Here is a 72,089-nt window from a genome sequence, read left to right as displayed (position 1 = left end):
TGTTCAAATCTTTTCCTTTTTTATCTCATTACTTGAGTCATACAATGTCCAAACATGCCTTTATTTGCAAGTATGTGTTTAACTCATTTATTTGATAAAAGGACTAATTCATAAGTATAAGTTCGACCGGGACCCACCGTTGTAGACCAAGAGGGATGACTAATACCTTACCCTCAAAGTTATTTTGAGTACTTACCATAAGTCTCTAGTAATGCAAACTAGTCTAAAGAGTTAATCACTCTAGGTGCCTAATGTCACACCTCCTTTTTCCGCCCCCCGCGAGGGGTGAAGGAGTTTTTCCAATTAAAGGACAATCGAAACGGGATTTGTTTATTTATTTCAGAGTCGCCACTTGGGAGATTTAGGGTGTCCCAAGTCACCAATTTAATCCCGAATCGAGGAAAAGAATGACTCTGTATTACAGTCCGCGAACCAGAAATCCGGATAAGGAATTCTGTTAACCCGGGAGAAGGTGTTAGGCATTCCCGAGTTCCGTGGTTCTAGCACGGTCGCTCAACTGTTATATTCGGCTTGATTATCTGATATAATACGTATTATAAACTTATGTGCAAATTTTATCCTTTAGCCGCTTTTATTATTTTTTATTTATTGTTATTATTTTACGAAGAATTGCAACATTGGACAATCGAAACGGGATTTGTTTATTTATTTCAGAGTCGCCACTTGGGAGATTTAGGGTGTCCCAAGTCACCAATTTAATCCCGAATCGAGGAAAATATTCGACTTTCCAAATGAAGTCTGCGAACCAGAAATTCTAAGTAAGGAATTCTGTTGACCCGAGGGAAGGTGTTAGGCACCCCCGAATCCCGTGGTTCTAGCACGGTCGCTTAAACTGTTGTAATGGCTAAAATATCTGATTTTAATACATGTTCAAAAACTATAGTGCAATTTTAACTTTTAACCGCTTTTATTGTTATTATTATTATTTTTACAAGAATGTGAACATTGTTTAAAACATGTCTTTGGATTACGTCACATGAAATGCACCCGCAATCCGGAACACATTTTATTCAATGTTTTGGGATTTGGATTTGGGTCGCAAAAATGCACACCCGTGTTTAAGAATGTATTATTATTAACATCGTGCCTAAAACGATTAACGTATTATTATTTATGGGTAAGACCGTGGAATTCACTAAACAGTTCATCCCGAATTCTAAATACTCAATTAAACATTTATTGAGGGCCCCGCAATTGGTGCATTTTATTGGGCGAGGCTCATCTCATTTATTTTTAAAAGACCATCCTAAAATGCCTACATTATTTTCTATTAAATCTGTCTCTACAAAATAAAATTAAAAAAATGTCTTAATTTATTTACATGCTGAAATTAACCAATAATATTTACTCTAAACAATATTTCTACCAAGTTCCTACTAGATGGTCTATTCGTTTGATTTTTGACTCGACGAAGTTACTACACCATTTATTTATTTAGACAATATATGCAGATAGTTCAACTGTTAAGCTATCGTCGAATGTTCCACTATGTGTATTAAATAGCTACATGATTCTGATTTTTTGCAAGCTAAATAATTTGTACATACAAATAAAAATCAGAATATAATTAAAGCTAATTCAGAATTTCAACTCTTCATTTTCCGTATTCATGCTTCATATTCGGATTACAATAATCCGCATGTCAGATGTGTACCTGATATTGGAAGCAAAAGAAAATGAAGATGAGAATCAACAGCAGTAATAACAGTACAGCACAGCAGCAACAGCCCAGCAACAGTAACAACCCAGGAAAAGAATTTGCAAACCAGTAGAGCAGTAATCCCAAAAACAAAAGCCTCAAGCTTTGAATGAAACAACAACAATTAATACTGATTTCAAACAAAGAAAGAAAACAGAAGATTTTTTTTAGTTCTTTTTTTTTATTTGAAAGTTTTTAATATTTTTCGAAATTTTCTCTCTCTTAAATGTTCAGCCCTTTTTTCTCTCTCTTATTCTCTTTCTGTTCTGTATTTTCTGTTTTCTCCCCCTATCTCTTTTTTTCATATTAGTTCCTCTTTTGTTCTTCTGTCTGTCCTCTTTCTTGTGTTCAAGACTTCCTATATATAATCCCAACCCTCTAATCAATTAAAAATCAATCTCTTTCCCCTACCAAACTCATTATCTTCCCACTCATCCCCATTACACTAAATAAATATATCAACCCCACCCCATTACATTTTGTCCCCCATGCCTAACATAAACAAATACAAGATTCCTCCCCACTAAATTTTGTCTTGTCCCCCCTTTATATTAAACAACTATATCACAACCCACCCCATTACATTTTGTCCCTCATGCTTCACATAAAAATTTACAAAATGTACAATTCCTAAACTACCCCTCCGACCTTACTGAAATTACCAAACTACCCCTGAACGTACTGCAAATTACCAAACTATCCCATCAGCTATAACAAATCAATTAATCACACTCAACCAAAATATAGCCAATATGACCAATTTCTACACAAATTTAAACAACAAATCACATGAACATGATTTCTTCAACATTTCAACAACAAATCACATGAACATGATTTCTTCAACATTTCAACAACAAATCACATGAACACAAATTGAACAACAAAGAACAACTAAAATTTGATTGAACAATATTTTTAGCAACAAACAAACCTATTTTCGGATTCAACAACAACAACAAACAAGTATATTTAGATTTCTAAATTCAATCATATTGAACTTAAAATTAACTCTAACAACATTACAACCAACAATTCCTATATTAAACTTAAACAAGATTATGAGACAAATTCAAGAAATAATCATAAATGATAAACAAGAAATCAAACTATACAAATTTCGGATTCAAGATCAACCAAACAAAGTATGAACATGAATGAAAATATTCAATAACAATAACAAACAAACTTTGTTCAAACTTCGAATTAAACTTAAACAAAACAAATAAACATATTCAAATCACTAATCTTCAAATAATCAACTAATCTTTCTTAAATTAAATCCAACGAAACTTATAACAAAGATGCATGATCCAAAAATTAAAACCAAAACATAACTTCACATTAAATCACTAAATTAAAACCAACTTCAAAAAATGAATACGAATTAAATCTATATTAACAACAAACAACGGATTTAAACGATTTAAACTAACACCTTTCTACATTAAAACTAAATCCTCTTAAAATTAATAAAACAAACTGAAAATAATTAAATTAAATCTTCAACTTAAATCTAACAACAATATAACTAAACTAACAATTTTTATCTAAAACAAAATAAGAAAAATAAAGCAAACTTATGCTAATTCAAAATCTGAAAATATCAAACAAATTATGGACGTAATAGAACTTAGAATAACTAACCGTGAATGTCCAACGACGAACATCGAACGAACTCTAAACGAAACCAACGTTTGGATTGTTGTTCATTGGACGAAGAAGATGAAGTGACGACACAGGCACAGCTGCGTGAACAGTAGCAGCAATGGCTGGACGCGAGGAGGAAGGCAGCAGCGACGAGGCAGCGATGGCGACGAGGGAGCTTCGAAGACGATGAAGTGAAGCTTGTTGGGTCTGTTTGGAGAAGTTTGACGATGAGAAGGCAGTGGTCGTCCATGGTAGCGTCAAACATGTAGCTCGACGAAGAAGGTCGCCATGGAAGCTCGAGCTCGAGCTTGACGACGAAGAAGAAACAGTCGCGTGGTCGCAGCAGGAAGCCGAAGCATGAGCAGCTCTAAGTCTACCAACTAGTGCATCAAGTGAACCCCAAGCTTGACGTAAAGGGCAAGGACAAGATGCTGGTGGATTTGGGTGTGAGGAAGGGAAGCCATGGGAGGTGGGGCTTGGAGGTTGGAGAAGATGAAGATAGGAGGGGGGGGGCGGATGGCTTAGCTCTTTTTAGGGTTTTCTTTTGTTTTGTTTTGTAAAAATGTAAGATAATAGGCGTATTGGGTCTTTGGGTATGGATTGGGTCGACCCAATTCGGAATGGACTGGGTCATAGGGAAGGTTGGGCCATTTTTTGGGCATGTGGCTTGAAATTGAAGAAGAGGCCCAATTCCGATTTGTATTTTTGTTTTCCTTTTTCTTCTTTTATTTATCTAAAACTAAATTATAAAAATACTTAAATTATTATTAAGAACTAAATTAAGTTATAAAAGCGCAAATTAACTCCCAATAACAATTAACGCACAATTAAGTAATAATTAAGCATAAAATTGTATATTTGGACATTAAATGCTAAAAATGCAAACGATGCCTATTTTTGTAATTTTTTATTTTTTTGTAAACAAACTTAATTACTAACAAATTGTAGAATTAAATCCTACATGCAAAATGCGACATATTTTTGTATTTTTTATTAATTTAGCAAATAAACATGCACAGACAAATACAAATAATTATTCAAAATATCACAAAATTGCACACCAAGGAAAATTATTTTATTTTTTGAATTTTTTGGGAGTAATTCTCATATAGGGCAAAAATCACGTACTTACACCTAACGCACCATAATCCGTTAGGTGACGACTCTTCAAAAATCCAAATTCCCAAAAGGAAGTGAGTTATTACCCCCATGAATGTCAAAACCCAGACTTCTCTCTCTCCGCGAAGGAAAAAGGGGGCGCGACAGTTGCCAAATAAACAGAATTACAAGCTAAAAGGGGTTAAATACATTACATAACAATTAGGCGGGTAAAATATACACATCTGACTCAACAAAGAAATGCCTATATCACTCCCAAGACTGAACAAAACTACTATTTCGCTTTGCCAACACAGGGGGCAAGTTCTAGACATCAAATGCAATGCACAGAATACAATAAACCTCACACGCACATGACACATGACTTATTCAAGATTGGATCATCAAGACACTCTAGTCAAAGCAGTTAAGCAAATTTAAAAAACTACGATTTAAGGTACTTATACTAGAGTCAAACATTGAGCCTAAGCGTCACAATCAGAGTACTCACTATTCTCAAGGCATAACAAAGTCAAGAGATATCGCTGCAATTCAACTCATCTCACACTGGCTCCTACTCCTAAAAAAATAAAACTAACTATACCCGGTTCAAACAAAAGCCTTGGAAAAAATTTGCGGCACAAAGAAAACCCAAGGGGAATTACTACACTACCTACAAAGAAAATATTTTTGTACTTTTTTCTTTAGACTTAAATCCCTCAAGAAAATTGTCTAGGATATCCATCATCGGGAAAAGTCCAATCTTTTTTTTTTGTTTTTCTAAAAAAATAAATAAAAATTATTCAATTAAACTAACACAATTAAAATAGCATAGAAAGATACCCAGACAATCTCCTCACCCTACACTTAAAATTGTGTGTTGTCCCCAATGCACACCATACTAATAAGAGGGTAAAAGAAGCTCCCTGGTAGGCCAAAGGCCGAAGCACTAGCAGCTCATGGGGTACTCAGACTTCTCCCAGGCTTGGTTCTTCGTGCGGGTACCTCACACTTAATTCCAACCATCTGGTTTGTTGTTGCATCCTTCCAATAGCTTTGCTTTCCATGCTCCTAGAAAATAAAAAATCGACACTATAAAAATAATATAATTAAAAAAATAATAGAAAAATAAAAGAAAGCAGTAAAGCTGGGTTGCCTCCCAACAAGCGTTTGATTTAACATCGCGACACGACGCGAATCACTTTCTACCTCCACCTTGAACTTATGAATTGGACCCCAGGTTTTGATTCTGCTCTATGATCATACTCCTCGGGTGGTGGAAGGAATCTGACTGGCCCGATAAAACAATGTAGTATTTTGCACTTTTTGGCCTTTAGATGAGATGTATATTTCCAACTTTCTGGCAAGAAGATTCCAGAATGTAGGCATCTTGTTCCTTATTCCTTGACTCCTCAAGTGGCTCAGACGACTCTATTTCCATATCATCATCCAAACACAACGTGGAATTTTTTTTGGAGTATGGACCAATGCGCTCAACTACATAAACATTGGGATTGTCAACATCCTCAACACTAATGACACTAGAGTTAACTAAATATGTATCATCAATGTCCTTGGTTGACTCTAGTATCTCTTCTACAACATCATCCTCAAAATCTAGTTCGATTGATTGTTGGTGTTCTATTCTGGCCTTTTCCACTAGCACTTCCTCGTATTTTTTAAAACCTCCATTATAATGGAAATTTCTGCAGCCAATTCATGCTCTTCTTGGCTACTATCCACAATGTAATCCTGGTGCGCTTTACAAGGTTCAATTAGTTTATTCGCTTGAGCCTTCAAGTGGTGAATAGTTGCATCTTGCCTTTGTATCTATCGTGGTTTCTCATCATATTGTTCCACATGGCACTTTAACATATCTTTGATCTCCTTTAGGTCAGCTTCCCTAGGTTCTTTGTTCATGTTATCCTCACAAAAAAAAAAGTAGAACCATCATAATAAGGGGTTGGGGAGGATAAGATAAATAATCACAACCATTAAAGTGACCATCTTGACCATCACAAATAACACACACATTTCACACATAAGATTGAGTTGATGCACATAACTCGCTCTCGAAAATATTTTGATAATTTTAGCATGGTTGGTTTCCTCCACAATATGCATAAGGAGGATCAAAAATAGAATTACCAACATCAAAACTCACATAATTTCAAGATGCCATGTCTCTCAGATAAAAAAAATTAAAATGAATAAATAATCAAATACAAGAAAATAACAATAAAAGTTCAAACTTGCAACCTAGAAATATATACACCTACAGGTACACCGTTAGTTCCCAGGTAATGGCGCTAAACTTTGATCACGCACAACTATGACTTATAAAAAGGACTAAGCGGTCGTTGCAAATATAATCCGGTTTACAAGTCCGGAGTCGAATCCTACAGAGAACTAAGGCGTAGCTACAATTATTCAATATCGCTAAGAAACACAAGCCAAACAATTTTCTAATTATAAAGATTATAATATTTATTTTTATCTAATTAACTAACAAATACTAGAAAGTAATAAAACTATCAATTAACAAGGATAAGGATTGGAGACAAGATTACAGAGGTCTCGAGTTATGATTTCCCCTATTGTCGGAATCTTTTCCGCTATGCTTTCTATAAATTTACCTAAGTTTTATCTGTCGATCATGAATGCTCTGAGTGTTGTAATTCTCTTCCGAGTAACTACCATAATTTACTAGACATATTCTCCCGAATTACGCTAGCTGACATTAAATATGGTTCACTTAGATTGCACCAAGATTTCGTTATCCCTAATCCCACCTTTAAACCCTCCGTATCGATCCTTCATATACGTTAGGAGTGATGTTATTCAACAACTACCTAAATATGCACTCTCTCCCGAGTAGTACACACTAAATAGGCACAGTCGATTGAGATGTCACGACCCCAGTTCGTCCTCCATGAACTATCGTGACGGCACCTAGTCTCGACGACTAGGTAAGCCTAACAATGCGAAAAATAACTAAACTTGTGGAATAAATAGTCAACAACCATAAATAACTGAAGGAAACAATATTTACATGCCGCTCAACACACACACACAACTCCTCAATACTCTGATACACTATCCCAAAACCTGGAAACTCACGGATCCACAAGCTGAGGTGAACACTACATAGCTCTAACTCTGGAATGTATAATAAGAACAGGAAAATATAGAAGGGCTAAAGACTAAAGGCAGAAATAGAAAGGGGCTCCTTGATCTGCGGACGCGGCAGATGTACCTCGGAGTCTCTAAATCAGTCGCCTCCCTTAACGGTAGTAAGCCTGATCAGCGGTACCTGGATTTGCACATGAACAACATGCGTAGAAGAGGCACGAGTACACTACAGCGGTACTCAGTAAGTGCCAAGCCTAACCTCGGTTGGGTAGTGACGAGGAAGGTCGGGTCCCTACTGAGGTTAAATAAAATATAAAGATGAATGGATAAGATAAGCAGTGCAATTGAGAATCTACAGTAAGAATCTATACAGGATAATAAGAGTACAATAACGGAAACAGAGATGAAAACAAACCACAAGGAAAGTAACCGGGGATCTCTAAGAATCCCGAGGATCTCTTAGTATCCTCAACATGTACTAGGGATCTCTTGGTATCCCGAGGATCTCTAGGTATCCTCAATAGATGCCAGGGATCTCTTGGTATCCTGAGGATCTCTCGGTATCCTCAATATATGCCAGAGATCTCTTGGTATCTCGAGGATCTCTCGGTATCCTCAATTTACGTGCTAGGGATCTCTTGGTATCCCGCACCTCAGTCCAGGTCATCAATACGAACAGGGGATCTCCCGGGATACCGTCCCGTAGTCCTAATTTAAAACACAGAACAACAACACGAGAATATTAAATTAAATGCTAATTTCGTACCGAGTAAACACTTACTTCTAGCCTAACATGCTTCATGTAATGCAATTCAGGCAATTTAAGCAAATAGGCAATTAAGTCAACTAAACATGCCTTTCTAGACTACCAACATGCTAAATTCACAAGTAGAATAAAACAGGAAAAAAAGGACTCAATTGAAATACTTAAGGAACAACTGGATTTTCAGCAATTAGCTTAAGTACGCGCTCGTCACCTTACGTACAAGGCATATCAATTATCAAATATAGCACATCCTAAGGGGAAAGGTCCCCCACACAAGGTTAGACAAGCTACTTACCTCGAACCGCCTCAAAATCAACTAGAGACCACGCTTTTGCCACGAGTATCCGACTCCAAATGGCCCAAATCTATTCAATTCAATTGCATATCGTAAATATCATCTCAAACAAATGATTCTATGTTTTAATTCAAAGCTAATACGCGAAATTATGAAAAATGACCAAAACGCCCCTCGGGCCCACTTCTCGGAATCGGAAAAAAAATTATATTTCCAAAAACCTCGCACTCTCACGAGTCTAACCATATGGAAATTATACAATTCCGACACAATTTGGTCCTTCAAATCATCATTTTATATTTTTGAAAGGTTCCACAATTTTCTTCCCAAATTCCATCTCAAATCACGAATTAAATGATGAATTCGATGATAGATTCATGTATTCTAGCCAATTCTGGGTAAAAATCACTTACCCCGATGAATTTCTTGAAAAACCTTCGAAAAATCGCCAAAACCCGAGCTCTCTAGGTCAAAATATTAAATAAAACCCAAAACCTCGTATTTATAGGGTACGCCTCAGATCTCAGCCTCCACGGGCCGCATCAAAATGACCGCGGGCCGCACAAGAAAGTGCGGTCCGCGCAGAAACGACCACGGCCGCGCAGGCCTTCCTCTGTAGTGACAGGCTTTAGTATTTTGGCCATAACTTTCACTACATATGTCCAAATTGTGATATCTTTACATTTCTAGAAACTAGACACGAAGATCTACAACTTTTGTTTTTGAATAACCTCACAATTCTCTGTAGATCAAAAGCTATAAGCTTCCGAAGTAGGACCAGCGGGAAGGTTCTCCACCGCGGCCGCGCCCACTTTTGTGCGGTCCGCGCGACGCCTACCGCGCCCGCGCCCGTTTTTGTGAGGTCCGCACAGCACTCACCGCGGGTGCACTTATTTTTGTGCGGACCGCATGGGTGAGTTCCGGGGCCTGCAACCCTCCTGGACCTGCTACAACTATGATTTTCGGCCTAAAACATCCCGGAACCTACCCGGGACCCCCGAAACTTCAAACTAATTGTACCAACACATCCCATGACATCGTTCAAACTTGTTCAACACTTCAGAACGCTTATAACAACATCAAATCACCAACTTAACATAGGATTCAAGCCTAAGAACTCTAAGAACTCTTAAATTATGCTTTCGATCAAAAGGTCTATCAAATCTCGTCCGAATGACCTGAAATTTTGCACACACATCCAAATGGCACAACGAAGCTACTGCAACTCTCGGAATTCCATTCCGACCCTTATATCAAAATCTCTCCTATCAACCAGAATTTGCCAAAATATTAATTTCACCAATTCAAGCCTAGATCTTCTCTACAACTCCAAAACTCATTCCGATCGCGCTCCTAAGTCAAAAATCACCTCCCGAAGCTAACCGAATCATCGGAACTCACTTCCGAGCCTTCTAACACATAAGTCAACATCCGGTTAAACTTTCCAACTCAAGACTTCTTAAAAGAGACTAAGTGTCCCATTTCTTACCAAATCCTCTCCGAACTCGAACTAATCAACCTGATCACATAAAACACGGATAACGAAGCGTAAATAAACTAAAATGGGGGAAACAGAGCGGTAACTCATGAGATGACTGGCCGGGTCGTCACATTCTCCCCAACTTAAACAAACGTTCGTCCTCGAACGAGTCAAGAAAGACACCTGAAGCCTCAAACAGATGAGGATATCTGCTCCATACCTCCCGCTCGGTCTCCCAGGTGGCCTCCTCCACGGGCTGGCCGCGCCATTGAACCTTTATCGAAGAAATGTTTTTTGACCTCAGATTTCTAACTTGCCTGTCCAATATTGCCACTGGCTCCTCAACATATGATAGATCCTCGTCCAGCCGGACTGAACTGAAATCCAACACGTGCGACGGGTCACCGTGATACCTCCGGAGCATCGAAACATGAAATACTGGATGAACTCCTGCCAAGCTGGGAGGTAAGGCAAGCTCATAAGCAACCTCCCCAACTCGCCTCAATATCTCAAAAGGGCCAATAAACCTCGGACTCAACTTCCCTTTCTTCTCAAATCTCATAATGCCCTTCATAGGCGAAACCCGAAGCAGAACCCGCTCACTAACCATATAGGAAATATCACGAACTTTCCGGTCCGCGTAACTCTTCTATCTGGACTGGGCTGTACGGAGTCTGTCTTGAATCACCTTAACCTTTTCCAAGTCACCCTGAACTAAGTCCGTGCCCAATAATCTAGCCTCACCCGGCTCAAACCATCCCACCGGAGATCTACACCGTCTCCCATATAAAGCCTCATACGGTGCCATCTGAATACTGGACTGATAGTTGTTGTTGTAAGAAAACTCCCCCAATGGCAAGAACTGATCCCAAGACCCTCCAAACTCAATCACACACGCGCGGAGCATATCCTCAAGAATCTGAATAGTGCGCTTGGATTGTCCGTCCGTCTGAGGGTGAAATGTTGTACTCAACTCTACCCGAGTACCTAACTCATGCTGAACAGCCCTCCAGAACCGTGATGTGAACTGAGTACCTCTATCTGAAATGATGAAAACTGGGATGCCATGCAGACGAACAATCTCCCAAATATAGATCTCCGCCAAACGCTCTGAGGAATAAGTAGTACACACAGGAATAAAGTGAGCGGACTTGGTCAGCCGATCCACAATCACCCAAATAGCATCGAACTTTCTCAAAGTCCGTGGGAGCCCAACTACAAAGTCTATGGTGATCCGCTCCCACTTCCACTCCGGAATCTCTATTTGCTGAAGTAACCCACCTGGTCTCTAGTGCTCACACTTCACCTGCTGATAGTTGAGGCACCGAGCTACAAATCCAACTATATCCTTCTTCATCCGCCTCCACCAATAGTGCTGCCTCAAATCCTGATACATCTTCGCGGCACCTGGATGAATAGAATACCGCGAACTATGAGCCTCCTCTAATATCAACTCCCGAATACCATCAACAATGGGTACACAAACCTGGCCCTGCATCCTCAATACCCCATCATCACCAATAGTCACATCTTTGGCATCACCGTGATAAACCTTGTCCTTGAGGACAAGCAAATGAGGGTCATCATACTGCCGCTCCCTGATACGGTCAAACAAGGAAGACCGAGAAACCACACAAGTTAGGACCCGGCTGGGCTCCGAAAGGTCCAATCTCACAAACTGGCTGGCTAAGGCCTGAACATCCATTTCCATAGGCCTCTCTGATGCTGGTAGATATTCCAGGCTCCCCAAACTCTCTGCCCGACGACTCAAAGCATCGGCAACCACATTGGCCTTGCCCGGGTGATACAAGATAGTGATGTCATAGTCCTTCAGCAACTCTAACCACCTCCTCTGGCGCAAATTTAGATCCTTTTGCATGAACAAGTGTTGCAAGCTCCGATGGTCAGTATAAATCTCACAAGGCACACCGTATAAGTAATGGCGCCAAATCTTCAGGGCGTGAACAATGGCAGCTAACTCAATGTCGTGGACAGGGTAGTTCTTCTCATGTATCTTCAACTGTCTGGATGCGTAGGCAATCACCCTACCGTCCTGTATCAACACCACTCCGAGGCCAACCCTCGAGGCATCACAATAGACTATATAAGACCCCGAACCTGTATGCAGTATCAAAATTGGGGTTGTGGTCAAGGCTGTCTTGAGTTTCTGAAAGCTCGCCTCGCACTCTTCCGTCCACTAAAATGGAGCACTCTTCTGGGTCAGCCTGGTCATATGGGCTGCAATCGATGAAAACCCCTCCACAAAACGACAGTAGTAGCCAGCGAAACCAAGGAAACTGCGGATCTCAGTAGCTGAGGATGGTCTGGGCCAACTCTGCATGGCCTCTATCTTCTTCGGATCCACTTGAATACCTTCACTCGATATCACGTGGCCTAAGAATGCTACTGAATCCAACCAAAATTCACATTTCGAGAACTTAGCATATAACTTCTTCTCTCTCAGAGTCTGAAGCACAGTTCCTAGGTGCTGCTCGTGATCTTCCCGATTCCGGGAATACACCAGAATATCATCAATAAAGATAATGATGAACGAGTCGAGATATGGCCAGAACACACTGTGCATCAAATGCATAAAAGCTGTTGGGGCATTGGTCAGCCCAAATGACATAACAAGGAACTCGTAATGGCCATACCGAGTCCTGAAAGTAGTCTTTAGGATATCTGGTTCCCGAATCTTCAACTAATGGTAACCTGAGTGCAAATCAATCTTAGAAAGCACCTGTGCGCCCTGAAGCTAATCAAACAGATCAGCAATACGAGGCAAAGGATAACGCTTCTTAACTGTAACTTTGTTCAACTGGCGATAATCAATACACATACGCATAGAACCATCCTTTTTCTTCACAAACAAGACAGGAGCACCCCAAGGCGATACACTGGGCCGAATAAAACCCTTATCAAGCAATTCTTGTAACTGATCCTTCAACTCAGGAGGAGCCATACGATATGGGGGAATAGAAATAGGCTGAGTGCCCGGCAACAGATCAATGCCAAAATCAATATCTCTATCAGGCGGCATGCCTGGAAGATCAGCTGGAAACACATCGGGAAAATCTCGTACTACTGGAACTGAATCAACTGAAGGAGTATCAATACTGACGTCTCTCACATAAGCCAAGTATGTGGCACACCCCTTCTCAACCATACGCTGAGCTTTAAGAAAAGAAATAACTCTATTGGAAGTGTAATCTAAGGTACCCCTCCACTCAACATGCGGTACACCTGGCATATCCAGTGTCACGGTTTTGGCGTGACAATCAAGAATAGCATAATGGGGCGACAACCAGTCCATGCCCAAGATAATATCAAAATCAACCATGCTGAGTAATAATAGATTGACTCTGGTCTCAAAACCACTAAGAGCAACCAAACACGACCGATAAACGCGGTTCACAACAAGAGAATCTCCCACAGGAGTAGAAACATAAACAGGGGAACTCAAAAAATCCCGAGATACACCCAAATGTGGAGCAAAATAAGAAGAGACATAAGAATAAGTATAGTCTGGATCGAATAGAATCGATGCATTTCTGCGGCAAACTAGTATAATACCTGTGATGACAGAATCGGAGGCAACAACCTCGGTACGGATAGGAAGGGCATAGTATCTAGCCTGGCCTCCCCATCTAGGGCGACCTCTACCTCCCCGACCTCCACCTCTAGCTAGCTGAGTAGGTGGGGTAGCAACTGGAGCTGTAACCATAGCCTAAGAACTCTACGGGGCACGCTGTGGCTGAGAAGTCTATGGAGGTGCACCCCTCCCAAGTCTAGGGCAATCCCTCACCACATGGCGTGTGTCACCACAATCAAAACAAGCTCTGGGAGGACGTGGTGGTTGTGACTGGCTAGGGCCAGGTCTGCTAGACTAACCTCTGAAAGCACCCCGCGCAGGAGGCGCGCTAGAAACCGGAGGTGCATAATATGGCTCCTGAGACATGGGAGGAGCTGGAGCATTGCTGGCTGCTGGAAGAGCTGAATGAATGGGGCAACTCATATATCCCCTACCATGACGACCTGCAGTTGGGGTACGGGCACCAGAATAATGGCCCGACTCACGAGATTTCTTGGCCTCCCTCTCCTTTCTCTCCCTAGCATGCATACCCTCAATCCTCCTAGCAATGCTCACCACCTGCTGATAAGAAATGTCCATCTCCAACTCACGAGCCATGCTAGATCTGATGGGAGGAATAAGCCCCTCAATAAACCGGCAAACCCTCTCGCGGACAGTAGCAACCAAGGCTGGTGCATGCCTAGCTAATCTGGTGTAACGGATAGCATACTCTGAAACAGTCATAGCACCCTGGCGCAAATGCTCAAACTCTGCGCGCCATGCGTCCCTGAGGCTCTAAGGAACGAACTCTCTCAAGAACATATCTGAGAACTGGGTCCAAGTTAGTGAAGCAACCTCGTCTGGACTGTCTAACTTATAGGTGCGCCACCACTCATAGGCGACTCCCCGAAGCGGAAAAGCAGTGAAGGAAACCCCGCTCAACTCTAATATACCCATAGTGCGAAGGATGCGGTGTCACTCCTCCAAAAATCCCAAGGCATCATCTGATGCTAGTCCACTGAATACCAGAGGATCATACTTTTTGAACCTCTCAAGTCTCCGCTGCTCATCCTCTGAAGCAACTGTCCCATCCTCGGGCTGAACTGGCACTGCAGGCGGTGCTAGAATGATCTCTGGGACCTGCTCAATATGCACTTGCTACTCAGGAGTGCGGGCGGCGGGAGTCTGTGATCCTCCACCGTCCTGGGATGTGGCTGCAGCAAGGGGAAGCAACCCTGCCTGAGCTAGCGCGGTGTACATACTCATAAACTGTGCCAATGTCTCCTGAAGGGCTGGAGTAGTAGTGGTTGTAGGCGTGTCGGGTGCCTAAACTCCGGTTGGATCCGCTGGTGGTACCTCAGCGGCAGCTCGCGAAGGTGCTTTGGCTGCACCCCGTGCGCGTCCACGGCCTCTGCCCTGGTCCCTGCCTCTGACGGCTGCAGGAGGGGGTGCGGGTGCCTGATCGTCCCGAGTAGCACGTGTCCTCACCATTTGTGAGAGAATAGAAGACATAAGTTTAGAATTGATGTCAAAAATATCGCACGATAAGGAAATCAATGAAGTGAAGAATTTTCCTAAACAGTTACATAGCCTCTCGTAGATAAGTACAGATGTCTCCGTACCGATCAACGAGACTCTAATAAACCGGCTTGTGATCCATGACTCCTATGAACCTAGAGCTCTGATACCAACTTATCACGACCCCAGTTCGCCCTCCGTGAACTATCATGATGGCACCTAGTCTCTACGACTAGGTAAGCCTAACAATGCGGAAAATAACTAAACTTGCGGAATAAATAGTCAATAGCCATAAATAACTGAAGGAAACAATATTTACATGCCGCTCAACACACACACACACACAACTCCTCAATACTCTGATACACTATCCCAAAACTCGAAAACTCACGGATCCACAAGCTGAGGTGAACACTACATAGCTCTAACTCTGGAATGTCTAATAAGAACAGAAAATACATAAGGGCTAAAGACTAAAGGCAGAAATAGAAAGGGGCTCCTTGGTCTGCGGACGCGGCAGATGTACCTCGGAGTCTCTAAATCAGTCGCCTCCCTTAACGGTAGTAAGCCTGATCAGCGGTACCTGGATCTGCACATGAACAACATGCGCAGAAGAGGCATGAGTACACTACAACGGTACTCAGTAAGTGCCAAGCCTAACCTTGGTTGGGTAGTGACGAGGAAAGTCGGGGCCCTACTGAGGTTAAATAAAATATAAAGATGAGAGGATAAGATAAGCAGTGCAATTGAGAATCTACAAAAAGAATCTATACAGGATAATAAGAGTACAATAACGGAAACAAAGATGAAAACAAACCACAAGGAAAGTAACCGGGGATCTCTAAGAATCCCGAGGATCTCTTAGTATCCTCAACATGTACTAGGGATCTCTTGGTATCCCGAGTATCTCTTGGTATCCTCAATATATTCTAGGGATCTCTTGGTATCCCGAGGATCTCTCGGTATCCTCAATATATGCCAGGGATCTCTTGGTATCCCGAGGATCTCTCGGTATCCTCAATTTACGTGCTAGGGATCTCTTGGTATCCCGCACCTCAGTCCATGTCATCAATACGAACATGGGATCTCCCGGGATACCGTCCCGTAGTCCTAATTTAAAACACAGAACAGCAACACGAGAATATTAAATTAAATGCTAATTTTGTACCGAGTGAACACTTACTTCTAGCCTAACATGCTTCACGTAATGCAATTCAGGCAATTTAACCAAATAGGCAATTAAGTCAACTAAACATGCCTTTCTAGACTAGCAACATGCTAAATTCACAAGTAGAATAAAACAGGGAAAAAAAAGAACTCAATTGAAATACTTAAGGAACAACCGGATTTTCAGCAATTAGCTCAAGTACGCGCTCGTCACCTCACGTACAGGGCATTTCAATTATCAAATATAGCACATCCTAAGGGGAAAAGTCCCCCACACAAGGTTAGACAAGCCACTTACCTCGAACCGGCTCAAAATCAACTAGAAACCACGCTTTTGCCACGAGTATCCGACTCCAAATGGCCCAAATCTATTCAATTCAATTGCATATCGTAAATATCATCTCAAACAAATGATTCTATGTTTTAATTCAAAGCTAATACGCGAAATTATGAAAAATGACCAAAACGTCCCTCGGTCCCACGTCTCGGAATCGGAAAAAAATTTATATTTCCAAAAACCTCGCACTCTCACGAGTCTAACCATACGAAAATTATACAATTCCGACACTATTTGGTCCTTCAAATCATCATTTTATATTTTTGAAAGGTTCCACAATTTTCTTCCCAAATTCCATATCAAATCACGAATTAAATGATGAATTTGATGATATATTCATGTATTCTAGCCAATTCTAGGTAAAAATCACTTACCCCGATGAATTTCTTGAAAAACCTTCGAAAAATCGCCAAAACCCGAGCTCTCTAGGTCAAAATATTAAATAAAACCCAAAACCTCATATTTATAGGGTACGCCTTATATCTCAGCCTCCGCGGGCCGCATCAAAACGACCGCGGGCCGCACAAGACAGTGCGGTCCGCGTAGAAACGACCGCGGCCGCGCAGGCCTTCCTCTGCAGTGACAGACTTTAGTATTTTGGCCATAACTTTTGCTACAGATGTCCAAATTGTGATATCTTTACATTTCTGGAAACTAAAGGGCTACAACTTTCGTTTTTGAATGACCTCACAATTCCTTGTAGATCAAAAGCTATAAGCTTCCGAAGTAGGACCAGCGGGAAGGTTCTCCACCGCGGCCGCGCCCACTTTTGTGCGGTCCGCGCGACGCCTACCACGGCCGCGCCCATTTTTGTGCGATCCGCACAGCACTCACCGCGGGCGCACTTATTTTTGTGCGGACCGCGTGGGTGAGTTCCAGGGCCTGCAACCCTCCTAGACCTGCTACAACTATGATTTTCGGCCTAAAACATCCCGGAACCTACCCGGGACCCCCGAAACTTCAAACTAATTGTACCAACACATCCCATGACATCGTTCAAACTTGTTCAACACTTCGGAACGCTTATAACAACATCAAATCACCAATTTAACATAGGATTCAAGCCTAAGAACTCCAAGAACTCTTAAATTATGCTTTCGATCAAAAGGTCTATTAAATCTCGTCCGAATGACCTAAAATTTTGCACACACATCCCAAATGGCACAACGAAGCTACTGCAACTCTCGGAATTCCATTCCGACCCCTATATCAAAATCTCGCCTATCAACCGGAATTTGCCAAAATATTAATTTCGCCAATTTAGGCCTAGATCTTCTCTACAACTCCAAAACCCATTCCGATCGCGCTCCTAAGTCAAAAATCACCTCCCGAAGCTAACCGAACCATCAGAACTCACTTCCGAGCCTTCTAACACATAAGTCAACATCCAGTTGACTTTTCCAACTCAAGCCTTCTTAAAAGAGACTAAGTGTCTCATTTCTTACCAAATCCTCTCCGAACTCGAACTAATCAACCTGATCACATAAAACACGGATAACGAAGCATAAATAAACTGAATTGGGGGAAACAGAGTGGTAACTCATGAGACAACTGGCCGAATCGTCACATGAGAGCTCTTCAACCAACCATAATATAAACGTAGTTGAACAAATAGAGAAAAAACTACAGCAAATCTATGTTAACGTAACAGGAAAATCATCCTCCAATAGGTTCCATCAAAACACTAGATAATAAATTAGCTATTCATAATAGTATGCATAACTACAATACTAGAATTCATAACCAATAATGGAAATAGGAAGAAGGAAGTGAAAAACTCGTAGAAGAATTCTACGTCTTGCTCCTAGTGTATTCTTGCCTCCTTAGGTCGAATCTCCGGTCTAATGTCGGTCTCTCTGTCTAATCTCGATCTCCCTTCCAAAAGTGGCATTTGTAGGTCTATTTATATGTGTAGGAAAATATCTAAATGTGTAGGCCAAGTCTTAGTCAAACCAGGAGACAAAATAAGTCTTCAAAGCTCGGAATGGATCTCGCCCCAGGCCTGGCGTCGCAAGGCATAACGCATGGTGGACCTAGCCCCAAGTCTGGCATCGCTAGGTATAAGGCCTTCTTAAGGCCTGGTGTCGCCATCTTTCTCCTTTTCACTGTTCTCGAGCATGCTTTCAACGTTTAAGTATCCTTTTTGCTCTGCTTTCATCTTCAATTCACCTACACATAAAATAGACTCCATTACGTACAAATAAAGTATAATTTATCATTAAAGTGTATAAAATTCAAGGCAAATAATGTCGAAACTATGGAATTATAGCCACATATCAACAACCTACCTCTACTTGATCCCCAAGTATGCCAATGTCACAATCCTTAAGAATTTCAAACCAATTGGGCTATGCAACACAATGTATAAGATGATCACTAAAATCATTGTCAACAGAATCAAGCATGTCCTCCCTTCTATCATTGGCCCTAGTCAGGACAGTTTCTTGTCCAATAGGAGGGCTAGTGATAATACCATCATTTTGCAGGAATACATCAACCACTTCACTGAGATGGAAGGGAAAAATGCTAACATAATCCTTGAAGTTGGCTTAATAAAATCTTTTGACATATTAGAATGGTCCTTTATAAGGGACACGCTGGTGTCCTTTGGTTTTCAACATAATATGACCAAGTTAATCGTGTCTTGTATTTCTACCAGTTCTATCTCAGTCCTTATTAATAGGGGTAGAACTGAGCTTTTTCACCCTAGCAGGGGCATAAGACAGGGGGACCCTATGTCTCCTTACATATTCATTATGTGCATGGAAAGACTCTCTATGAGCATTGAGGCCCAAGTGCAAAATGGTAGCTAGTTCCCTATCAAAATCGGCTACACAGGGCCTAGAATCTCCCATTTATTCTTTGCTGATGACCTAACATTGTTTGCAAGGACAAACACTAAGAACTATACCACTACTATGGAGACACTGCAATAATTCAGTTGTCAATCTGGCCAGAGGGTCATTACCCTCAATTCCAAAGTTGTCTTCTCCTCTAATTGCTAGCATAATACAAAAGAAGATTGGCTAGGGCAATGGATATCAATGCTAGTAATTCATTTGGTAAGTACTTAGGTTTTCCTATCTTTCACAAGAGGCCTACTAACAGGGACTTCCAATTCATTATAGATAACATGCAAGCCAAGTTGGTTGGTTGGAAAACTAATTTCATGAACATGGCCGGGAGAACCACTTTAGCTAAGTCTTCACTGGGGTGCATCCCCAGCTATGTTATGCAATACATTAAGTTACTCGCCTAGGTGTGCAATCAAATTGATAATATATAAAGGAACTTCATATGGGGTACTACTGTTGTTAAGAAGAAAATGCACATCCTCAAATAAGGCACCATCACTAAGCCTAGAGAGGAAGGTGGCCTTGGTGTGCATAAAACTGATCTTAGGAACACTGCCACCCATGCAGGCCTGGCTTGGAGGATGTACAAAAATCCAAATGACATGTGGGCTAGAGTTTTGTTTTACAAACACTGCACTAGTAGTCATCACACTAGGCACATTGCCGCTAGGACTTGGATCAATATTAGAAATGGGTGGAAAGTATGCAGGTAGGCCAATAAGTGGATAGTTCATGAAGGGGATAGAATTAACCTATACAATAATGGATAGATCCAGAACATGGAGCCTCTTAGAACCTTGTTAAGTGGCCTTCTTAACAGGGAAGAAGAGAATAAGAGACTGTCATCATGCCTCCTAAATGGCCAATAGACCCCTTACAATCTATCTTTCAACCTACCTGGCAGTGTTGTTTCTAGCATTAACTCTACCATTTCTAATGCTAACCCACATAGTACTGATAGTATGATTTGGAACCAAACCTATAATGGGTTGGCTTAAAATAATCTGCTTATTCCCTAATCCTTGAGGAATCTGACAAGCATGACCACAATCATGAGAGGGAATTCAACTGGATATGGTCAAAAAAGCTCCCTGATAAAATCAAATATTTCTTGTGGTTGATGACCCATGAAAGACTCCCTGGTAGCAAGTACCTCCATTCCAGGGGGATTAATTTAAACCCTGTATGTTTCTTCTGTAATAAAAAGGAGGAATCCATTGAATATGTCCTCACCAATTGTTACAATGTTAAGCTATTATGGGGTAACCTATCCCAAATGAGCCAAAATAACCTTGGCATCCACACAATTTTGAACACCCAGACCCAATGGGGCTGCACCATAGACATGACCCACAATCAGAATTTCAACAACCTACTCAAATGGGGAGAGTTGATCCCCTTCTGCCTCTAGGAGATTTGGCTCACCAGAAATAGCAATTGTTTCAATGATAAAAGAGAGCCAATTTCTTGTAAAAATGTAATTGCTAGAGTCGTTGAATTCATACATGTGGCTAGTGAATGCACATCTATACCTAACACTGTAATAGAAATTAAACATCATCCTCTTAGAAGAGGCTCCTACAAGCTTAAACAGACGGTGCAACCCTCCAAAAAGGGTCAATAGGAGGATTAGGAAGAGTAATCAGGAACAATAATATGGACTGGGCAATGGAATTTATGGGGAAAATCAATTGCACTAACACTATTCATTCTAAACTGATAGCTCTTATGCAGGGTTAAGAATGACAGTCTCAAACAATCTAATGCCTTTGGAAGTTAACTTAGACTCAACTGAGGTAATACATTATATTAACAAAACAATCTAATTTATGATGCTATAATATGTGAATGCATGTCACTCTTAACATTACTAGGACATCCACAAGCAAGTGACAGCTACAGAGAGGCCAATGGAGTTGCGAACAAGCTGGCAAAGGAAGCAAGGAAGATGACATGAACAACAACAAACTTTTTTGGTAGTTCCTGTGGTGTTTATCAATGAAACACTATGGGCAGACACCCTAGGAAACTATTTTTGAAAGGAAAATAAGGGGTTGTAATATTCCTAATGTAGCAATAGACTACTCTCTTTTGTGGATGTTGATATTTCTCCACATATTACTACTGTAACAGACAATTTATTACGTTAGCTAATATAATATCTTCCTTGACCAATAAAAAGGAAAAAAAAAAATAGGTATTTCTTATATCGTGACTCGTTTTTAGTCACCACCAAAGATTGTGATGAGATGAATAAGATCCATTTACCCTTCATCAGAAGTTTCAGGTTCGAACTTTAGAAATAAAAAAATAGTATTGATCGCTTTCCCTTTTAATAGGCCTTAAACAATACAAATCTCAATTAATGGAGGTTTTATTGTGGATACTAAACACATAATAGAAAGATCGTCCCATATTACACGTTTAACTGAAAGTTTAGTGGGAAAAAAAGTCATAGGATAATATGTTGTTCCTATTCCCAACGGCAAAAATTAATATTTTTTTTTGTGACATGTATCAAAATGATTAATTTCACATTTCATTATCTTTGCTGAGTTCTTATTGTATTGATATGTTTCCTCATAGTCAGATCTTCTTCCAAATAATTGAAATATGGCTCAATTTGTTTGTGCTTGAATGTTTTAGACGTAACATATCAAATATTGAAACAAATGCTATAATTTTTTTTTAAATGCAGTCTCGATTAGTTAGCTTTGTGTAAATTACTATCATTTAAGTCAATTTATCTTCAAACAAATAATCGAATAGATAATAAAAACACATGTAATAGCAAAAAGCGGGATTAAGTTGTTTAACGATAAAAATACCTTTTTAAAATAAGTATGTCTTCGTATAAATTTTTTTTCGTTATTAATCATTGCATAAACAATATATCTATGTTATATACCCGCATAATTAATATGTATACTGAACGACCCCTTTTCTGATAGAATTAATTATAAAAATAGGCATTTTGTCAATTTCAAATAAACTATGACAAAAAGACCGATATTTTTTTTTCTATTCAAATTGTAACCGATCATTATGAGATTATTTCCTCAATATTTAGGATGTCAATTTCTTTTCATAAAAATAAGGCATGTTTATTATTATTATTATTATTATTATTATTATTATTATTTTCAGAAAGGTTAAGGGTCTAAAATTAACTTTGTTCAAACCTCATAGCTCTAACAAATAACTTTATTAAATAAAAAGGGCATAGCTCTAAATCTTCGTCTTCTTTCCTCTGTAAAACCTTCGTCCTCTACGCTTAAACCCTAGAGCTCTAAATTCCTCAAAAATGTCCGCTATAGCTCGATCGAAATCGCGCATTTTCTCGATAATTTCACGAACTAATCGCCGATTTTCTTCAAATGTAACTACAGAACCTCCAAAGGAACCAATAATCTCTTCATCTTCACTCCTCAAAGATCAGCCTCCGCCACCTCAGAATCAGTCTCCTCCTAATCCTGAAGCTTCTGGAACCGAGAAGAATCGGTGGAGTTTTCTTAAGTATAGCGTTATTGCTGCCGTCACTGGTGGTGTTGCCACTGCTGGTTACGCTAGCTATGGTTAGTTTTTTTTTTTTGAAATATTTTTCGGTTTGTTATTAGTATTATCTCCTTGAATTAGGGGATTTGGACGTTTTAATGTTGATATTTGAATTGGCATCTGCATTTGAGTATGATTTAAACTTTGAAATGAAGTGAAATGTGCTGAATGAAATGTAATGGATAATGGATCCTTAGGATTCTTATGGTTGATCTCAACTTGAAATCTAGTGTATATGTGTATGTGTGTGCGCGTGCGAAATAGTCACATAAGAAATCCTCTAAGAGTTCGTTAAAGTTGTTTATGTGTGGCCCCACGTTTTTTTTTTTTTTGTGTGTGTGTGTGTGAAGCAGTCAAATAGAAATCTGCTAAGAGCTCGCAAAGTGGATGTGTGTGTGTAACTGAGAAGAATCTGTGGAGTTTTCGTAAGTATAGCCCTATTGCTGCCGTCACAGGGAGTGTTGTACACAGCTGGTTACCCCACCAATTCGTTATTTATTTTTTGATTTTTAATTTTTGGGGATATTATTGGCATTGTTTCATTGTATTAGGGTTTTAAGACGTTTTAAAGTTGATATTGGAGTTGTCATGCATTTGAGCATGATTTGAAAATGAAGTGAAGTGAGCTGAATAGAATGGAATTGATTCAGTGGATTCTTATAGCGGACTCAAATACTTTGGGATTGGAGTCTAGGTGGTTGGTTGATCAAATTTATTTATGTGAATACTGTGATGTGTGAATCAGTCACATAAGAAATCTTCTTAGAGCTTGCCAGTGTGTGCCTGCGTGTGCTTGTAGCAGTCACATAAGAAATCCTCTAAAAGCTCGCCAAGTGTGTGTCTGTGTGTGAAGCAGTCACATAAGAAATCCTCTAAGAGCTCGCAAAGAGAGAGAGAGAGAGAGAGAGAGAGAGAGACAGAGAGAGAGAGTGTTTGTGTGTGAAGAAGTCACATAAGAAATCCCCTAAGAGCTCAAAAATAGTGCTTGTGTGTGTGTTTCGAGATCGTGAAATATTAATGAAAATACTTTAAGTGATACGGAATTAAATTGTCTCTAAAGAAAACTCTGAAATGTTCAATTTTGTGGTCTGATAACATAAGAGTGAATTTTGACTCTTCGTGGAAGGATTTGTTAGTATTCTTTGTAGTGATGTAGCAATAGTTGCTGAAGTGTTACATCTTAACTTTTGGTGGTGTTAGCAAATTCAGTGAAAGTTGCCGACCTCCAGGAAAAAGAAAGTTATTGTTTGCATTGAATAGCAAATCTTATTTCATGTTTTCTGATCTGTATCAGCATAGCTTATTTCATAAAATTTTGCTATACCAAATAAAACTAGTTGGAAGCACAACAACATGTTCCAGGTTTTATCCTTCCAACTTTGGATCTGGCTATTGTCTAATCTCCCTGTATCTCTTATTTGCTTAGCAATGTAGTCATGCCTTTATAACCCTCCAGTTAGTTTTCTTCATGCGAAGTTTCAGCTGTGAAGCAAGTATTACTGCTTAGTTTGTAGCTAAATTTCCATGTGGTATTAGTTAACATGTTTGTTGGGGGAAGCCAAACTCTTTTATGAGATCATTTGTAGTTGCTCTTTTGTAAGTTTATGTTGCTCAAGGTGGAGTTTGGTCAAGTGTTAGAAATGGACTATATGTTTATATAGATTGTCTATGTGACTATGTGGAAACAAGAGGTAAGGGGATGATTCTTGGTAAAAAATCTAGTTGGTCTGACAGATTCATCAATATTTTTCATTCTCGACTTCTCGTGCATATAATTCACAATCTTTGGCATATCCTTTATCTGCAGCATACACATTGGATGAAATTGAGGATAAGACCAAGACTTTGCGTGAATCTGCGAAATATACTGTTGGGGATGATGCATCTGCTACCGATGTGAGTCTTGTCTTGCACTGCTTTATTTTTGCTTATTGTGAGCTTTTGGTGAATTTTTGCTTGTTTGAAATTAAGTTTTTTGACACACATGCGCATGCACGCTCACACACACATATATATATTTTGCTTGGTATGGTTGTGGGTGAAGGTTGGCTCTACTTATTGCAAATTCGGCGCTATGCACTTCTCAGCTTCAACTGATCAATTTTATTCATGTTTACTGTTTGTGCTAATTTTTGGCAACATATTGCTAATCATGGAGCCCTCAAAATTTGAAAGGGAATCTAAGTGAAATGACAGTATTTGTCAACAAACTCTAGAGACTAAATCACATATTACACGAATAAACAGCTTATAGAGTATATGGCTTGGTCTTATATGCATTTGTTCATCTTTTACCTATATAATTATTTGGCAGTTGTATTTGAGCATGAGTAAAATGAGAGTCTAATTGTGTTTTCCTTTTTCCGTGCAGAAATTTCAAGCTTTGTTATACTCCTCAGCAATGACAGGTTGGTGATGATTCTGACTTGTCTATGCTACACATCTCTTATTTTTAGTCAAGAAGAGGTTCGTTCTTCTTATTTGCGTGGCTTTTTGTCCACATTCATGTCAACTATAAGTTATGCTATCACATCACTTTGTATTTGTTATGTGTATTGCATACTATAATTTTTTTTTTAAACGGGAAACACAAGCTAGGTACCGAGACTATTATTATAGAGATCCTCGTGTTTTCAGCAATGCTTTTCCATTTCAATGATAGAATTCAAGCATTAGTTTGTTATTTTTAAATTGCATGGCATTTCTATGACCTGATCAGTATATTGTGGCCTGCAAAAGTCTGTATTGGCTTCAGATTATGCAATCTCATTTTCGGCACATGAAAGTTTCTGTTGCAGAGCAGGTGGATGTCTATCCTGCAGTTTGTAGTGTAGAGTGTGAGTGATTTATGGTTCTATCCGTGCATTGACTTATTGGGGGTTGTGATTTAAAGGCACATGGATGTGGGTAGTTCATGGATTTAAGTATATTGCACATCTCACTGCTAGTATGAAAAGTAAAACACATGTTCTACTGCTTAGTAATTTGCTGGGTTTTATTGGAGAATCACATGCTGTAATACGTTTTCTTAATGCTGTGGTGTATGATGTTATTTACATGTGTTCCCTGCTATTTATTAATTATTAACTTTACGCCCCAGAGTCTCTTTTTAAGCTATTATATTGGTTCATTTCTTTGATATTCCAGTGCCTGCCAAGCTAGTTGAGTTTTACATTGACCTGAGGCGGTTGACAGAAGAACAAGTTCGAGTTGAGTCCTTTACAGGCAATTTTAGTTTTTAATCCCTCTCTTCTTATGCTTCATCCTTCACCAAATTCACCTCAGATCTATTTGCTTTGTTTTAGGGTTTTAGTGAACCAACATCAGACCAGCTCCTGCCAGATTTGCACCCACTGGAGCAGCATGTCTTTACTCTTGTTCTTGATCTTAGCGAGACATTGATACACTCTGATTGGAAGGTAGAAATCCAAGTCATGAACTTGTTGATTTTATTGTGAATTAGTGGCTTGGACTTGCTTTAATTTGTTTTATGAATCATTATTAGTAATTAGTGCGATACTCTGACAATTCAGTTTAGAGTTTCCTTGTGGTTTTCCTCCTGATATAGCTTTTTTTTCCGCAAAGCATTCAGATTTGCCATCGTTTAACTTTTCCTTCATGACTACTGACTTCCGTAGTCCTTTAAAAGCGTGACAGAGGCTGGAGAACATTCAAAAGACCTGGGGTTGATGCTTTTTTGGAACATTTAGCTCAATATTTTGAGATCGTTGTATACTCTGACCAACTGAACATGGTAACTTTCACTTCCTTCATAGTGAGTTCTAAGTGTTGTTTCAGTTATGCAATCAAAAGTTCTGCTTGTGGTTTTCTGCAGTATGTTGATCCTGTTATCGAAAGATTGGATCCAAAGCACTGCATCCGTTATAGGCTATCAAGAGGTGCAACTAGATATGTTGATGGCAAGCATTACAGAGTAGGTTTCTTAGCTTCATCCTCTAAATGTTCTAGATTAATAGCCTGTTTGGCCAAGCTTCTTTTTGGCCAAAAGTTTTTTTTTTTTTTTTTTGCCAAAAACACTTTTGGCCAAAAATTGAGGTGTTTGGCCAAGCTTTTGGAAGGAAAAAAGTGCTTTTGAGGAGAAGCAGAAAAAAGTAGTTTTTCTCCAAAAGCACTTTTTTGAGAAGCACTTTTGAGAAAAATACACTTAGAAGCAGTTTTTTAAAGGTTGGCCAAACACTAATTGCTGCTCAGAAGTGCTTTTCAAACTGATTAGCCAAACACAGACTGCTTCTCACCAAAAGTACTTTTGAGAAAAGCACTTTTGAAAAAAAATACTTCTCAAAATAAGCTGATTTTTGAAGCTTGGTCAAACGGGCTATAAGTCTTTGATTTTTTACATTTGTCACACTCTGTTCACTTAATAGCTGATCCTTGATATATGTTAACATTGTTTTAGTATGGCAGTTCTATTAGAAAATACCTTTAACTGATTTAAGAAAAAGAGAGTGAGTAGAAGCATAATATTGATGTTGCATTGCGTTAAGATATTTGATTAAAATTGAGAGTACAGAATAATGAAGAGCAAACGGTGTCCTTCATCTCTATATGAGTAAACTAACTGAAATTTTGTGACAAGTATGTATTGCTTTTGTGCATTTGCTTTGTAAATCATCTCAAGTGGACAATTATGTATTTAGTATCTCGTTTTTTTGTCTTTCGCTGAAGAGAGAGTGGGGGGTGTTATAGGAACTTGGGGGAGGCTTGATCAAGTTTGAAAGAATCAAGAGGCATGCAGATTAAACAGGTTACAACTAGTTGATATTTTAGGAAGGCTGAAGGAGGCAACAAAATACAGGATTCAGGAAGTAAAGTTAAGTTGTCCTGTGCCAGTTTTGCATAGTAAAATGTGATAGATTCCTATTTTACATCTCACTGAGAGGTTACAGCAAAAAATGCCCTGCTGAGCAAGGACCAAATCAGCTATGCCTTTGGCAGTATTTTCACATGATACATTAACATTTCAAGGGGTGAATGAATTCACATATAGACCGTGGTAATAGAAACTCAGTAAGAATCTAGCCACTTGTAAACTTCTTGAATTATGCATAAATGAAAGGCTTGAGCTTTTGGCTTAGTTGTCAAAAGATAGAGCATCTTTCTTTTTTTAAAATAATGTGCAAATGCTGGCCTTCCTCTTAATAGGTTGTTTGACTCTTTACCCTAGCCTGTTGGAAACACTCAAAACATCTACAATTTGATCGCAGGGCTTGGCTGAGTAAGACCATGCACTGAGTAGTTGATTATTCTCATTCCTTGTCATCCTTGTATTGTAGATGTTTCTATCACGTGTATTCACTAGTGCATGTACATTCTCTGAGATATTCTTTAGCTTCTGTGAAAATCTATAAGAAGATGTCTTTTTTTTCTAGTCCTTTAAAAAAAAGCTCATTTTGCACCTCTGTCTTCCTTGTTCCACTTCTTGCAAATGGTACAATTTGTGAATCCCTTTTTGGCGCGTGCTTCTTTGGCAGGATCTTTCCAAGCTGAATCGGGATCCAGCAAGAATTATATATGTGAGTGGACATGCACTAGAAAGTAGCCTTCAGCCAGAAAATTGCATAGAAATAAAACCATGGAAAGGAGAAGCGGAGGATACTGTGCTTTTGGATCTTATTCCGTTTCTTGAATGTAAGCACATTCATAAGCATAACGTACCCTAATCTTGTCTTCACCTTTGGGAGTATGGCAAGGTCACTGTTAATGACTTCTTAACTTTGAGTGCAGATGTTGCTAAACACAGGCCAGCTGATATCCGAACTGTATTAGCTTCATACCAAGGACGTGATATTCCTAAGGAGTTCATTGAGCGGTCCAAGGATTACCAAAGGTCAAGTTTTCCTCTGTTGTATTTATAGTTCTTCCTAGCTATTTAATTGCATTCCAAATCCTCAACACCTTGAACTTAGGATGCTTCTGATTTTTGTCTTGACTTTTACTCATGAAGTTTGTCTCTTCGTATCCTTCCCCCGCCCTTTCTGCTCTTGAGAGAAACAAATGTTAGGCCTGCTATGTTGTATGGGACCGAGTGTTGGCCGGTTAAAAATTCACACATCCAGAAGATGAAAGTAGCAGTGATGAGGATGCTGAGGTGGATGTGCGGGCATACAAGGATGGACAAGATTAGGAATGAAGTTATTCGAGATAAGGTGGGCGTGGCCCCCATGGAGGACAAGATGCGGGAAGCAAGACTCAGATGGTTCGGACACATTCAGAGGAGGAGCACTGATGCGCCAGTGAGGAGGTGTGAGCGACTGGCTGTGGTGGGCATGAGGAGAGGTAGAGGGAGACCTAAGAAGTATTGGGGGGAGGTGATTAGGCAGGACCTAACACGACTTAGGATTTCTGAAGACATGGCCCTTGACAGGGAATTGTGGAGGTCGAGCATTAAGGTTGTAGGTTAGGGGGAAGTCTGTGAGTATTACTACAGCGCACTAAAGTAACACTAGCCATTTAGGAGTTAGTCTTAGGAGGTTACTGATCGACTACGGATGTAGGGCTTGTGTCGGTTGGATATTAGTATACCTTACATCCTTTTCTCCATCCTTTTTCGTATTTCCTATATTTCTTATATTGTTATTCTGTTATTTTATATTATGTATTTTATGTTATTTATTATGACTCTATTGATAGTACTAATATATTGTCTCTTTGTTGCTCTCTTGAGCCGAGAGTCTCCTGGAAACAGCCTCTCTGCCCTTCGGGGTAGGGATAAGGTTTGCGTACATACTACCTTCCCCAGACCCTATTGGTGGGATTATACTGGGATGTTGTTGTTGTTGTAGAGAAACAAATGTTAGGAATACAAGTTTCTTCTTTATTTATTTATTTATTTTTTTTGGGGGGGGGGGGGGAGGGCTTACAGATCTAATCTAACTTTACCTTGAACATTGGGTAGCCATTTGGGCTGCGACTTTTATATTATCGCCTTCTTCTGCTTTCTCTTCTAGAGGTTGCTTTAATCCCCTTTTGCCCCAGGGGTGAGTGGTTGATGCATTTTTCCAAATTTAGTATTTACCAGAGAGGTGGTAGTCTTAACCTCTCCCTTCCCCACCCCCACCGCCCAACCCCCCCACAAAAAAAAGAAGAGAAATGAAAAGAGTGCTAGTTCTAAACTTTGTTGAAAAGAATGGAAGTGGATTGACTGAGCTCCAAGAAGCATTGGATCTCTATAAGGCACATACATTGTTTTCCTAGGCTTCTAGTTAATTTATCTTGAAAGGTTCTCATTTATTTCGTTGGGTAGGCTGTGCATTAGAGTTACAGTGGATATTTCTTGTTCAAAGCATTTCTGGGCATTTTTGTTTGATTGAGCATACTTGAGATCTGCCACGCCCTAACTGTTCTCTTCTTTCGAGCTGCAAACTGTGTGCCTCCTACTATATTCGCGTCTGCACTCTGCTATGATAAACTTTTCTTTTCTATTCTCCAATCCCGTGGACCTTTCTCTTTATTCACTTTATTTTGTTTTTGACCCCTTATTGAAATTATAGTATATTTTTGCTTGATGGTCTTTAACATAGTTGATCTGGTGGTTGCAGGCGTATGCAAGAGCAAAAGCAACATGGTCGATTCTGGCGCCGCTAGTAATACGAGTTGACAGTGAGTTAGTTTTGAGAGGCAAAATTAAAAATTTTAAAAAAGGATTCCTTTGTAAGATTAGACCAGTTGATAGAAGGACGTAAAACTATAATCCCATTTTTGTGTAGCTAAGAAAAAGATTTGTCCCAGTTGAGAAAAGTTAACTCTTCTAACAACATGACTATTCTTTTTCCCCTCCAGCAAGAGGCTTTTGTCATTATCTCTTCGTAATAATAGAGAATGTCAATGTTTTGTTAGCTATCTATTTATTCTCTGAATTTTAGGACAGTGAGATATCATTACATGATTCAACTGAATTGTATACTAAAAACCAACCTCATTCGGTGTATGAGGTTGACCTTTTCTCTTCCTTTGTCATTCTCATAAACAACATCTCATAGAATAATTTCCAGCAAACACTGATATAGCATTTTCACAAACTTAAAGGGTGTGTTTGGTATGAAGGAAAAGTATTTTCCGGAAAATATCTTGTTTAAGAAATAATCACTACTCTTAACATTTTGAAACTATTTCAAAATGGACTAATAGGGGAATCGTATTTTCCCTTTTAATGGAGAATGTTTTTAAGAAAAATAGTTCTTGGTGTTTGATGGTTGGAAAGAAGGCGGATCGAGAGTAGGACATACGGATTCACAGGAACGTAATAGTTTTTGCTCAGACTCTGTTTATATATTAAGAAATCCACTAGATATTTAAAAAATTATATCATCGTGAACCCAGTTACTATTGCAAATTTACTAAAAGTCGATATAGGAACTAGGAACCCATATGTTTCTAATCATGGATCCGCCTCTTCACAAACATCTTAAGTTTGACAGAATGTTTGGTCTCCTGCTCTGAAAATGAGACCCATTGTCCATTTTGTGACGCTCGAAGTAATAGTGCATATTTGAGCATGAATCACCATTTTAGTATTTGTAAGTATCAAATTTTAAAAGTAGAATTTCAAGTGAAATATTAGTTTAAATGGGTATTTCAAGTGAAATGTGGCAAAATAAATTTTTAACTTTCACAATTTTTTTTTTCTCAATTGAAGTTCGTATCCTAACACAGTTTCAATTATTTCGAAGTTTTTTCAACTTCAACCTTCAATTTTAAGAACTTTTTTTCAGCTTCAATTCAAATATTGTCCAAATGGTAGAAATGAAAGTAGGTAGCCGTTTGTAGCACTTCTATTTAAAATATATTTTGCTTTTAAAAACTATTTAAAGTTCAGTCATTTTTGGAAAACTTCATATTGAACATGTTTCTTCTTCTTCTTTACACCTTCGGGTGTGAAGTTAAGCTTGGGCATAACTCAACTTCAAAGCTAAATGTCACGTCCTTAGTCGTTAACTAAGTACACATGCGGCACTTGACAACTTGCTCACGATCTTGTATAACTTGCTCACGTTCTTGCTGTGCCAAGTCAGCCTTACTACACTCAAGATTGCTAAGAGAATGTTAGAACGCAGTAGAATTTCCAAAAGAAGCTTTTGTATTAGAAAGAAGTTGCTTGTTTTGCTTGGTGAATTACAAATGAATGATCCCTTTATATACTAGTATCCTAAGGGTTAGTATGTAAATATTAATTGTTACACAAGTCCCTTATTATTTACAAGTAAGTCTCTTCCCTAGAATTTTCTACATAGCTAGAATCTTCTAAGGACTTGCCTAGCAAATTTATAAGGATCTAGGATCTTCCTAAGAAAATGTTCATACTTCTCTAGAATCTTCTCACAAATGCTAGCCTTCCTCATATGTAAGCTTCCACCTGGCATTAATATATGCCAAATGGTGCCTATGTGGCATGATGACATGGCGGGTCATCATACTCTCCCCCACCTAATGTTGCGACGATCGTGGCGCAATGCTGCTGCATAAACTCTCAGATCTTATATTTGAATTGCCATAAGTCTTCATATCGTTCCCACGTGGCCTCCTCCCGTGATTGCCCCTTCCAATGGACGAGGAACATAGTAGTGGCTTTTTGCCTTTGTTTTTGCCTGGCGTGGTAATCAATGATAGCCTCAATCTCTCGACCGTACGAAGCAGTGATAGTAATAGGCGTTTGACTTGATTGGCCCCTACTCGAATCATCCTTGTCTTTATGATATGGCTTAAGCATGCTAGCATGGAAAACATGGTAGATCTTAAGATACGATCACATGTCAAGCTTGTGTGAGATCTTGCCTACCTTGGCGACGATCTTAAATGGCCCCTCATACTTGCGAATCAGATTCTGATGCATGCCCCGTAGTGCCTTGAACTGTCTTGGGTTAAACTTAACCATGACCATATCCCCAACTCTATAGTCCGTGGGACGCTGCTTATGGTCCGCAAACTTCTTCATCTTCTTTGACTTAGCGATGTCAAACTGTTGCTCCCATTCATAAGGGTACAAAATATGGCCGGTGCATAAGCCGAAGGGCATCACCAACCACTCAAAGACTTCATATCTCGTCACACATGCTGTCTTTGGCTCATCCCCTTCCGCAATGTGAACGTGGTAGTAGCCCTTGTGAAGATCCACCTAGGTAAAGTACTTGGCTTGCCCAAGTCTATCGAACAAGTCAACAATGAACGGGCTCGGGTTCTTATTCTTCATTGTGACCTTATTAAGTGTTGGTAGTCTATGCACAACCGCAACGATCCATCCTTCTTCTTTTGGAACAATACTGGTGCATCGAAAGGTTCCTTTGATGGGTGAATGTGACCAGGATCAAACAACTATTTCAATTGTTTCCTAAGCTCCGCTAGCTCGGGTGGTGCCATACGATATGGGGCGAATGCGAGTGGCTTAGCCCCTGGCTCGAACTCAATCTTGTGATCCACCTTTCGCCTAGGCTGCAAGTGCTTAGGCAACTTCTCGGGCATGACATCTTTGTTTTTCTCAAAGCAACTCCTCTATGCAAGGTGGTAGTGTCTCTCAAAAACTCTTGTCTTCCTCTAGTCTTGCAATGGTTGCCACAAATGTTGGCTCCCCTTTCTTGATCCCCTTGACAACCTGCATAGCTTAAAGTTGTGCTTGGATATGTCTGTGTGGCATAGTCATTGTAGGTACCATGCAAGATCCTTCTCGCTCCATAACCAAGAGACATTAGAGGTAGGGGTCGATCAAAGTAGGACAATGTCTGAAGAACTCTTGCCCTAGTATGATGTCAAAGATATCCATAGCGGTTACAGTAAAGTTTGTCATACCTTTTCAAGTTCCCAATTTGACACCAACTCTATTAGCTACCCCACTAGCATTTGTAACTCAGCATTCACGGTCTTGACGCGAGAGTTGGTTGGAGCAGGCTTCAATCCTAGGCTCTTTGCAGCAGCTTTAGTCACGAAATTATAAGTTTCTCCAATATCCACCATTGCACGAGCAGATTTGTTATTGATGATGAGATCCACATACTGATTGCCATTCTCGGTAGGTTGGATAGTTTTCTTCGTAATAGCACCACATAATCCGATCATACCCAATTGTGCGATTCTCAGACTCTCTCCTTGTGGCTGCTCCTTCCGTTCACGGACCATATACTGAGGCTCTTGAGGTCGGGACAATTCCTGAAGCCGCGTGGCCCTCCGCATATATAACATCCCTTCTTCTCGGCGTAGCCCTAACATCCACTCGACTTTTTGGAATCTTAAGTCTTGGAGTATTGTTGTTGTATCTCCTTGCCTTTGCCATGGTCTCCCTCATCTTTGACATAGCTAACCTTTAACTCCTTGCCTTTGCCTTTGTCGTGCTTGTCATGCCTGAAATCCATCAATGATTCAGCCTCCACTATGGCTTGGTCTATATCCGCAATATGCCGATGTTGTAACTCCTGTTTAGACCAATTTTTCAACCCGTCCATAAAGTGGAACAACAAGTAATTATTGGTGAGGTTGGGAATTTAAAGCATAAGGGTAGTTAACTGCTTGACATAGTCACGTCTGCTCCATGTTTGTTTCAACTCCCTGAGCTTGCGCCTTGCCTCGTACAAGACATTGTTTGAAAAGAACTATCGCTTGAACTCGGCTTTGAACTGATCCTACGTGCTAATAGTACATAGACCTTTATCCACGTCAGCCATCTTCCTTCTCCACCATAGCATGGCAGTATCTAAGAGGTACAACACAACAGTGTTGATCTTGGCCTCGTCGTCCCTCACTTTTTCATGCCTAAAGTAGTTCTCCAAGTGATAAAGGAAGTTTTCCACTTCTTGTGCATCACAAACACCTTTGAACATTGGGGGTTTGGGAGCCTCGATCTTGGCCTCCCTCATCACTACAACATTGCTAGCTGCCTCGGTCACACCAACATTGACATGCTCCTCGAGTGACTCTATCTTTGCCTTCATAGCATCGATAGTACTCAAAGCCTCCATGAGTCTGCACTCTAAGGCAGTGATGGTTTGCCTTAGTTCTATCTCGGTCTGTGTACGTCCCTTCAAGTTATTTCGGATACTCTCAATCTCTTCAAGAGTGTGTCCCTCAAGAACGTTAAGGGTGCCTTCCATTTTCTCCAAGTGTTGGCCAAAGATCTCCACGGCGTACATCCCTGCGTTCATCTTCATCACCCACTCTTTGTCGAGCGAGACATCCTCGGAAAGGACCTTCACTTCATCCTCGCTCGCCTCAGCGGTAAATAGTTCTTGGGATGTAAGCCCTTCGTTTGACATAACCTCGGTTGGCACCTCCTGGATCTTGTTGGTGGCATTCCTCTTTTTTCTACGACCTCTCTTGCCAGCAGCATCCTGGATGATGTTGGCTTGCGTGTTGGCAATGTTAATTTCTCCATCGTTCGCTATTCCCTTAGTTGCAACCTTTGCTCTGATAACACGTTGTCACGTCCTTAGTCGTTAACTAAGTACATGTGCGGCACTTGACAACTTGCTCACGATCTTGCACAACTTGCTCACGTTCTTGCTATGCCAAGTCAGCCTTACTACACTCAAGATCGCTAAGAGAGTGTTAGAACGCAGTAAAATTGCCAAAGGAAGCTTTTGTATTAGAGAGAAGTTGATTGTTTTGCTTGGTGAATTACAAATGAATGGCCCCTTTATATACTAGTCTCCTAGGGGCTAGTGTGTCAATATTAATTGTTACACAAGTCTCTTATTATTTAAAAGTAAGTCTCTTCTCTAAAAAATTTTACATAGCTAAATTCTTCTAAGGACTTTCCTAGCAAATGTATAGGGATCTAGGATCTTCCTAAGGAAATGTTCATACTTCTATAGAATCTTCTCACAAATGCTAGCCTTCCTCCTATGTAAGCTTCCACATAACATTAATATAATGACACCTATGTGGCATGATGACATGGCGGGTCATCACATAAAGGTTTCAAATTTAAAATTCAGAGTTTAAATTTGGACCTTCGAGTTTTAAGTTAGGCTCTAGCAAAGCCTAACTTCAGGCCTCACGTTTGAATTTGTACTTCATTTAAATTTTGGCATAGCTCTAGGTTTAAATTTAAAAAGTTTAGACCCGCAAATTTCAATCTAAAATTGATTCTGAGACGGCTAAAGTTTAAAAACTTAGGGGGTTCTAAAATAGGCTATTTGTGCACTTCATAAATTTGGGCCGAAGAAGCAAATTGGAATGGGGATGCAAACTTATTGAGGCCCAATTCTTTCTTCTTCTTTGTTTTTTCTGCAAAATAATAAGTAGGAAAATAAACATATTTCTCTTCTTCGGATAAGTCTGCAAAGGATATTGCAAAATTCTCGCAGCTCCATTCCCTCTACTTATCACTGAGTAAAAGACCCAAATGGCAATTTCATCATCTTCACTCTCAGCAGCTCTATTCCCAGTGTGTAATTCGTCCATCATTTTATCCCAGCCCAAATTCTCTGTTCTATCTTTGCCTTCAAATTCCGCTAAAACCAGAATACACATTTTCAACCAATCAAAAGTGTCCACGTCAAAGGTTTTTGCTTCTCCAGAAGTTTTGGATGCCGAGAATGTCTCTGCTGATGTTGAGGTTCGTAATTTTATTTGGGTAATTATCAGTATACCAAACTATTTTAACCAAAAAATGTGCTTTCTTTTTGCATTATTGATGTTGGGTGTTCGTCATTTTTGCTTTCTTTTAGGATATTCCTGCTGCCTCAACGCTGAGTGTTGGTGTTGACGCTGATAAGGTAACCTTTTTTTTTTCCTCTTTTTCCTCTGTGTGTGTGTGTATGTGTGCGTGTGTGTTTTTTTAAAAAAATTTATGCTGCAGCCTTTGTGGAAGATGTATTCTGCTTTTTAGTTGTTAACAATTATGGAATAGGATTGTTAAGTGTCCCACATTAGTGTAGAAAATGGTTTGTTGTCTCCTTGTATTGTCTCGTGCAATACTCACCTCTTGAGCTAGCTTTTTTTTGTTGAGTTAGGGCCAAGTCCATTTCCTTACATCGGACCAAAGCTAAACTCGTTTCTATTCTTGATTTACATAATGTTGGGTTCCTGTGTCATATTGTCCATGCTTCACATATGCGAATTCAGGATTTAAATTACTTTTAAGATTTTCAGCATTGAAATCGTTATACTTTTAGAAGTATGGGCTCAGATCTAAATTTTGTTAAGATATTAGTAGATTGAAAAATAGCGAAGTAGCCTTTTGTTTCTTGTTTCTTTTTGGTGTACTCATGAGGTCCTCATATGTATAGAGGATTCGGCCTCTTTTCTTGAGAACCTATTCTTTTGTGTAGGTTTTCTTCTTTTTGGTATATGGCTTGTGTAGGGGGTTAGCCCCAATTGTGAAACAAATTATTTACCTTATCAAAAGGATATTTGTAGATTTTTACCTTATATCTATGCTTTGTGCCGATAGTTATGGGTTTAGATGAACCCGTAGCCATAAGGCTACATCTACCGCTGACGCTCCAGATGCCCGGTCCTTGGCGGAGGGGGTGTTAAGTGTCTCACGTTGATGATGAAATGGGATATTGTCTCCTTATATGGTCGTACCCAATACTCACCTCTTGAGCTAGCTTTTAGAGTTAAGTTAGAGCCAAGGTCCATTTCTTTACAAGGATATAGTTGTATGTTGGTCTAAATGGGATATTTGTTGATGGTGTTCTGCTTTTGGATACTGACTTTAAAATGAATCTGAAATGATAACATCCATTTGCTCGGTGCTGACAGAAACTAGCTTCATGGCGCGGGGAGAACATGGGACATAAAATAGGATAGCTGTATTGTGCATATTATATAATTAGAGAAGTACAATGTCTGTACCATCTTGTCTAGGAGAATACGAACAGATTTTGTTAAATCAAGCAAGTTATTGTCATAAAAAGAATTCCCAGACATCCAGCTGGTTGCAAATCTCTAGTTTTTGTTTGACAGTAGAGAACTTTCTTTCACCCAGCACTTCTTTTCTTGTTAGGCCGCTGAGCACTTAAAACTAGGTAGTGCCTGTTGTTCTGCTACGTGTACTGTGAGGCTAACTATTTCTAGCCTGTGAAGTAAGGCTAAGATTCATTTGCATCAAATTGGAAGTTTTTTATAGGGCTATGTGCAGTGATATGATAATCTGCTCAAAAGCCAAGCAACTTTTGATAAATGAGATTATAGTGTTCCGCAGTCAGATTCCTCAAGTTGGTGAATGTGGAAATGATGTAACTTCCTCCCTTACTGAAATAACCTGGAGCTTTAGCAGTGATCTGATCACCCAAATCTCTTAGCTGACTCCTTAAGCAATTGTATGCGTGGAGCCGTGGACTATTTTCCACTAAAAACTTTAGTTGTTGCCGCAAAAAGTAGATCGAAAGAAGTTTGTCGAATTGATGAAGCTTGTATTAATTTGCTTGAAGGAAGCTACATCTAATACTATTAGGACCTTTCACTATTGCAATCTTGATTATAGAAACCAGGGTCATTAATATTAGTAGCGGACAATCCTTTCAAGGCTATTTCGAGTCGTATTCGTTTCTGGATAATACGTATGATATTCAGTAAATATTATTTGTTTAGAATTTTCACTTCTATCAAGACTACCTGTGTAATAGTTTGATAGAAGCAATTTTTGGTTCACTTGTTTGCTCTGGTGGTATTTCTATCCTCAGTTGACAATCCTTGAATGGGCCGAGTCATTTGTGAAGTCCGTGGAAAGCTGAAAAATTATTAGAATTATGATGGAACTGGACAGGTCATTGTGATATTCCCCTTTTAATACACTCAGTTTATGAATTCCAAGGACCTATGTTGCTCAAACTCTTCATAATGCCGCCGGGTCTGTGTTGGTTCTTCCTAAAGTAGTGCAGTTCGGAGGATCCGGGCGCGGCAACATTTTTGAAGAGTCCGAGCAACATAGCTAAGGGCGGACTTCCCTCGCTTTATCAGTCATCTGTGGGAATCCATGGAAAGCTGAAAAAATATTACTTTACGATGGAGTGTTCTAGTTCAACATTAAGCAGGCTGTGCATAATCAAATTTTACTAGCTTTTGGCATCAAAACTTGGATTTTTTCCTCTAACTATTGTTGGCATCATCTAACGATCTAGACATATTACCAGGCAGCACCAAAGCAGAAGATTAGGATCAAATTGAGGTCATATTGGGTACCCTTAATAGAAGACTCGTGTAAGCAAATTATGGACGCTGCAACAACAACAAATGCAAAGACCGTTGGTCCCGTGCCATTGCCTACCAAAAAGAGAATTTACTGTGTCCTGAAATCTCCACATGTGCACAAAGATGCACGGTTCCATTTTGAAATAAGAACTCATCAACGCCTTATTGACATTCTCTACCCGACTGCCCAAACAATCGACAAATTAATGCTGCTCGACCTTCCTGCTGGCGTTGATGTTGAGGTCAAGCTCTGAGAAAATAGCTTCTCCTCCTTGTAGCACTGTAACTCTGTTTATCTCTTACAAGTTCATTTCCAGTTTTGGATTTTGTACCAGTACATGCCACAATATTTGTTGGGGAAAAGTAGGTAGATGCATATCTTTTTTTGTGTATTAATTTGGATTGTTGGATTAGCAAGCACCTATTCAAGCTCGTTTCATCGTATATTGTTACATGTTACCAAATTTGGCTTTGATTATATGCAGCTTATTGCTTGAGAATGCTGATGACAGTTCCTGGGGAGACATATCTAGAAGTAGGAAAAATGGTTCATATACTGAATAGGAATTACTGGTTCAGGTTTTAGCATTCAAGTGAACAAGACTAGAAATGGTTCATATGTTAGAGTCAAAAACTACTGAATTCTGCCGAATTTGTACTGTGTATGGTACATCTGCCCCTGATTTCGAAACCATTTTACCTCGGATACAAGACACGTGTAGTGTGACCAGGAGGTCACGGGTCCGAGCCGTGGAAACAGCCTCTTGCAGAAATGCAGGGTAAGACTGCATACAATAGACCCTTGTGGTTCAGCCTTTCTCCGGACTCCATGCATAGAGGGAGCTTAGTGCATCAAGCTACCCTTTTTTTTACAAGGCTCGTGTAGTGTGATATGTTAAAAGCTCTTGACATAAACAAAGCCGATGCAACCTATTCGAATGGTTGAAGCTATAGATTAGTTAGAAAGCATCATTGTCCCTAAGGTTTTGGTTCAGCGGTAAGGATGCAACACATGATATATGAGTTACGCGCTTGTTATAGGTTTGAGCCTTGTCCGGATAAAGCCTGGTATTCAAGTTTGGGAGGAAGATAAAGGGGCGGACCCTACTTTTAACCAATAAAAAAAAGTCTAAGTCCTAAACTTTGCTTGTACATGTATACCCATGGTAGGTCAACATCAAGTGGCAAGAAAAAACATATATGTGCTGCTTCGAATCTTTAGTGTAGCTTTAGCAACATTAAGGTAAAAGGGTATGAAGACGATTGTAGGTGGCTTTTTAAGTCCGCCGTCAAATTCCAGGGCTCAACCTTAGATAGGCGGTGGAAATTATCAAGTTGGAGTACGGTAGGGGCAGAGGGAATTTTCGGTGGAGCAGTGAAATGCATAGTGATCGAAAAGAACACCAACGGTAAAAGCACTCTATTGGGTCGACACTGACATTGAAAAACGGAAGTTAGGGGAGCAAAGGGGCTTACGATCAAATCCTAGGGAAGGCAAAAAAACTATATTTTTTTCTCATCTTTCTTGGTAGATAGGATTATGGAATGTTTGTGCTAGTAAAGATTAATAGGTACTCGGTGAAATTAGTCGAAGTTGCGCTAATTGGTTGGGACACCACAATTACTCAATCATTGTAGTAAATACCTTTTCAGCTTCTTTAAGGGCTACTTTTGGGGCCTTTTGCATTTTGTACTATACATTACTCACTGTTTTGATTACACCATCTTTTTAGTTTGAAAATAATCAAATTCCAAATGCATTATGTATCTACTTTTCTTAGCACTTGGTTCTTCCTCCAATTATCTCATTGCAGAATCAATGAGTAAGAAACTTGTCAACTCCAAAACCATATTGATTTTGAACAATCTGAAACAATCAACTGAAGCACCATTCTTTGAACTAGAAAGACTACCATTTTTGATTTTACATTTCTCTTTCTCTGGAAGGGAACAACAGTAAAATTATCTTTGTGTGATCTATATGTTATAGGTTCGAGCTATAGAATCAACCACTGAAGTTTGCATCAGAGTAGGTTGCCTACATCATACCCCCTTGGGGTGCGGCCCGTTCCTAGACCCCATCAGAGTAGGCTGCTTATATCAAATCCCCTTGGGGTGTGACCCTTCTTCGAACCCTGCATAAACGCGAGATTTCGTGCATCGAGTTACACTTTTACATTTCTCTTTATTATGATAATAGGTGTATTTGATATGAAGGAAAACATTTTCCGAACAATGTTTTCTAATTTTCCTATATTTGGTTTGCTTAATGTTTTGGAAAACATTTTACTCGTGAACTCGTTAAAATGTTTTCCTTGTCAAAAGAAGAAAACATTCTCCAAAAAAAAAATTCAACATTTTCCACCCTATTTCCCATCCCCACCAACCCCATCAACCCACCTCATCCATCCCACCCCCAAACCACCCCTACCCCACTCCCAACCACCCTAACCCCTACTCTCACCCCACTTACACCAACCTTACTCACCACCCACCCTAAATAGAAATATTGTTAAGAGTATTTTCTTTTTATGTTGTAAATAGAGCAATTTTCTTTTATTTCAATAAAATGAGTATATTTTTTTCATGATGCAGAAAAAATATTTTCTTTTATTTCAATAAAATAAGTATTTTCTTTTTATGAGGTAGAAAAAGTATTTTCTTTCATTTCAACAAAAAAAGGTACTTTCTTTTCGTGACGTAAAAAAAATATTATCTTTCATTTTAACATAACGAATATTTTCTTTTCATGATGTAGAAAAAGTATTTTCTTTCCTTTCAATAAACTAAGTGTTTTCTTTTCCTGATGTAAAAAAAATATTTTCTTTCATTTTTACAAAAAGAGTAGTTTCTTTTCACGGTATAGAAAAAATATTTTCTTTCATTTTAACAAAATGAATACTTTCTTTTCATGATGTAGAAAAGTATTTTCTTTCGTTTCAACAAATTGGGTATTTTCTTTTCATGATGTATATAAACTATTTTCTTTCATTCAACATAATGAGTAATTTCTTTCATGTTGTGGAAAAGATACTTACTTTTTCAACAAAAAAAATATTTTTTTTTGTTATCGAGCTCAAATTTCAACGTTGTTAGTGTGTGAAAAAGTAAAATAGCATATTAGTTCCTTTGAGTTTGTGTGAATTTTGAAAAGAATAATTAAATTGTTGAAGAAAATAAAGTCCCGGAAGAAGGAGGTCCCGGGGGAGAGGGGTAATAGGAAACATGAGAATTTTGGGGAAGGTGGGTTGAGGAAAGTGACATAAAAAATTATTTTTTCCTAAAAATATTTTATTACTCTCTAACCAAACACTAAAAGATAAATTCCGAAAAAGTTTTTCACTTACCAACCAAACAAGGTTTTCCGTGAAAAATATTTGTCTTCGTACCAAACACACACAATATATTGTATCGTTTTAACAGTATATATTTAAAAGTTTAAAGAGACGAACATTTCTATTAAAGTAGCAAGTTGTACTCACATTTCCTCTCCTCCATAGGTTCAAATTTATGAGAAGCAGCAACATCATAGAAAGTGAGTTAGCTTTCATGATTGTATGTGTTGATTTCTGATGCTATATTCCAAGGTCTTATGGTCCACATTTCTCATAATCTTTCAAAAAGATTGGTCCCAATAAATCAGCATATTAACAAAAGTATTGACAAGAAATATGACTTTAAAATTTTTAAAATTTATTTTTTTATTTGGAAAAATAAAATATCTTGGGCAAAAATATGTGACAACTCTTCTTGAATTGTTAAATTAGTTATCGTTATGTCAGAATTAACAAATATTAAGTCACTTTCATCCCCTGCAACAAAAAGCAAGTGATTGTGCTAGTTCATTTTTTGTATTTGAGTATTCAACCAGTATATATACCAGTATATTCGTTTTAATGAAATTTATTAAATGCTAGTCTAAACTGTAAATATTTTGATGCTATAAAAATCTTGATCAACTTCCATTTGCATTTAATTGGTAGATGTCAATTTGCTACTAAACTTTAGCACTTTTTGTTGAATGAATTGTATATATATTCTTATTCTTGTAATTCATATTTGATCTCCAGAATAATAAATGCACTTCCAATACTAATATTCCTATAACTTCCCATGTTGAATTCTTCTACTCCTTATTCTAATTTACGAGGCATACTTCTCTTTTTAGTCTGTTTAGAACGACTTTTTAAATATATTTAAACAAAATTAATTTTAAACTACTCATTTTACCTTTTTTTTTTGGTTAAGTCATTTTACCTTATGAGATAATTTATGGCTATACAAATGTTTATTGCTACCACCAAAAGTTATGACGGAATAAATAGGATTCCTTCACCCTTAATTAGAGGTTTCGAGTTCGAACTCTAAATATGAAAAAAAGTTGATAGGGATCGTTTTTCATTTTAATAAGCGTTACACAGTGCAAATCAAGATTAGTCGAGCCCAAGAAAGGTATCAAACACAAAACGAGAGGTCTCAAGTTCGAGTCCTGAATATAGAGTCGCCTTGATTAGGGAGAGCTTTATTACTCAATATGGGACTTTTCTGCACGGATCTGGATTTAGTCGGACCTTAATCAGAGGCGGACGCACATGAGAAGTCAAGGGGTTACCGACACCCCGAAACTTCGATAAAAACTCGATATATACTTGTAAATATTTTTAAAAAATAGTCAGATATAAACATAGGTCACCGTACCATCTTTACGAGCAATGATAAATTTATATGAATGTCATGGTGCCCCGCAACCATCGAATTCTGTACGGAACATAGGATGAAAAATAAAAAAGATATTTATGACTTGTATTAAAGCACAAATTTTAGAAAGTGGAAGGGTGTAACTTAGAAATAGGACAAAAGAATAATCATTACTACAAAATAACTCATTTTATTCTTTCTTCATAGGCGTTGCCATATGCACTGCTTTATCTTCTCCTTCTCTGTGTATCTCTCTCCTCCTTCGCCGCCACATATTTTCCTACGCACACTTTGCTTCAATGTCCACTAATTTCCTCGGATCACCACCACCCCTTTTCAAGAATGTAATCTCTTCTTGTAATAAACTCTCCACTTTCACCATAAGAGCTTGTTTACATTCTTGTGAGCCCAAAATTGATGATCATGTCTACAACAACTATGCCAAATACTGCACACCCAATTTCCCAAATCATGTTTCTCGAACACCCATTTCAGAAAAACAGCCAAAAACCACCTTGAACCATACAATTTTGGACAATTTTGCAAAAGATGATGATTTGTGGCTAAAAATGCAAAAAGAGGCAAGGTTAGATATTGAGCAAGAACCCCTTTTGTCAAATTACTATAAAAATTCAATCTTGGTTCATGATTCTATAGAAAGTGCTTTAGCTAATCATCTTTCAATGAAATTAAGCAATTCAAGTATTTCTAGTGAAACTCTATATGATCTTTTCATGGGGGTGCTCACAGAGGATCAAGAATTGATTTTTGATGTTAATGCTGATTTGATAGCTGTAAAAGAAAGAGATCCAGCTTGTATTAGTTATATACATTGTTTCTTGAATTTTAAAGGTTTTTTAGCATGTCAAGCACATAGAATAGCACATAAATTATGGTCTAAAAGGAGAAAGATTTTAGCTTTAGTAATACAAAATAGAGTGTGTGAAGTTTTTGCTGTTGATATTCATCCTGGAGCAAGAATTGGTAGAGGGATATTATTAGATCATGCAACTGGAGTTGTAATTGGTGAGACAGCAATAATAGGAAATAATGTGTCAATTTTGCATAATGTAACATTAGGTGGAACAGGAAAAATGTGTGGTGATAGACATCCAAAAATTGGTGATGGTGTATTAATAGGTGCAGGGACTTGTGTTCTTGGAAATGTTAGAATTGAAAATGGTGCTAAAATTGGAGCTGGTTCTGTTGTGTTAATGGAAGTTCCTGAAAGAACTACTGCTGTTGGAAATCCAGCTAGATTGATTGGTGGGAAAGCAAATCCAATTAAACTTGATAAAATTCCTAGTTTGACTATGGATCATACTTCATATTTATCCGAGTGGTCTGATTATGTAATTTGAAGGGGAGCCCTTGGTGTAGCTTGTAAAGTTGCTGTCATGTGATCAGGAGGTCACGGGTTCGAGCTGTGGAAACAGGTTCTTGCAGAAATGCAGGGTAAGGCTGTGTACAATAGACCCTTGTAGTCCGGCCCTTCCCTAGACCCCGCTCATAGCGGGAGCTTAGTGCACCGGGTTGTCCTTTTTTATCTGATTATGTAATTTAGACGTAGGATTGCTATGTAGTATGTACGGATTTAGAGATCAAATATAATATGTTTCTCTTTATGCCTCGTGAGCCACTTATTCATCTTTGTCATGTTTTTTTCCCTAAGAAGTCGACTGCGTTACATGATTTGGATACTTTAAATAAACTTGAGTATGTATAGGATACACAAGTGCTAAAACCTTTTCTCAAAGATATCTTGCAAAATATTTGGATGTGTTTTCCTAAGGTGAAACTAGTTGGTTGCCTATTTTTCTACGTCCATATAATCTATTAAAGTAAATCGGTATTGAATACATATTAAAAGCAGATCTTGGTCCATGGAATTTCAAGAAGGTAAGTATTCCAAGTGGAACTGGCACTACGAGCAAGTTGTGGAGGTCATTTATAGATCGGAGTAAAAGCTCTGCCACAGTTAGAGGCCAATCCCGACATAGATTTTGAGTACAACCTTCTGTCTTCTCTTCCTTTCTCGTGACGTGTGAAAGGGTTACTATATTCTAAGGAAGAAATTGATCTAAAGTGGCTATGATCCATTTAAGCTTATGTGACATTTATTTTTGGATTTTCTTATTAAATTTTATGTCATATCATATTTATGGTAGGGATTTGAGCCAAAATGACTTTTAAGTGACAATGTGAAAGTTTAGTTACTTTTAAGAGACAAAATAGTTAAGTGACTTTAGTGAAATTGAAACATAATTGAGTGGTCATCAGTGAAATTAACCCCGTAATAGAGAGGTGGAATACTTTTTGCTACTTTGGTAGAGCAAACCACCCTAAAAAAAGGGCGGCTCGGTGTACTAAGCTCTCGCTGTCGCGGGATTCGGAGAAATGCTGGACCACAGGGGTATATTGTACACAGCCTTACCCTGCATTTCTGCAAAAGGCTATTTTCATGGTTTGAACTCGTGTCCAGGAGGTCACATGACAACAATTTTACCAATTACACCAAGACTTCCTTAAGCAAACAACCCTTAAAAGTGAAAAAATCTTAAGTTTCTTTTTCCCCATTGTTTTATAGTGTTTTCATTTGGTAGATTAGTAACTGGTAGAATCCATGTTCTCCTAGGAGAATAGACATTTCCTCCTGTTGATATGTTATACAAGCCCTTATGAAACTCTTTTTATTATTTGCAAATGTTCATAAAGTGCTACCTCATTAAGATTGAGCTTCCATATTGTTTTTGCTACAATTTATTGTTGGAATTTGGAGGGGATATGCACATGGCAAAGAAATTAAATAGGTGATAGTTATAAGTTATGGCTAGTCATTTTTGCATAGTGCATGTTTTTATCAAAAGTCAACTTCATTATTTGTCTTGTGGTATTAGTAACTTTCAGTTTGTTAAAATAATTTTATAGAAAAAAGATGTATTTACTAAATTAACCTTAATTAATTAGTACCTTGATACATTGGAATATATAAATAAGTGCAAATTTTGGAAAAATAAAATTAATTCCTTCTTGATTATGTAAATGAATACTTATTTAGAACTAAAATAAAAAGGCAAAATGATCACTTGTTATGGGCCAGAGGAAATATTAATCTGATTTCAAGATAAGTCAAAAGGACTAAGTTATTATTTTGGGGAGAGGGACATCCATGTTCATCTTTTCTTTAAACACCGGTTCTTTCAACAAAAGTTACACCTAAAATTTAGTGAAGTGAACTCCAAGCCTTGGTTATTACTTGTGATGACCCAAGGGGTCATTTTATGAATTAAGACTCTGTTCTAGGTTTATTAGCCATAAAAAAGACTAATTTTAAATACCTCGATTTGCGTGCGCAGTTCGGGCATGAAACCGTAAAGCTTTTATATGAAAATGTAAGAAATAATAATTTTTATAATTTAAGTTTGGTTGTAGTTGACTTTGGTCAACATTTTGAGTAAACGGATCCGAATCGGTGTTCCAACGACCCCTAAGGTCGGCAGTAAAATATGAGACTTGCGCGTGTGCCCGAAATTTAATTCCGAAGCCCCAAGCCTTAGAAATCAATTTTTAAAAGAAATTATTTTGTTAAATTATTAATGAAGTAAAGAAAAGAATTAATGTTTGAAACCATTGGTATTGGGCCCGTATTTTTGTTCCGGAGCTCGATACAGATTTGTTATGATATTTAAGTCTTATTTGTGAAATTTGGTGAGAATCGGAGTTGATTTGACGTGATTCGGACGTCCGGTTGAGAAATAGTGAAATTTAAGTGTTCTTGAGAAAAATTATGAGTTTTGAGGTTAAATTCATTGTTTTAGATGTTATTTTCATGATTTGATCGCACGAGCAAGTCCGTACGATATTTTTAGACTTACGTGCATGTTTGATTTGAAGCCTCGAGGGCTCGGGTGAGTTTCGGGTAGGCTTTGGGATGTTTTTAACTTGTAAAAAAAACCTGCTGTCATAACAGTTTCTGATGCACTGGTGCTCCACGCTTTTTCTTCAAAAAAAAAATAAAAAAAAAATCATAGAATCCAACTCGGGCGGCAGCCATTTTTTTCATATTTTCGAACTAAAAAGACCTAAAGGCGATTTTCTTCACAAGTTCATCCCCAAAGTGTTGGTAAACAATCCAAAACTCTTCTTTTTCGATTACCCAATGTTTTTCATCACTTTTCAGTCAAAAATCAAAAAAATTCATGGCAAAAATTAGGGGTTTGGGTAGAATTAGAGAATTTTATAAAAATTAAATTTTGACCTCGAATTGGGGTCGGATTTCGAAACTAATTGCATACTCGGGCTCGAGTATGAATGGGTAGACGGAATTTGGTCCGAACCCCGAGTTTGGACCAAGCAGGCTCGAGGTCGGTTTTTTTACTTTTTTTGAGAAAACGTAGGAAAATCATATTTTTCAGAAAAGTTAGTTCCAGCAATAATTAATGATATTAAGTTAATTATGATTAGATTCGAGTGTATTTGAGGTGAATTCAAAAGGAAAAGCTATAATTGAGCAGTGAGTGGCCTGCGAATTTGAGATAAGTGCTTGATTTAACCTTGACATGAGGGAATAGGAATCCCCAACCTAATTGCTATGTGAATTTGCATGTGCGTGGTGTATAGGCGAGGTGGCGAGTATATATGCACCACCAAATTATCTATTAAACATGATCCCTTCCCCGTTTCCAATTTAATTGATCCTTGGCTTAATTGTTTAATGATCATTGATGTCTATATTCTTACTTGGTTTCGTTAAATTGTTGTTAAGTATTGTTTCAAGTATTTTGAAAGTGTTGGTTGTTCATTTGGCTTCATTGTGATAAATAAAAGGGTGAGCTAGTTGACAGTGTCTTAATATATATTACGGTTGGTTTATTTGTGAAATGACAAATGATGAAGCTATGAGTGATACGGTTTACTGTTTACAATTGTTGAGGCAAAAATATTGTGAAAGGCATTGATTTGAAAGTTGTGAAATCTTTATAAATAAAAGTGATAGGATTGTCTAGTGGGAGCAGGTTGCACGCCGCAACAAGGAGTGATAAGGGTGGACAGGTGGGATCGGGTTACACGCCGCAACAGAAGAAATAAGAGTGATATTTGTATATAGGGAGGAGGAATAAAGGTGGACAGGTGGGAGCGGGTTGCACGCCGCAACAAGGAGCGATAAGGGAGAATATTTATGACTTATTTATTTTTGAATACAAGGAATGGAAATCTCTCTATTTTACTCTATTGTTTATCTCATATTTTACACCTACGGTTACTTTGAAAGCGAAATTTGAAATGCGAAAGCTTATGTGAGAATTTGGTTATAGCTGAGACCTGGCAAGAGGTCGCTGAGTTATTTCATTTATTGCTATAGTTTATTATTTTTGTTTAGTTTAGAATTTCTTTCTTGCTTTATTATTTATATGTTGTTACAGGTTATATTATAATTGCCCCGCCGTAGCCTCGTCACTACTTCGTCGAGGTTAGGCTCGACACTTACTCAGTACATGGGGTCGGTTGTACTGATACTATACTCTGCACTCTTTTGTACAGATCTAGGTACCGTCTAGCACTAGAGACTTTAGTAGCTGTCATTCATCACTCGGTGATACGAGGTAGATTTGCTGGCGTCCGCAGAATTCCTGGAGTTTTCTCTTAGTTTTATAGAGACTGTTTATTTTAATACATTATTTCTTTCAGCTCATTATATGTAGTATTCTTAGAAGTTCGTGAATTGTGACACCAGACCCTGGAGTAGTCTTAGAGTTATATATTTAGTTCGTGGCTTGGTTTATTTATTCGTTTATTATTTTATTCATGAAATTATTTATAGAAACTATCAGATTTAGTTATTTTTAAATTATCTTATTGTGTTTTAATAATTATTCAAAGGGAAATGGCTAATCAATTTCTAACATTGGCTTGTCTAATAAGTGTGGTGTTAGGCGCCATCACGTCCCTAAGGTTGGGAATTTGGGTCGTGACATTAGTGCAATCTCAATAGCTTTACATTGTAAAAATAGTATGGGCTAGTCAGTTTTTGAACTGGTCATTTAAAAATAGTCAGTGTTTGCAACGTCATTGAAAAATAGTCACTATTTTGCTGCAACACGGAAAGTTCCAGCATAATATACTGGAGATCGGTGCACCTGCGTATGAACTTCCAGCATATTATGCTGGAACTCCAACACGCGAAAAATTTCAGTATAATATACTGGAGATTGGAGCACCGGTATATTATACTGGAACTATACTGGAGTTCCAGTATATTATACTGGATATTGGAGTATTTTTTTGAATTTTGAACAGTGTTTTCCTTCAGACTTATCTTTACATAAAAAGTAGTTACATTTCGATTACTTTTGAAATTGTATAGCATTTCTGATTTTTATGTGCTTATGCACCAAATTCTACTTGGCGAAAGACGCTGAAAATCTCTATGATGCTTGTCCTACTGATATTACGCGCAAGAACATCTTCATTAGTGGTCATCCATGCAGCAGACATCATTGCTTCTGATTTCAAAAGCTCGCTTTTGAAAACTTAAATCGTTAGGAAGAACACACTTTTCATAACTTAATTACATGTCTTAGTACTACCCTCGCGAGCTTAATTCTCTTCCACATGTCAAGCACGTAAAAATTTATGGTTTGTTCTGATATCATGTTAAAGTGGATGACCATATCATTTAAAAGTTTAAACTGCTAGTGAAAGTTACTACTGCAGAATTTGCAAGACTTATAGCCTATTTGCCAAGCTTCTTTTGAGGCAAAAGCGCTTTTTTGAGTCAAAAGTATTTTTTTCTAAAATTAAGGTGTTTGGCCAAGCTTTTGAAAGGAAAAAAAGTGTTTTTGAGGAGAACCAGAAATAGTATTGGAGAAGCAGAAAAAAGTAGTTTCTCTCCAAAAGCACTTTTTTGAAAAACACTTTTGAGAAACATAAATTTAGAAGCAGCTTTTTAAAGCTTAACCAAACACTAATTGCTAATCAGAAGTGCTTTTCAAATTAATTAGTCAAACACAAAATGTTTCTCACCAAAAGTATTTTTGAGAAAAAACACTAGGGGTGTACAAAGGAAACCGAAAAACCGTACCAAACCGATAACCCAAGTCAAACTGAGAAAAAAAAACCGACTATGGTTTGGTTTGATTTGGTTTGGTATTAGAAAAAAATCCGACCATAATTGGTTTGGTTTGGTTTTAACTAAAAAAAGTCAAACCGAAACCAAATTAACCAACCCGACATTACATGTATACAAATTTTAAAATATTTTATACATAAAAATAGTAATTGTAATGTAATTTATAAATATTTTTAACCTTTTTCATAGTTCTCTATTTTAATGTATTATTTCAAGCTTTGACTTAGAACTTTTGAATGGTCAAATATGTTTTATAGCCCATAAAAGTTAGTGATTCAAATAAATTCCAAAGCAAAATCAAATCAATAAAAATGCTAACAAAAAAAAATTCAATTCAATACTAGGAATGACAATAGTATTGGATATTTATTTTCTTAGTTTTTCATTACTTTAGATAGTGAAAATACATAACTTACTTTTAATATTATTTAGTCATGTAATTAATACTTCGTACTTATTAGTCGTACTTATTTAACATGATTTAGTACTTTTAGATTATTTATTAATTAGCAATATTTATTTATACGATTTGTTGACTATTTTAGTATAATCATGACTCATCTCACAATATTTTGTATTATTTTATTGGGTAACATCTTATATGGTTTTACCTTACTAGGACCTAAGAAATATTAGACCACAAATTATAAAATTAATGCTATGAAGATTTTGTCGAAAAAAACTCGAAAAACCCGAGAAAAACCCGAGAAAACCAAAAAATCCGAGAAAACCCGAGATTGAAAAACTCGACTTTTGTTGGTTTGGTTTGGTTTGGTTAATAGATTTAAAAATCCAAGACAATTGGTTTGGTTTGGTGATTGGAAAACCCGAACCAACCCGGTCCATGTACACCCTGTGAACGTTACTGAGTTAAAACAAAATTCAGGAAACTGTTAGAAGAATAAAGAAATATATAAAATAGTAAAGAATCAGAAATATTCCGAGTCCACAATTTTCTTGTGCGTCCTTAAGGAATTTTAACCCCCTCACACGTTGCCAAGGTAATGGATTAAATCCTCCCAGGATAAAACGGAATAAACCTTCCTGCAACAGTGGCAATACAAACTGCAGGATACCAATGAACTCAAAGAATGGAGCAAAATCACACTTACGAATTTGAGAGAGAGAGACTGCGAATTAGGATGCAGTATATTCAGAAAGAAAGAAGTTCTAGAGTCTTTTTCGTATATGGAAGATGCAGCTTTGCCTCAGAATTTATAGGCAAATATCAGAAGAGGTGTCTGGAAAGGTGCCTTCTCAGAAAATACGCGGCCAGAGAGCTTCTCTGAATCTGACTGCCGCGATTCTACCGCGGTCGCGGCAGAACCGCGGCCAGCGAGGCCCTCTGAACGTTCAGCAGTGATTTGGCATTTAATTAATTATTAAATAATTAAATAAATTTTGTCCAAAAATAATCTTATCGATCCAAAGCCGAAGCCGAAGCCGAGCAACGACAACGGCGCGAGGGTTCATTCTCTTCAACTCCTTTTAAGAGCTTTAAGAAGTGAATCTATATATAAGCACATAAATGTGATTGTCCCTCACCAATGAGGGACAAAGTGCAAGACAAAAGGTCACTTCTTCAAATTTTCATTTTCCCTCCATTTTATTTCCCTCCATTTCCAATTCAGACTTCTTCTCTTTTAAAGCCCAATGGCTTAAAGTCCAACACACCTCTAAAAAACACTTTTCAAAATAAGCTGATTTTTGGAGTTTGGTCAAACGGGCTATTAATCTTTGGGGTTATCAGTGGCAAGGACTGCTTTAGAGATCGAATGATGTTTGTTATTAAAGGAATTGTGATTGCTGGATTCATAGACACAAAAAGCAAATTGTTCCAAAAAACACTAAGGGAAGGTATTTTTTTATACGAGGTACTGTTTTGTTACTTCGACCGACTTTAGTAAATATTTAAAACCCAACAATAAATTCATTCATAGTTTTTCTTTAAATTTCAAGTTCTTTACAATTCAATTTCGGATTTAATCAAATGATGTTTGTCCGACAAGCATTTGTTAATTTACTCGCAATCACACTGACCTCCGTTGCAGGTACTCCACTTATCGTTCTCTCTTATACTCTAGTAGCAATACATACAGGTAAACAACACTTGTGCAAATGCAAATCCTGAGGTATAAATTGCTACATTTGATAGAATTTAAAGCTAAAATAGTTCGATTACTGAATGATATGAAGTTGCTGACAGCTAAAAACTAGTATGTGTGAGCTTTCAGTATATGTAGGGTAAGGCTGCGTACGATAAACCATTGTGGTCCGACCCTTTCCAGGACCCGCGCATAGCGGGAGCTTAGTGTACCAGACTGCTCTTTTGTGAGCTGCCAGTATGAAGAAGCTCCTTTTCTCTGGTCTTTGTTACATTTGATTTGTTGTATAGTAGTTATAACTCCTTGAATCGGGGGTCTATCAGAAATAACATCTCTACCATTGAGGTAGGAGTAAAGTTTGCGTATACACTACATTTTCCAGATCCCACTTGTGAGATTATATTAAATTTTTTGTTGTTATTGTTGTTGTTGTATAGTAGTAGTTATAACACATTTCACATGATTGATGACACCTGTGTAACCATGTTTTGAAATGATATGTTAAAAAAACATATCACTTGAAAAGGATGTGACTTTTCATGAAAGCATGGTTTGTTAAAATGACTATTCATAAAAATGTGTCTTCCTTGGTCTATAAATAGTAAAGACATATTGTTTTCTAAGTTGTAGAGTTTGCTATAAATCTCTACCACAAATATACCTTGCATACCTTGATATCTTGGTGATGTTTGAAAGTTTTAGATGGTCTTCTTTATGCAGTTTTTCACCTCAATCACTTACTGCTACTCCAATTTCAAGAAATTCCCCAATTTTACTATCCAATAATGGTAAATTTTGAGTTATATGTAACTGTTTTCTATTCATTAGGATAAATGTTTTTTTTCCATATTAAATTATGTTCAATGAGCACGATTCTTGCATTTGGGCATTTTTACAACGTAGAACACGACAATCCTCTGGCCAGTGACGTGTTCTAAAAAGAATGACACATTTGAGCTAGAAAGCTTCTGCTACAATTTTCTAGCTATACATTTGGTAGGCATAGGTTGCACCATATAGGAGCCACATGCAAATGTTGACATTTGAATTGGGTGGAGGGGGAAATGTGGCTAAAAATTTTTATAACGGTGGTGTTCGGGTTACCTAGCGCGCACCTCGACTGTTTCAGGTACCTGGTAATTTTACCTACTGAGGATTAGGTAGATGAGAAGAATTTTTATTACGGTGGTGCTCAGGCCAAGTAGTGTGCACCTCGACTGTTCCAGGTGCTTGGTTATTCTACCCACTAAAGATTAGGTAGATGAGAAGAATTTTTATTACGGTGGTGCTCGGACTAAAGATTAGGATTTTTATAACAGTGGGGCTCGAGCCAAGGGGAATGGAGAGTTTTTGTTCAGGCAGAGCCGTATAGAGTAAAATAGGCATTTAATAAAGCAGAACCTATGTACTTGTATGCAATCAGTATACTCGAGGAAGCATTTGGACAAGATGATGTATGGTAGGTGTTAAGATGACCCCGGTGCACTAAGCTCTCGTTATGCGCGAGGTTTGGGAAAGGGCCGGACCAAAAGGGTCTATTATATGCAGTATTACCCTGCATTTTCGCAAGAGGCTGTTTTCACGGCTCAAACCCGTGACCTCCTGGTTACATGCCAACAACTTTACCAGCTACACCAAGGCTCAACTGTTGACACTTTTATCGACCGTATGGTCCATTTTAATTCAATTTTCTTGCTATTTTATTGAGCTTGAATGCAATTTATTTATTGAATTGGTGGTTTAACAGAGGATTACAGAGATTGCTGGAGTGGTTTGACCCCAAGCCAATTCCGGTGAGTTTTCTACTATGTATAATTCAAGTTTCTTAAAATTCAGGCATTTCTTTGATTTGATTGTTGAAATACATTGGATACAATCTGGTCTCCGCCTACTGGATTAATTATCTTCTCATCATTTCTAATTTTGGCTGTTTTTTTCCCTTTGTGGTGGAGATTCAACTTTGATTATAGTTTGGAAGCTGAGATTGACAAGAGACTTGAGGAATTTACAATTACTCCATTTGTTCCTATTTATACGACGCTCTTTCCTATTTAGCTATTCCAAAAAAGACATTCTTTTATATTTGGAAACTCTTTAACTTTGAACTTTTATTTTGCCGTTAATGACATGCTCTTCAAGTCATAGAATGACATATTTAAGGCCATAAGTTTAAGGAATTCAAATATGGACTCATACGTCGTTACCGCCATGATCATGGAGTACACCACCATCATCTGGAAACCTTGAAGCGTTTTAGTATGAATTGCTTGGAGGATAGCTTGTATCTAGTTGCACAATTTTGGATACAAAAGGATTAATTTGTGAAACAGCCCTTTCACTTCGCCAGTTATTGTTATTTTTCTTCTATCCCAGACCCCGCTTGTGGGAATACACTGGAATGTTGTTGTTGCCAGTTGAAGTTGTAGTTTCATACAACAAGGCTGATTTCATTGGTTATGATTTTGCAATAGTGTCACAAACAATGTTATTCTTATTAACAACAATATTGAAAGAGTTTGGTTATGTTCATCAATTGTTGTTGTTTTGAGAAGTGAGAACTGCATTACTTTTCCTTCTTTTTTTACCCTTATTTTTTCAAGAGCACAATTTTGCTTGTTCAAGTAGACAAAGAACGAGGGTTGCAATAGGTTAACAATAAACATGTAAAATAGATTTCATCAAGAGCACAATTTTGCTGGTTCTCTCAATTGTGGCATCGCCTTCATCATCCCTCAGACAGGTTGATGAGCTTTTTGGACAATTAAATATGAGCGAACTCCAAAAGCATCATACCATCTGTAAAGGCTCGTGCCTATGCCTTTGAACAAACTGAAAGGTCTGTCTTCAACGCCTTTTGTGGTTTGAATTGCCAATCAATTATTTCGACTACGAGTCACCAAAAGAATGAATGATCACTAGAGGGGGAAAGCGATAGAAATTGGTTTCCTGGGAGGACAGAATGTTCGAGTAGATAAAGAAATGAGGGTTGCAATAGGTTAATAATAAACATGCACATATATTTCATCAATAGCACAATTACATTAGTTTTTGAACACTTAAGATATTTCTTTTCTTTATTTTAGGGTTTTTGGTTGAGTGTAATGAAGTATTTCTTGTTAGTCATCGCAAGCAACCAATTTCTTTTATCCTAATAGTCATCCACATAATCGCTTAAACAAAAAATAATCAGGAAATAAACATAATATATGTATAATTAATATATGATATATGTGTAATCGTGTATAATCAGTGCATAATCTATATATACGGGGTAGAAAAAATAAATAGTGAAACTCATGGCTATTACTGTAAAGAGGCTAAATTAAAGCACATCGCATTAAAAAGGCCTGGTTTTATAGCCGCCGGCCCACTTCTCAAAAGTTAAGAGTTAGGGTTAGGGTTTCAGATTTTATGATAAATAAAGCTGCAATTTGCAATCCTTCAACCTCAATAACTCTGTCTCTCGTTTTCATTTCTCTCCAGAAAGTTCATAGGTTTTTTAAATTTCAGATTTTTATGGCTTTCTGCAATTGAAATAACTGGTTTATCTCTTCTACTACTCTCTGTGATTAAATGGACGCTACATTCGTTTAAGATTTTTTATTTTTAAAAAAAAAATCACTTTTTTTTGGAATTTTGGAAACTGAGAGTGTATTTTACAGTTGGGAAATGATGATAATATATCGATATATCAGAGGTTCAGTAATCTGAGCTCTGCTGAATAAATTGTTTTGCACGTCAGTCTGATCCCAACTGTGAAATCTTCTGATCCATTAATTTTTCTCACTAGTTTAAACTATAGTTTGTATTGCTAAAATTAAACAGATTTGTTAAATCTGATATGGTCTATTTTTTCTTGTCCAAAATTAGTTAAACGAATTTAATAATTAAGTACATATTTACTGGTTTTGAAAATGTGATCTACTTTGGCCTGTACATCATCATTTGTATCCTAACTGAATAAAAGCTTGGACTGGGCGTGTGTATGGTTTCTTAAAGATACATTTTTTTTTTAATTTTTGTTGTATATATATGGCTTGAGGATTGCCAAGAACTGACTAATTTTACATTTGTTGTCTTCCTCCCAAAGTTTTTCTAGGAGCTCAAACGAGTGGCTTTTATGGGTGTGTCCGGCAGTGTCCGGAGCCAGAATTTTCACCAAGTCAATACATAAAAAAATAGTTATACATGTAGTAAATATACATAAAACAGAAATTTATCTAGCAATACAATATAATTTCCAGGCGAAGGGTGTCGAAGTAGATGGGAGAATGTTTTCTTGAAAAATATTTTTTTGAAAAATAAGTGGTTTTCATACTTTGTTTCGGTAGAAGAAAATATTTCTTAAAAATGCTCTTATATAATTTAGATATGTTATGAATAGTTTGTACATTGAATACTACATTAGATGTCCATGTTGTGAATAATTTAAAGATTAAATTTTCTACTTTATGTCCATCATCTTTACTTTTTATGCATATAAAAAGTTATGTAATTGCAATGGAAAAATACAACAAAGTGAAAGAAGAAAACACTTCTCCCTTCTTTCTATAACACGTTATCAGCACGAAGCTCTAATTTTATTCTTAACTCCCGCTAAGTTGAGCCATATTTTATTAAGGTATTTATCATTATAATCATCTTATTTATGGCAGTACATATCATATGTTTACTGTTTGCAGATTACTTGTGCGTTTGGGCATCTTAAATAGTTTAAGTACATTACAGTGATTAAATAACTATTTTCTTCCGTCCTCAACTCTTAGAGGACCTCAAAGTTATCAAATTAGTTATGCACTAATGTCATGGATTCCCTGGATCAAAACATATCTTTAAGGCATTTTGAAGAACTGTGAGAAATGAATTGACAAGCAATAATTTTTTAATTACTTTATATTTATTGAAACATATAAATAATGTTAGTCACGTTCAATTCTATTAACACATATATATCAATAATATAAAGTGAAATGAAACAAGTATGTAATTTCTACTTTATGGCAAGAAAAAAATGAAACAGTAGATTGTTAACATGATATAGCTCTATTTTCATTTCTTTTAACTTAATCGTTTTGTTTTCATTAATTGTTTATTATTATAATTATTTCTCTAACTTATTCATCTTTTATGATAGTTTTTACTATGTCAAATTTATCAAAACTTGAATTTGTGGCATTTGACATCACCGGAAGGAACTATTTATCATGAGTTCTTGATGCTGAAATTCATCTTGACGCTAAAGGTCTTGAAAATACTATTATACAAGGAAATGAAGCATCAAATCAGGATAAAGCGAAGACCATGATTTTCCTTCGTCATCATTTACATGAAGGTTAAAAACTGAATATTTAACCGTAAAAGATCCACTTGAATTATGGATTAATGTGAAGGATCGATATGACCACCTAAAACTTATTGTATTACCGAAAGTTTGGTATGAGTGGATACATTTAAGGTTGCAAGACTTTAAAACTGTAAGTGAGTATAATTCTGTTATCTTTAAAGTAAGTTCTCTATTAAAATTATGTGGAGACACTATCACAAATGAGGACTTATTGGAAAAAATATTTTCTACTTTTCACGCTTCAAATGTGGTGCTACAACAACAATACCGTGAAAAAGTTTTAAGAAATATTCTGAGTTAATCACATGACTACTTGTGGCTGAGCAGAATAATACTCTATTAATGAAAAATCATGAAGCTCGTCCCACCGGGTCAGCTCCATTTCCAGAAGTGAATGTTGTAGCAACATATGATAAGTTTGAAAGAAAACAAAATAATTACCGTGGTCGTGGACATGGTCTTAAACGTGGACGTGGCAGGGGGCGAAACAATCATCGTCATTATGGTGGAAATAAATTAGAGAACAATAAGGGTTCCCAAATTAATCATTCAAAAGGTAAGCTAGTATGTGTCACCAATGTGGTATGAGAGGTCATTAGACACGCATTTGTCGTACGCCAGAATATTTTGTCAAACTTTATCAAGCCTCCCTCAAGAAAAAAGAAAATAATGTGGAGGCACACTTGACCTTTCAAAATAATGATGATGAAGCAGGTCCCTCAAATAAATATGATTCTAAGGCACATCTTGCATATAAAGATGATGATTTTGAAGGCCTAACAAATATTACTCATTTAGAAGTTGGAGACTTCTTTGAGGATATTGACTGAAGAACTAATCATCTTACTGGGGAATGAAGCTATAAAAGTTGTTATTTTTATGTTTGCAACTAGTTTATTTTTCTTGAGTGTATTTTCCTAATGCATCATGTGTTGCTAGTTTCTACATTCCTAATGTATTTCTTAATGTTTTTTTCCGCTTGTCTTTCATATTTCTTATGATGTATTATTTTTTTTATGAAGAATATAAAAATTCCCCAGTCTTCAGTTGGACTCAAGATTAATAAAGATGATATATGTCTTTTGGATAGTGCTACAACACACACTATATTAAAAGATAAGAGATATTTCTCTTATTTGGTAATGAAAGAAGCGAATGTTAATACAATATCCGGTAGTACAAGATTAATTGAAGGTTCTGGAAGAGCCAATTTATTATTACTAGGAGTAACAAATTTGGCTATTGATGAAACACTATATTGTAATAAATCTCAAAGAAATTTATTAAGTTTAAAAGATATTCGCCAAAATGGCTATCATATTGAGACTACAAATGATGAAAAGATTGAAAATCTTTATATTACTACAATAATGTCCGGTAAGAAATATGTGCTTGAAATGTTACCTGCTCTTTCTCCGACTTATACAATACAAGTATTAGTAGGATTGAAACGCATGCTATAGTAAACGAGAAGTTTACTAATCAAGATGATTTTATTATTTGGCATGACCGGTTGGGTCATCCTAGTTCTAATATGATGCGTAAAATAATTGAGAATTCACATGGAAATGCAATGAAGAATCAGAAGATTCTTCAATTTAAGGAATTCTCTTGTGCTGCATGTTCTCAAGAAAAATTAATTATTAGATCATCAACTATTAAAGTTAGGATGGAATCCCCTGCATTTATGGAACGTATACAATGTGACATATGTGGGCACATTCACCCTCCATGTGGACCATTCAAATGTTATATGGTTTTGGTAGATGCATCTACAAGATGGTCACATGTGTGCTTACTATCAACTCGCAATATGGCATTTGCGAGATTGTTGGCTCAAATAATAAAGCTAAGAGCACAATTTCCAGATTATGCAATTAAGACAATTCGTCTTGATAATGCTGGTGAGTTTACATCCCAAGCCTTTAATGATTATTGTATTTCAACTGGGATAACAATTGAGCATCCGGTTGCTCATGTTCATACACAAAATGGTCTAGCAGAATCATTGATCAAACGCCTCCAATTAATTGCTAGACCAATGCTTATGAGAACAAAACTTCCCATTTCAGTATGGGGTCATGCTATTTTGCACGCAGCAGCACTTGTGCGGATAAGGCCCACAAGTTATCATAAAGTCTCCCCATTGCAATTGGCTTTTGGTCAGGAGCCAAATATTTCCCATCTTAGGATCTTTGGTTGTGCGATATATGTTCCAATTGCTCCACCACAACGCACAAAGATGGGTCCTCAAAGAAGGTTGGGGATATATGTTGGATATGAATCTCCTTCTATTATAAAATATCTAGAGCCGATGACTGGAGATTTATTTACGGCAAGATTTTCTGATTGCCATTTTGATGAATCAGTATATCCAACATTAGGGGGAGAAAATAAGCAGCTGAAAAATAAGATAGATTGGAATGCAGTATCACTGTCTCATTTAGATCCTCGAACAAATCAATGTGAACAAGAGGTTCAAAAGATTATTTATTTACAAAATATTGCAAATCAATTGCTAGATGCATTCACTGACCTACCAAGAGTGACTAAGTCACATATTCCAGCTGCTAATGCTCAAATTCGAGTTGATATCCCGGCAGGACAATTAATTAAAGCAAATGAGTCTAAGCCATGCTTGAAACGTGGTAGACCAATCGGTTCTAAAGATAAAAATCCCCGAAGAAGAAAAGGAGAAAGTGATCAAAGTGAACATAACACAGAGGTAGTGGCTCAAGAAGAGCCCCAAGACGTAACAAATGATAAGACCTTAGGAGAGGTCCAGATACCTGAAAATAATGAAAATGAAGAGATATCAATAAGTTATGTCTCAACCGGAAAAAGATGGAACCGAAATAATATTGTTATCGATAACATTTTTGCATGTTGCTGTTGAAATAATGCAACAAGATGAGGATCTTGAACCAAAATCTGTCAATGAATGTAGACATAGAAATGATTGGCCAAAATGGAAAGACGCTATCCAGGCAGAGTTAACTTCACTTGGAAAACGTGAAGTCTTCGAACCCATAGTTCGAACACCTGAAGGCATAAAGTCAATAGGGTATAAATGGGTTTTTGTGCGAAAACGAAATGATAAAAATCAAGTCGTTAGATATAAAACACGACTTGTGGCACAAAGGTTTTCCCAAAGGTCTGTAATTGATTATATGGAGACATATTCTCCTGTAATGGATGTTATCACCTTCAGTATCTCATAAATATGGCAGTGCAAGAAAAACTTGATATGCATCTGATGGATGTTGTTACAGCCTATTTGTATGGATCATTAGACAACGAATTTTTATGAAAGTACCTGAGGGATTTAAAGTGCCAGAAGCATATAAAAGTTTTCGAAAAACTTGTTCAATAAAGCTTCAGAAATCTTTATACGGATTGAAACAATCAGGTCGTATGTGGTACAATCGCCTGAGTGAGTACCTGTTGAAAGAAGGGTACAAGAATGATCCAATTTGTCCTTTTGTCTTTATAAAAAGGTCTGGATCTGAATTTGTTATAATCGCCGTGTATGTTGATGATTTAAATATCATTGAAACTCCTGGGGAGCTTCCAAAAACAGTAGACTGTTTGAAGAAAGAATTTGAAATGAAAGATCTTGGAAAGACAAAATTTTGTCTTGGTCTACAAATTGAGTATATGAAAGATGGAATATTTGTCCATCAATCAACATACACCAAAAAGATTTTAAAGCGATTCTATATGGATAAAGCACATCCATTGAGTACCCCGATGGTTGTGAGATCACTTGATATAAAGAAAGATCCATTCCGACCTCATGAAAATGATGAAGAGCTTCTTGGTGCCGAAGTACCATATCTTAGTGCAATTGGGGCATTAATGTATCTTGCCAATAATTCCCGACCAGATATAGCTTTCTCAGTAAGCTTATTGGCAAGATTTAGTACTTCGCCAACACAAAGACACTGGAATGGTATTAAACATATATTCAGATACCTCCAAGGGACCATTGATATGGGTTTATTTTATTCAAATGAATCCAAGCCATCATTGATTGGTTATGCAGATGCAGGATATTTGTCTGATCCACACAAAGGTCGATCTCAGACAGGCTATTTATTTACAAGTGGAGGTACAACCATATCATGGCGTTCGACAAAACAAACTATGGTTGCTACTTCTTCAAATCATGCAGAGATAATAGCCATTCACGAAGCGAGTCGAGAATGCATTTGGTTAGGATCTATAACTCAACACATTCAGCAAACATGTGGTCTTTCTTCGAAAGAGAATATTCCAACAATATTGTATGAAGACAATGTTGCATGCATAACTCAATTGAAAGGAGGATATATCAAAGGAGATAGAGCAAAACACTTTTCAGCGAAATTCTTTTTCACTCGTGATCTTCAGAAGAATGGTAAAATAGATGTACAACAAATTCGTTCAAGTGATAATTTGGCTGATCTGTTCACTAAGGCGTTACCAACCTCAATATTTGAAAAACTGATATATAAGATTGGTATGCGTCGTCTTCGAGACATTAAGTGATTTTTCATTAGGGGGAGTAACTACACGCTGCACTCTTTTCCTTAACCAAGGTTTTGTCCCACTGGATTTTCCTGGTAAGGTTTTTAATTAGGCAGCAATCAATGCATATTATAAATAACTATGTACATCCCAATATTTTTTTTGTAAGTTTTTAATGAGGCACATTATCTTACATGGACATCCAAGGGGGAGTGTTATGAATAGTTTGTACATTGAATACTACATTGGATACTACATTTGATGCCCATGTTGTGAATAACTTAAAGATTAAATTTTCTACTTTATGTCCATCATCTTTACTTTTTATGACTATAAAAGGTCATGTAATTGCAATGGAAAAATACACCAAAGTGAAAGAAGAAAACATTTCTCCCTTCTTTCTATCTCTTCTTATTTACATTTTACTGCATTACTTTTATTTTATAACAAGATATACATTGTAGGGAAATGAAATGGGTAAGGATGGAGGAGGGTGGTAGGTCGGGATCTAGGGACCGAGGTTGCGATTTCTAGAAAATGTGTTCCTACGTATCAAACGCTTTATTTTTATTTACAATTTGGAGTTGGAAATTAATGCTGAAGTAAATATGGTTGAGTATTTCTTGGACTTCAATCTAATTCTTTTTGCTAATTTGCAAGTGATTAACAAATTAGAAGGATATTCAAAGCTTGTGCTATTCAAGCTTTGGAAAAGGATTGGATAGGCTTAAAAGCTTGTCAAACTACACTTAAAAGCACTTTTAAACTTATTTGAGTGTTTGGGTAGATCATAAAAGTGATTTTAAGCCAGATTTATTGAAAACTTTTAATGAAAACTACCAAATATGTCCATTTATAAGTAGCTTAGTAAAAAATTGATTAATTTATAAAATATTACTAATATGAGATCTTAACACAAATAACTGTCCATATTTATTGTTTACTTTTTCTAGTCATATACATAGTTTATACATTGATTATATATAATTATACACATAATATATAAACTATATATTATACCTCCATCGGCTATTTTTAGTTTAAGCGGTTGGGTGAACGGCTATTTGGGTTAATTCTTTTACTAATATTAGCCAATTAGCTATTTGTAGCAAAAAAAGGTCAAATTTTTGCTTTTTTTAGTCGGTGTTATTAAAATAGATTGAGTACATCTTAAGGAGCTTGAATTCTCAGTTTTGGAATGGTTTGGTAGAGTTTTTGAGGTGGTTTCAATTGAAAATTCGAAATAAAAGATGAACATGAAAAAAAATGATGTGTATTACTTTGTGTATCATTTGTGTATTGCATGTATAACTGTGTGTGAGATACATGCGTGATACATGTTTGATATATTTGTCGCATAAGAATTTTTTGAAGTCGATTTCAACTACGCATTTTGATACCAGATTAGTCCAAATCACATCCAATCTTCCTCGAATTTGTATATTGACTCATCTATATGTTTTCAATGAATTTCAATCGTACCCATTGAAAAATTGCCTTGTTTGTTTAGATTTTTTGAATCTTGTATATATTTCTTTCTGTATTTCATCACCTTATTTGCTATCTCATCAATGAAATTTCATTTCCGTCTTGTATCTAATTTTGCTAATTATGCTTAAAAACATGAAAAGAGATCTTTGCGTGTGATTCTTGGAGAAAAAGATTCTTATTTATTTGGGTTTTCAATTTTTATGTGTTTGATTAATTTTGGTAAGTCTATGATTAATGGTTAGTGACTAATAAGTTGAAACTTATTTGGGACATTTTTGTAAGATTCTCCACTCTTATAGATGGACTTAAGCTTTATTACTCACTTTTAATATCACTTTCAGTATCAGAAATGCAGAAAAAACATTAATTGGACAAGAAAATGCAATTACATTATAAGGTGGTCTCAATTGAACAAATTGGGCAGGCTTAAATTCAGATAGCATGAAATTCTAATTGACACTAACGATTAAAATTTCCTTGTATTTTAGGACCTCGAGTAAAATTACCTTATATTTTAGGACCCATAGTAATAATAACGAAAATTCTAAACTATTAGCTTAAGTAGAAATAATAAATTTCTACCTTTTAAATAAAAACTAGCTAATTTATAGATATACCATGAAGTTACAAAAGCTATACCTTGAACCAACCCAGGGGCGAAACCACCTTTTAAGTTGATCACCCTTTGTCGAAAAATTACACTGTATATATAAATAAAATATTGATTTTAGATGTATAAAACATATATTGAACACCCTTTATCGAATTTTTTTTACTTCTTTTAAGTCTGAACACCCTTGAAAAAATTTCTGATTTCGTCACTGAACCAACCCCTAAAGCAAACATGAAACATGCACGAGGAAAGATCAATAGATGAGACAATTAATTATCATGTTATCAACGATTAGGTTTAATCAAACTTATTTTAGTTATGTCCTCATTGACTAAAAATGGGATATACGTGATATAATATAAATATATGTTTGGTATATACTAGTTAAATTAGGATAGATTTTTATTTTCAATTTTAATGTTTGATTGTTTAAAAGACTTTGGGAGAAAAGCCTTGGAGAAGGATATCTTTGTCATTTTAGTATTTATCCCGAGATTAACTAATCCAAGGATTATTATCTCATCCACAATGTGGGATAGAATAACACCCAATTGTGGGATTAATTATCCTTGAATTGCTAATCCTGAATTCAAAACTTCAACTAAACTTAGAATAAAATAATCTTACATTTAATCTCGGGGTTATTATCCCTTATCGCACATACCAAACGACCCCTTAGAGTTTTCTCGATGATTTCTCACGTTTTCGATAAAACCTTCTTGTATGCAGACTCATTTCAATTCCTGGTCTACCGATGATGGGCACGATATTATTTTTTGTAGTATATAAGGGACAATTCTCACCTTATGAGTTAGTTTTTTGAGTTGAATTAGACCAATGCGACTATGATTAAGTGCTAGAAGTTCATGTGCAAATACATAGCACATATCTATTTTTATTATGAAACATTACGCTAGATCTTCGTCACAAACTATATGTCGTAATTTCTAAAAATAGTTGTCTTAAATTATTTGTTATTTCAGAAGTTTAAGACAAAATAAATTATATTTTTTCTATTTTACTCTCAATAATAATTGTTCTTAAAAAAGAATATAGTACATAAATTAATGGGAAAAGTGCAGTTGATGCATCACAGCTGTACATGCGCTATGTATTCTCTTTGTTTCAATGCTATCAGGGCGGAGCTAGAGAAGAATCTAGGGGTTCAGATTAACCCAATAACTTTTGTATAAATTTTATATTTGTATTAGAAAATTCATTAAATATGTATAAAGATTTAACTGCGAGCCCAATAACTAAAAGGATACATAAGTTCGGTAATAAATTCAGAACGCATAAACTTAAAATCCTGGCTTCGTCTCTGAATGCTATGAAAGATCACATGTAACTTCTACCTAGTTAGAATATGAACAAAGACTCCACTCATGACTCATTGTTTTTTCAAAAAAGATGTAGACGACAATAGGAATCATATTGCTACCCAGTAAAAATTTCTTTGCCAGATGCGTTTAGTTTGGGTTTTGGCAAAGCATAGGGAGGCAGAAGCATGAATGTCTGTCCAATGTCTGCAGAGGCGGATATAGCATTTTGGCTATAAATTCACTTGAATCTATAACTGTCGATGCAGAGTATAAATATAAGTATACGGTCACGTGAGTCACCTTATAGTCAATGGCGGAGCCACCTTATTGAAAAGATGTCAAATGACACTACTTCGCGAGAAAAATATACTGCGTAGGCAGGTAAAAAAATAAATTATATGTATATATATTATGTATTGATACCCCTTAATTTCCTGATATGTTTATTTTTATATATTTTGACATCCCTTAATGAAAATTCCTGACATACCCTTTCACGTGAAATTACAGTATATAGGTATGTAATGATATATATATATATATATATATATATATATTATGTTGAATCCCCCTTGATTTTTTAATATGCTTACTTTTTTTTTATATATATATATTTATGATAAATGAAGTTTGCTCCGGTTGGTAAAATCACATCCACGCACGACCGTTAGGTCCTGGATTGGAGTCACAACCCTAAATGAAAATTCTGAATTTGCCACTATAAGTATGTAAACCTAGTAAAATTTCAATAAATATTAAATTTTAATCCATAATTTTAACGTTACAATAAATTTAAAAGAACTTATCAAGTTTATTTTTGCATCTTCTTCAATCATTCCCACGTTGTGCAAATTCAAAATTTAGCAATGTTTTCTGGGCCTGCATGTCCCCAAAATAGGGTTTAGGCGATAGACATATGCCTTTTTTTGGTCGTTTTGATCCAACTCTAAAATAGTACCTGCAAATGCTAAGTATTGTCCCCTAGAAAATTATAGGTATCCCACGAAATTAGTAGCGGAACCACCTTTTTTCAAGGATTGTCAATTAACACTCTTTAAATCGAAAAATCACACTATATATAATATTACTAAATTCAGTGTAATCTCATTAGTGAGGTCTAGGGAGGGTAGAGTATATACAGATCTTACGCTTGCCTTTAAAAAGGCATAGAGGCTATTTCCGGTAGATCCTCGACTCAAGAAGGAAAAAGAGGAGGGGCAAAGGAAAATCACAATGTGTAGCTAGGTAGAATTTTTTTTTAAAGATGTATATGTTATTATGCGTAGAATTCCTTTGATTGTTTTGTGTATTTACTTCTATATTTTTTTATATCCCTTAATAAAATTCTAGACCCGTCCAAGGCTTTCTTTTTTCAGTTAATGATCATTTAGGTGGTCCATATGGCATTGAGAAAGCAAGGCACTCAATTACTGAAATGAATAATAATATCTACTTATTATTATTGTTATATTATATACTGTTCTTATTATTTTGCTATTAGGAGTAATAGTATTGTAGCATTGTCTTTGTTATTATTGTTTAATTTTTGATACTATTTTACTTGTATAAGTAGCAAAATGTGGAAGAAGAACGAAGCAGCAGCCATCGGTCAGTGGAGTCTACAAAAAGGAGATGATTGAATTATTTTTCATTTTTTTTTTGTTAATTAGGGGTCAAGTTCATGTCATAAATATGAAGTCACTTTTGTTAGAAAACGCTTTAATCTTCAATGTGAAATTTTCTGATGTCAATCCAAATTTAGTTAGACGTAAATACAAATATCGAATACCGAGTGGAAACGATGAAAAATTATTCTCCCACTTTACTAAATGTGGGCGCATGTAATACCTTGTTTATTGGTAACAAATCATGCAAAAATCTTTACATAAACTTTTTTTCACCTTCTTTTAAGCAAAACATATAAACAAGTTTGTTTGTCTTTTTTCCTTGGTAGGAAAGATTCGCTATTTTTCCCAAAGATATTATTAAATTTCGTGGAACATTATAATATATAATTAGTAAAGGAGGTATGTGAAGATAAGTTCAAGTTAGAGGCTGTGAACATTATAATATACAAATAGTAAAGGTGCAAAGTTAAAATGTAAAACCCTCCCTCCACCCCCCCCCCCCCCCACTCACCCACCCAAAAAAAAAAACCTCCTTGAGAATGCGAATAAAATTACAGAAATTGCTCGGACTTACTAGAGCGGAGCTAGAGTATTAGGTATAAGGTGTGGTACTCGTATTGGTCCCGACTAATCCGGATTCATGTTGTGTAAAGCCTAATAAACATGAAGCGCTTCCTATTAAAAAAAATTTCATTCACAGGGCTCGACTCAAACTGTATATATCCTAAAGCACTCTAGTAGTGATTTTTCCTCTGTTTTCCATTTTTGTGTGTGCTTTATTGTTTACTTTATTTGTCCAAAAATGAATGATACTAATATATCGGGATATTTATACAGAAAGCAACAGATGCAAAGCATAATTAGTGTATTATTTTCGACTCAAACTTTATATACGTTGGTGAATTTTTATTTAAACATGTATTTATACTAAATCTGGATGCATTATCACAAACAAGTGGTAATTGCAATAAACTATTTCTTAACCGTTGACTTAACATTTTGAATTAGTCTTTGAGGGAGTCGAATTGTTCTTTATTTGACTATGCTTTTTCTAAAATTTTCTTGAAAATACTTGTAACTATAAAATTTATAATACTTTGATATATCTTTGTACTTGGAACATATCATTCCCGGGGTACCACCAAAGGATGTGGTGCAGTGGACGTAACTGCTCTTCTCTTGATCAGAGGTTTCAAGTTCAAGCCCTGGGTATGAAAAAATCTTGGTAGGGAGCGCTTCCCCTCGAATGAGGCCTTACGCGATGCAAATCCGGATATAATCGGACTTCAATATAAGTACCAAACACCGGGTGGGAAATCAAAAATATATAAATATATATCATTCTTGAGGTGATAAACAGTAATATAGAAAAGTTTGGTCATATCTTATGTAATAACATAGGCGCTCCCACCAGTATTTTTTTTACCAAACGATTTGCCACACCCAAATGTACAGACAAACATATACGCACGTACTCATTCACGGACGCTGGGGCGGAGCAAAGAGTGTCGAGAGCGGGTTCGGTCTAACTCAATAGTTTTGGTTCGCACTCTTTGTTTGTATTAAAAAAATTATTTTATGTAAATATATAAATTATATATTAATTTAGAATTATTAGTTTAAAACAGTTAGAATTCCGAATCCAAAAATTTAAAATCCTGTCTCCGCCTCTCACTCCCTTCATCTTCTACTCTCCTATCTATTTTCTTCCATTTTTTAAACTTCTTTTCTTTTTTTGCATCTTATTTACTTCTTGTGTTTCCACTGACATTATTTTCTTATTAGTTTATTTAAGAAAAAACTGATAAATTTATATATTTGAAAACATCTACTCCTTAATCCTATTTTATGTGATATAATTCTGAATCCTTAATCCTATTTTATGTGATATAGTTCTGAATATTAAGTCAAAATATCTAATTTTCGGAGTGATTTGAACTTAAAATGTTCAATTATTTTAAAATAAATATTACATATTTAAAAACTACATTAAAGGTATTATAAGTCACAGATATTAACAATTTAAAATATTAAACAAATATAAAAATCACGATTAAAAAAAACTCCTTTTGACTCAATTGTATCACATAAAGTGGTATAGAGAGCATATTTAATATTACAAATTTTTAAAAAGGTATAATACAAACTTGGTCGGTTGACCGGAAGTAATTTTATTTGCTAGCCAAAAAGTATATAAAATATGTATATATATGTGTATAACACACACATATATTCAAAAAATATATAACTTTATCGATTATTATTTTTGAGAGTAGTTAAAAATATATATTTCGTATTTTAAAAGTCTTATAATCTATATCTATCTTCTATATTACATTAAAAGCACAAATACCCTTAGTGAAATATCGTTCGTCTTTTTTATCCTTTAAAAATAAAGTTCACACTAGGCAAAATAGTTTATTAATTATTATTCTATTATTACTAGAAATATTCATTTAATTAATTTCTTCACGTTGGATTAAAAAACATATATATAAAAATAATAATAATAATAATAGAAGCAGTTATTTTCTACCTTAAATTTTTTTGACAATAATTTTATTTCTTTCTAGAAATAAAAAAACAGTAATCATCCAATTAAATGCTCCGTAAGATAACTAAACCAAATAATATAGAATTTTATATTAGATACTCGAACAAATAAAATTTATTTTTAAGGCCATCAAAAATATAGTATTGTTGCATGATATTAGAGTACAAGTCAACGTATTATTCCATTTTGTCTGAGCTACTAACCTAATTGCACAACTCATATATCAAATTTATGATAAAGCATTAGAATACTTTTGTGTGATATAAATTTTTTCTTTATTAAGTTGACTAATAGCATCAATATATATTATTTTCAAGAGCTTGGGAAATTATTTAATGATTTTATTTTATAACTCTATCATATAGTTTAATAATATTCGTTTTACAATGTATTGTATTGTATGGTACTGTATCGTTTGATGAATACAATGTTTGGATAGATTGTATCGTTTGTTGTTGTTTCATGATATCTTGCACCGGCAATAAGAAGAGTAAACTTGTAATATTATAAAGAAAAATTATGATACGGGGTAAATTTATTATATAAAAAGGTAGGGTAAATAATAAAATAAAATTATTTAATAACAATAAAGGATGAGACGAGAGAAGCAACCACACCAAATCAGTTGTTACATAAAATGGCACATTCCGTTGTTTCGTAATAACGAATTTAATGATACGATACAAAAAAACTGAAGTAACAACCCAAAACAAACATCACATTTAAAATAACAATACGACACAATAAAATAAGTAACAACCATCCAAACAAGCTGTAAAACTAGTTACATTAATGTTATGACATATTCATTTAAATTTTGAGAAGATAAATTATGGAGTATCACATTAATTGAAAAGGGAGGAGTATTCAAGAAATTTTCATTCCCTTTCAATATTTATAATTTAATAAAAAAAGTGGAATAACCAAAGAGAAGAGAGGGACATTTGGGGGGAGAGAGAGAGGTAGAGGATGAGCACTCACATCCTCTGTTTTCACCTTATTCCTATATTATTATTAATATAATTAATAATTAATTAACTATATAGACCTCTTTGTTAGATCTCTGTTTATTGTTTCTAACCCATTTCCCAATTTTGATTTGTGTCTTGAAAATGGTCAGTCTTTTACAAATTGACCTCTTAACTTCCTTTTGCTTCATACATACGCTTTTCTTTTCTTTTTTTGGTTTTTTTTTTCCAGCTTCTGATCTATTTAAATTTTGAATTTTTTTTCAGACACATTGGATTGTTATTTGATTGATGGTAAGAGGATCCATGTTTTTGGATTGAATTCAACACTTTCTCACTTTGCTGTCTCTGATCAGTATTCCCACCTTGTAGTCTGCCTGATTTGCTACATAAGGTCTGTTTTTTAATTTGTTAATTCCTTTTTTAAAAATTCACATTTGG

At 36.7% G+C, this 72,089-nt stretch overlaps 4 protein-coding genes, 1 long non-coding RNA gene and 1 other non-coding gene across 7 annotated transcripts in view; all 6 read left to right on the top strand.

The window, feature by feature from the left end:
• Window positions 1-22,820: 22,820 nt before the first annotated feature.
• On the top strand, window positions 22,821-31,004 carry LOC104217338 (mitochondrial import inner membrane translocase subunit TIM50-like). Its single transcript, XM_009767561.2, has 10 exons — window positions 22,821-23,164; window positions 24,952-25,040; window positions 25,516-25,552; window positions 26,292-26,353; window positions 26,450-26,563; window positions 26,794-26,898; window positions 26,980-27,078; window positions 28,637-28,793; window positions 28,890-28,992; window positions 30,704-31,004. Exons 1-10 carry the CDS (start codon window positions 22,894-22,896, stop codon window positions 30,747-30,749), a joined length of 1,083 nt encoding a protein of 360 aa, XP_009765863.1. The 5' UTR covers window positions 22,821-22,893; the 3' UTR covers window positions 30,750-31,004.
• Window positions 31,005-36,390: 5,386 nt separating this feature from the next.
• On the top strand, window positions 36,391-39,731 carry LOC104217337 (small ribosomal subunit protein uS10c). The gene is made up of 3 exons (XM_009767560.2): window positions 36,391-36,705; window positions 36,818-36,865; window positions 39,230-39,731. Exons 1-3 carry the CDS (start codon window positions 36,493-36,495, stop codon window positions 39,539-39,541), a joined length of 573 nt encoding a protein of 190 aa, XP_009765862.1. The 5' UTR covers window positions 36,391-36,492; the 3' UTR covers window positions 39,542-39,731.
• Window positions 39,732-44,160: 4,429 nt separating this feature from the next.
• On the top strand, window positions 44,161-45,610 carry LOC104217336 (serine acetyltransferase 1, chloroplastic-like). Its single transcript, XM_009767559.2, has one exon. The coding sequence runs from the start codon at window positions 44,285-44,287 to the stop codon at window positions 45,344-45,346; it is 1,062 nt and encodes a 353-aa protein (XP_009765861.2). The 5' UTR covers window positions 44,161-44,284; the 3' UTR covers window positions 45,347-45,610.
• Window positions 45,611-53,866: 8,256 nt separating this feature from the next.
• Window positions 53,867-55,802, top strand: LOC138874604 (uncharacterized). Its single transcript, XR_011401634.1, has 2 exons — window positions 53,867-54,007; window positions 54,967-55,802. It is a non-coding gene; the product is annotated as an uncharacterized lncRNA (long non-coding RNA).
• A 1,078-nt stretch (window positions 55,803-56,880) lies between these two features.
• On the top strand, window positions 56,881-56,973 carry LOC138876685 (small nucleolar RNA Z122). Its single transcript, XR_011402026.1, has one exon. It is a non-coding gene; the product is annotated as a small nucleolar RNA Z122 (small nucleolar RNA).
• A 14,569-nt stretch (window positions 56,974-71,542) lies between these two features.
• Window positions 71,543-72,089, top strand: part of LOC104217335 (heterogeneous nuclear ribonucleoprotein 1-like) — a 7,247-nt gene continuing 6,700 nt past the window's right edge. The window contains exons 1-2 of one of the 2 annotated variants that reach the window (XM_009767556.2): window positions 71,543-71,642; window positions 71,916-72,042. The gene's annotated coding sequence lies outside the window, so the exon portion shown is untranslated. Of the gene's footprint in view, window positions 71,796-71,915; window positions 72,043-72,089 lie in introns of both variants that reach the window. The other variant, XM_009767555.2, reaches the window with a different exon arrangement.

This window comes from Nicotiana sylvestris, chromosome 8, assembly GCF_000393655.2.
Source record: "Nicotiana sylvestris chromosome 8, ASM39365v2, whole genome shotgun sequence".
NCBI classification, from domain to species: domain Eukaryota; kingdom Viridiplantae; phylum Streptophyta; class Magnoliopsida; order Solanales; family Solanaceae; genus Nicotiana; species Nicotiana sylvestris.
Note: the sequence above shows the minus strand (reverse complement) of the source record. Positions and strands in the feature narration are given on the sequence as shown.

Excerpts from the sequence above, each read along its gene's own strand:
- LOC104217338 (XM_009767561.2), top strand. The coding sequence starts at position 22,894 with ATGTCCGCTATAGCTCGATCGAAATCGCGCATTTTCTCGATAATTTCA. Across the intron at positions 26,899-26,979 it reads ACTCTGACCAACTGAACATG|TATGTTGATCCTGTTATCGA; the intron begins GTAACTTTCACT and ends GGTTTTCTGCAG. Across the intron at positions 27,079-28,636 it reads TTGATGGCAAGCATTACAGA|GATCTTTCCAAGCTGAATCG; the intron begins GTAGGTTTCTTA and ends CTTCTTTGGCAG.
- LOC104217337 (XM_009767560.2), top strand. The coding sequence starts at position 36,493 with ATGGCAATTTCATCATCTTCACTCTCAGCAGCTCTATTCCCAGTGTGT. Across the intron at positions 36,706-36,817 it reads ATGTCTCTGCTGATGTTGAG|GATATTCCTGCTGCCTCAAC; the intron begins GTTCGTAATTTT and ends GCTTTCTTTTAG. Across the intron at positions 36,866-39,229 it reads TTGGTGTTGACGCTGATAAG|GCAGCACCAAAGCAGAAGAT; the intron begins GTAACCTTTTTT and ends ACATATTACCAG.
- LOC104217336 (XM_009767559.2), top strand. The coding sequence starts at position 44,285 with ATGTCCACTAATTTCCTCGGATCACCACCACCCCTTTTCAAGAATGTA.